The sequence below is a fragment of the Pyxicephalus adspersus genome, chromosome 3 (genome assembly GCF_032062135.1).
Source record: "Pyxicephalus adspersus chromosome 3, UCB_Pads_2.0, whole genome shotgun sequence".
Classification (NCBI taxonomy): domain Eukaryota; kingdom Metazoa; phylum Chordata; class Amphibia; order Anura; family Pyxicephalidae; genus Pyxicephalus; species Pyxicephalus adspersus.
In genome coordinates, this window is record NC_092860.1 from 21,034,062 (window position 1) to 21,106,150 (window position 72,089).

Here is a 72,089-nt window from a genome sequence, read left to right on the forward strand (position 1 = left end):
GATATAAATAGAGGAAAGGCTCCATTGTACAACTTGGATAACGTGTATATCATAGTTGTAGGGGAAATCCATTGCTGGTAAGGTTTTGCAGCCAGAGGGTTAACAGTAATTGTGGTGCAGATGGCTTCAGCCTGCAAATGTTTCTATCAGATGTAAATATGGACCTGTGATACTTATAGAGTGAAAGATGACATTGACAGGAGGTACAAAGTCCACACAACTATTGCCTCATTGCAGGGTGACCATCTGGGATTCCTCTCTGTTCCTCTGATGGGTCACACAGGAAAGATCATGTGCAAATATACAAAGACTAAAATATCACATGATGTTTATTTTTCATAGCCCAGCAAAGTGTGTATTGCGTGTGTATAGTTTTGGGAGATCCCATGAAAGTACACACAGACGGCAGATAGAATAGAAAATTTATGGCAATGCCAAGAAGGAAATAGTATCTTGGTATAATAGCTGATAATTAGGTATCTAATACCTGGGAAAGGCATAGTTCCTTAAAGGGGACCTGTCATTGCAATCTATTAATAGATAGTCTAGCAACAATACTTACATTTTTTTTGTAACGTATCCTTGCAGGATCGTTGCAAAACCTTATTTACATAAAACTATTGTATTCACTATATATTCACTGGTAGAAAATAAACTTAAAATCTTGCAAGCAAAATCCTAAAACCCTTGCAAGAACAAAATAATTTCTTCCGACTTATCCTGGTGCACATTGCACGGATGTACAGTAACAGATCGGATGTGGTATGCCCTTCTTATTTACTGTTACCAGTTTTAAAGGGGCCCTGACATCTGTGTACTCACTGCAGCTCCTTTGTTCAGATTCAGAAACCTCTGAGCACTGTCACATGACCAAAGGAGTGTTATCTTTGTTCCCCTTAGTACAGGGGTGTCAATCTCAAATACACAGTGGGACAAAATTAAAAACTTAGACAAAGTCGCGGAACAACCCTGAAATTTATTGAAAAAATTGAGGCGGAGCTAAATATTGGATGAGTGGCCCGCCGCTTGAACTCCCTCTTCATTGAAATAGCGCTGCTACTACAATTCCCTGCATTACTTATGTCTATAAAACAGTCCAATCCGGGGCCACACATAGGCAGAGAGCCCGCTGGTCTATAGACGCGAGTGACGCCGGGAACGGTAGTAGCTGCAGTTTACATTTAGTATTCCTTTGGGGCCAAAGAAAAGGTTCTTGTGGGCCAGAGTTTGACACCCCTGCCTTAGTATTTGACACCAGCTGAAACCTGTGGAACCTAGTGCTGGAATTTACTTAGGTAATTAAGTAAAGAGTGGTGTAGGAGATATAGCAAGGTGTATGTAAGGAGGTTCTTACCTCAATATCTCTATTTAAACATATCACTTTCACTTTAAAGCCCCATAAATATTTATCCTATTTAACAATCATTTTCAAATCATATGAATTTGGAAATAAAAAAAAAAACGTTAACCCATTGGATTGTAATTTCGTCATGACTGCTTCAGTGAACATGATTGCAGAGCATGTTATCGAGGGTCATGATCTCCTAAATATAATTCTATAATTGGGCATTCCATAATTCTAGTATAAGCTGGTAGTTTTGCATACAGCTATCTAAATTAAATCTCATTTCTAGTTACTAGCAAATTCATCTGCACACAGGGCAACAATAAACAGGCCAAATGTGATATCCAAGGCTCTTCTCCATCTCTCGCTCTCTCAAGGTCATTATATTGGATATAGAAAGTGAAATGTAATTTGCTTTGTTGTAAACATAAACCTAAACTGCAAAACCATCATTTAACCTGACATGTTGTAACACAATTACAAGAGAAATGTTTATTCCATATAGAAGGGTAAATTATTAGAATTTGTAATACATTGTCTTATAATAGCCACATGGATTGTGGTATATGCTAAGCATACATAGCGTCATTTTGGATTGGCTAAATCAATCTTTGCAATTGATTACAAGCGTATTGTTCGCTTGTTCAAAATTCAATTCGTATTACCATAGCTTTCATATATTATAATTGAAATATATATCATAAGACAAATAGACACTTTCAATGTTAGTATAATCGGATAATAGTATAAAACCAATCAACAAAAACAAATGCCTTGCCAAATCTATTCTGTCTAAAAAAATCAATAAATATGATTGAAATATGAAATATGATTTTTTTATCAAAAGCATTGCATAGAGTTTATCTAGCTTTATAAAGCCTTATCTGTGAGTGTAGCCATCATAAATTTAATAGCAATGAGTGCTAAAGGATATTTAAATTGGTGCAAAAGAAAAAACACTTGCACAAAGGGTCAGCGAGTCTGATGTATCTCTCAAAAGAAAAAGCTTACACTGATTTCCCTTTTTAATACATGAAATATAAATAATTTTGTTGTTGTTATATTTCAGGTAGTTTGTAGTTCAAGCAGAGATACCCAGGTGTGATGCCCACCAATCTTGTGTTAGGTTGCCATTCTAAATGCATGGAACCACATTATAGTCATGGTATCCCCCAGCCAAATGGAATACCCACCTAAGGTAAGAAGTTAGGAGCCAAGTTTCTGCTAGCTGTACTTTTGCAAAAAGTCCCAATGGTTTTGGATAGAGCCATACTTCAAGTCCCTTAGCTGCTGCCTTTCTCAAACCTTTTACCCAAGAAGAACCCTTGAAATTGTGTTCAGGTCCCAGCGAAACCCTAGAAATCATATCTACAGCTGGCCACATCACAATAATGGTCAATAAGAGAACAGCTTCCTAGTTTGGTAAAGGAAAGAATACCTGGGCCAGTGTGGTGCCCCTATATATTGGAAAAAATGTTATCGCCAGAAATGTAGTCGTAAAAATAGAAGAGGGGGCACGTTACTAGCCATGGTGCTGAAACGACTTGTGTCTGTGGGAGATCGATGTTGCCCATTCCCGAAAAATGTAAGGGCACTGCATGCCCACATGTGCCCGCTCCACTACACCCCTGGTTATCGCTAGTCATTCTTCACCTATATGAAACTCAAAATGAGATCTGATGTTTCTAATTCTGACAGTTGGCTTTGATGCCAGGAAAATAAGGGCACCATCAGAAAGGCCAGTTCATCCCACTGTATGCTCACTGCTCAAGCAACCTTTGCAACAACCTTTGAAGGATCCTAAGGTTCTCTAGTATTCAGGTGCAGAAAGGGCACTCTAGTATAAGGACTCAAATCAATAGGCATTGATTTACCGTTTTTGACGTGCATTCCAAATGCAGCAGATCAGTGAAATCCTATTGACTTTGAGCAGACAAACAACAGTTCATAGATTGCATTTGCTCTGTGTTTCTGTAAGTGCAGTATTTCCTATTAAGATATGCACGAACTGCAGGCCAAATACTGAGTTTTTCATTTAACAGCAGTGATTAAATAGAAATCCAACCAACGTGAATGCCATTCATTCTATACATTCCAGCCTTTAAGGGGTAAACAGGCTGCACATACCATTGGGTAAATGGGTGAAAACAATGCCTACCTTTCCAGGTTAAGGGGGGCTAGGAAGGGCCAACTGCTGTATTTTACTAAAAAAGGATAAAAAGTATATGTACAGCAAGCACAAACCCTTTATATAATGCCATTGTATGCAAAAAAAAGCCAACAGCAACAAACAACAAAATAAAACAAACCAGCATGTTAATACACATAGGCATGCCTTCGCTTTATTGTAGAAGATTCGGATAAACATCCCTGTACTGAATAGGGCACTTGAGGCTCTATGGAGACATCAGATTAGAGGTTTGACAATCCCCTTAAAATACCAAGGATTAAACTTTTACCCAGAACAAGAGAGCAGAAGCAAGCTACAGCCTGCTTTCCCCCGGAATTAATCAGCCTCACTCTAATGATGTGCCTTATTACCTATACTATATGATGTGCCTTATTACCTATACTATAGAAAACCCATTACCAACCTCTTAGCTGTACAAAGATACATCAAACTGGAGAATAAATTAACAATATCATCATGTCTTTTTGCTTTTTTTTTATCTGCTGTTAGTCATATGTTAAGGTACAGCTATTTGTTTTCTCTGCCACTGCAAGAGTGTGTTTGTTTTTTACTTATGTGTTATTAGTTTATTATCAGTATTGATGATTATATTACTTTTATGTAATTTTATGTAATATAAATAAATAAATATATATATAAATAACAAAGGGGAAAAAGCCATAAGGAAGGGGCTTGTGGTTGCTACCCAAGAGAAAAAAAGGGGAAAGCGTTCATTAATAAACATTGCTATGCATTGAACATACACAGCATACATCACACATTTCTGCCAAACATAAAAATGTCCAACAAATCTTGTGCAGTTCCCCCCGCTGAGTGTGCATCCCCCCAATGAGAGATATATAAGAAATATACTGGAAAAAGCAATATAATGTCGCTCACAGCAGTAATATTCTACTGCCCAATTCCTACACCGCTCTAATGATAATACTCCTCTCCATGGGGGAAATAGAGCATTCTGGCTGATTTCCAGTGGTTCTGTAGATGTTTCCACTGAATTACTTTGTACTAGACTTGGTGAAGGATTAGCTGCAGAGAACTGTCAAGCTATTTCTGAAATAAAGAGACATTGCAGGAGAAAGAGATGTAATGATGAGATGGAAGGGGGTCAAGAAAAAGGCTGCTTGTTAAACATGAAATAGAAAAGTGAGAAATAAAGGTAAAAATACAGCATGTGTCAGAGAAAAATACAAATGTGGGCAGTCAGAGAAAAGAGCTACTTGTTAAAGGAGATGAGTTGTCTGCAATGCTGGAACTTCAGAACAGTCTCTGTGCACAGTGGTTGGAAATAGATTCCAATACCAATACATATATTCTACAAGTGGAGATTCAACCAAGGTGTTTGGTTTGTTTCAAACATTCTGTGCAATTTTTGCATTGGCATGACATCTAGTTAGCTTCCATATGCTGCTTTGCAGTCTTGCTAACCAAAAAATCAGGAGTTGTATTGGATGACCACCCATATACAGACAGAAGGGGTATTCAAGGACCAAACACATCTAATGCTTTTCAAAGGTCTCGCCATTATGGATCTGCAACATCAACCAGGGCAGACATTCATTGAGATACAACTCATGGACAAAACAAAAGGTCCTTAGTAGGATGTGGACAATGTTAGGACTTTAGAGAGTTATAGTGAAAAGCTTTAGAAGGTGTTGGACCATAAAGGTGCTGCATATACAACTGGTTTGACCTGATCTCTCATCTCTCTGCAAATGATTCCAACCCTCTTTAATAGTGTACAGTAAGGAATCATAAAAGATATCAGATTTTCTGTTGTCAATGCAAATTAAAATTCTAATCAAGTTGCATCATAGAAAAACATGCTTCCCATTTTTATTGGCCCATCATATATTATTCAATTACAATAAAACACCAAGAATAACAAAAGTAATTACCAGGAAGACAAAGTAAAGGACAAACAAATATGGTAAAGTCTAAGTTTTAAGTAACCATTTGCATCCATAAGCCTAGGAGAAGTTTCTTTAGGTCAGTAGTCCTCATCAAAGCCTTGGTGTCCTTTGTGTATTCTTCTCCAGATCTGTGCAATAGTAATACAACATAGAACTGAAACTGACCATAGTACATACAAGAGACCAGTCATTCAACTCTCACTTTGTCCAGGCTGACTGGTCCCTCCTATAGACTTCTATAGGCAGCCTGTAGGGGATTATGATTTCATTACAAAGTATTTATATAGCGCTGACATATTGTGCAGTGCTTCACAAAGTCCATAATAATGTCACTAGCTGTCCCTCAAAGGGGGGAAAAGGGTTCATATGCCCAGAAAAATAACAATCTCACAATTCGGAGGGGTTAGGAGGTCTCTATAAGTGCCTAACGTCTGGACACCAATTATTCTTATAAACTGAATATATTAATAATGATTTTGTTAGGAACAACAGACAAATACGGATACTCAGACTGCCCCCTGGGTGACATGACTCTGATGCCCCAAGCCCAATGTCATATCTTCTTCCACTCGCCCAACTGAGCAATACCTTCAGTAACTGGATAGGCAGACTCACTTGGAATTGGCTGTCATGCAATTTGCTGAGACTTCTTCCAACATGCACGGAAAAAGATCAATTATCAAGTTGAAAGACTCAATTTGCAGAAAAATGATCACAGCTCCGGCTGGCTGACTACAGCATTCCTGCAAGATAAATAACTACCAATAGAAACTAAAATAGCTTCTGCCTGGCAGAGTCCCTACCCATACATATCTAAGCAGACCAGAAGACGAGATCTAATGCAAGATTTTACCCTTTTTTTCTGTAATAAGTAAAAATGTGTACAAATTCCTCTATCATTATATTTTCAAGACCACATCCCTAATACAAGCTATGCTTCGAACAAAAACACACAATAGTGGGACTTTTAAGGCCAATTAGAATCCAGTATAAACCAATAAAACCTGATAGTAGCAGCTGCATATTTTTTTTGTATACATAGTACATGCAATCTCCTGTGTAGACGCCAACAAGAGTGGTGTTAAATCAGTCGACGCGTTTTGCGGCAAACGTAACTTCCTCTTCAGGACAAGTCAGGAGATCTACAATTAATGGACACATATTCAACTCTTTTTTTAAGAAAATTAAATAAAACATATAGTAATATGTATACATATCCTTCAGTTCAACAAAGAACCATAGTTGTAACAATTATTACCTACGAAACGCGTCGACTGATTTAACACCAATCTTGTTGGTGTCTACACAGGAGATTGGATGTACTATGTATACAAAAAAATTTTATGCAGCTGCTACTATCATTGTTGCTTTTTCATTAATAAGCCTTGAGATTCTGCATGGGGAGGGCAATTTCATAGATGTGGCAGGCAACAAATTCAGCTTTAAGAAATATAAAGCATTGCAGAGACGCTTATCATACCTTGAGACGCCATGTGCCTTTCAAATATCACTAATAAGAAAATGCCTCCAGCACAAAAGTTACATGACGGTTCATTAAACATGGAGAATTGTAGTTATTCCTCGAGAACGCAAGTTATTTTCAATTTCAGTACATTCTTTATTTTTTGCCCTCATGTCATTATAAAACTTCTTTAAACGCCAAGCTATTGTTCTCTGAAATACCATCAAAGGGACTTCTGATTGTATATTCCGAGCACTAACCCTTCGTATAGAAAGAGCCGAGCGCAAGGACGTGATATACTTCTGGATACCCAGAAGACTTGATAAATAAAATAGACTAAATTCCAAATGTAAAAAAATCCATTTTTTATGTATCACTTAGATCTCCCTTCTGGAGAAATACATGAGACGGTTATGGTAAGTGGGTTAATAGATAGGTGAAGGATCTCTTCTTGCAATGGAATTGGTGAAGATGTTACCATAGTAACTGAATGGCAGATCCGTTCCTGGGTATGGAAGTAATGAAAGACCTCGTCTGTTTCTTGTCCTCTGTGAGCGTCAAGGTATAACACTATGGCAGCATCAATAATATACCTGGAGCGCTTCCTTTGTGACCATATGAGTTATATACCAGTGCTGCTCCAACCTCAGCAAGATGAAATGTTCACGTACAGTCATCCTATATTGATTTGTAGAACAGAAAATTGTCAGCAAGAATGTTATTGTAAGCTTATGTTAATGTACAGCTTCTCCCTTCCATTGACTATAATAAACAGCAATTCCTGCTTGTATGATTGGCCCACAGAGTTTTGCACTATAATACCTATGATAAGCCAAATATTAGGCAATTTCTGAAAAAACAAATTTTACTTTTAGTTAAAATTCCCTAGGGGTTAATTTACTTCGAAAGGGATGCTGAATCTGCAGCTTTCCTAATTGGAGCATGGGAAGTGCAAATTGTACTTTGCCTATGCAGAGCAATGCAACAAGTTCCCGTGCTTAAACTGTACATAATGTCTAGGGAAGCATTGGAACGTGCAATCCATATCATGTGAAGGAGTTAGATCAATCACCTGAGCTGTCACATGGGATAGATGCAAATTTAGCATTTCACAGCTTACAAAGAAATAGTTCCAAACTGTCTCTTATTTGAAGGTCCAGCTCCTTGTTTGAAACCAAATCCCTTTGTAATTTATATTAGTTTTGTAACTGTTTTGTTACTTCACCTACCTCCTAGATTGTAAGCTCTTCAGGGCAGGGTCCTCTCCTCCTGTGTCACTGTATTCATCGTCATTTGGAACCCCTATTTAATGTACAGCGCTTTGAAATATGTTGGCACTATATAAGTCCTGTTTATTAATAATAATAACTGAGAAGTAGGATGAAAGGTTCAGTATAGTCAATTCACATAAGCTGGGTGAATGCGGGTATTCTCACAACCATAGCAACACACACAATACACATAGAGCTTGGTTTAGTAAAGCTATTCAAGACTGGAGAGGATGGACTATCCTGGGAAAACTTGGGTGATCCAGGAAACCTGGAATGAATTTCTTAAAAAATATTTTGCTCTTATTTGGCAAATGTTTTTAATTCTGTACCAGATCCATCCAACACCCAGGCTATCTTCTCCAGTCTTGGAGGGCTTTACCTAATCAGACTCATTGTATGATAACACCCCAACACATCTGAAGGTAAATACACTAAAGTGTGCTGCAATACAGCACTCTGAGCAATGGGGAGTCCATTCAAATGAATGGGCTGTCCTAACATAGGCCATCATTGGGACACATATTGGATAAAGCAGTAAAGCTGGGTACACACGTGCAATAATTGTCATTGGAAAGGATATTTCATGATCCTTTCCAATGATTAAGCACTGCAGGATGCGTGAATGCATGAGGATGCTCTCACCCTTCACTTCTATTACGATCGTTCGTCATCAATCGTCCGTGGATCCACCAGGATAGTCGTTTGGACGATGGACGAAGGGCTCTGTACACACCCTAGATTCTCGTCCGATATCGGCCCTGAGCCAATTATCGGACAAAGAGCAATAGACATGTGTACGTAGCTTAAGTGTTAATGGACTTTTGGGTTTAACCAATTATGTTTTTATTTAACCAATAATAATTAGTTCTGCATTAGCTCTATTTGCAGCATGGTAGGGTTTGTCCTTTTCCTTCCTCCATTCTACCTCGTGCTAAAATGTGTTCATCCTTCACATTAGAAAGAGTGGGGAGAGGAATGTAATACAGATTTCTTTCTTTGCTTTCAGCAGCTAAACTATGGCGGAGAAGCAAAATAAAGGTAATTATGTAAGAACAGGGTTTAAAGAGAACCTGTTTTGGTTGCTTTGGGGTGAGAAAAAAAAATGTACACAGGCTCGTTTGTATCTTAATTCATGGCTACAGTGTGTACCACTGTGTGCTATACATGGTGCCATCCCCTGGGGCCACACAAAGCTGTATTATAACCTGATTACAATAATAGCATTTCTCATAAATATCGCCATATCAACACTGCACCGAGCTTACACAATGTACGGCCCTCCCTGCACTAAGAGATGCTCAGCCTAGAGGTTAAGGCAGTTCCCATGGTAACAAATCAGATCTTTATTTTAGTGAAAACAACAAGTAGATATGATAGATAGATATATATTTATTTCCCATAGAAGAAAGATGTAGGCTGCTATTACTGTTCTCTTTTTGAAATTGCCGGTCGTCTGGCTGTCTCAGGCTTTAATACATTCAGAGTCAGTGACCTGGAACAAGATGGCAAATCAGGAAAGTTAGAAAGAAGTCAGAAGCTTGTCTTAGCGGCAAGAATTAATGAACCCAGATAGGCAGAAAATATCCAATTCTGATGCCTTTATCTACTACAGAGACCGAATTCTTTGTTACGCTGGCCAGGACACAGAAGCTAAATCCAGATGATTCTATGTATGGCATTGCTATAGGAGTCAAGCTCTATGCTACACAATGCATGCGTAGTACAGTGTAGAGCTAAAACAAAAATCCACCAGGATCCAGGGCTTTAATTTTTGAAAAAAAGAAGCATTGCTTGTCCCTATTGTCAATTATCTCCTATTTCACTTTAGGCACAAAGTCACATAAGTGATGCGTTGAAATGCATTATATTTGTTCTCGGACACCTTTTAAAAGGATATTTGCCTTGTCTTGATTTGGAACTCTATTGAGTAGCATAGAGAGCTCCTACTCTTCCCAAGTCTACGAAGAACTTTTTATGACAAAGAAAAAAAAAAGTTTGGGGTGGAGTTGGTGTTTATTGTGCATCATGTTCTTCCAGGGTCACAAAATTGTTTACAGGTAGTCCCAGAGTTAAGGACATCCGACATACGGACGACTCCTAGATAGGAACGGGGCTTCCCTGCTAACTCGTGTGCAGGATGAAGGCTTGATGGGGCGGTTCGCTCTCTGCCTACAACATATGTAACCCGGTGACTACCTGTATTTACATTTACAGGTTTACAATCTAAAATCGGGCCATCGATAATCCAGTTCATTCAGTTTTCAGCCAATTTCGGATCACATTTTCAATACAAGGACTGTAGTACACTGTTTGACCACTGATGTTTTGATGGCGCTGTTCAGCAGAAACAGCTGTTGGTCTTGCTTGCTACACTAAATACATGTTGAGACGTCCCTGCTGCCTGCTTCCTGGAATTGTGCCAGATGTCTGCAGGTGCTGCGAGAGGAAGGCTGGCCTGTGTGCGGAGGGGAGTATAAAAAAAAATCTGAAATTTTCAAAAATCTGTTGCCCCTCAGGACTGAAGGTTGGCAGATTTTTGATTGTCAACCTGTATGTTGAGAACACACTGATGTCTTTACAAACTACCTTGGGGAATCATGAACCACAAACCAAGCTTGAGCCATATCAAAAGCAGCAATTATTTCTTGGATGAGTCTCCTTAATGAAGCGTTTCATGTTATTCCCAATCCAGAAGTACTAACGACTCTTTGATTCTTGTGAGTATTAAAGCTGAAGTTAATCTGCTTATATTTTGCCTTCCTGATCATCACCATGCTAATGAAATGTTTAAATAAAACAGGTTTTCATTACCTAGATTATGCTAACCCAGTCATCACTAGACCCCTGTGATCCTTTTTGCAATGCAGGTAGATCATGACTTGTAGGAGGGCTAGTAGGGTACTGTACATGGAGGTCAAAAAACACCATCATACTGCTTTAAAGGGAGCACAGCCATGATGAAAGCAGTGAGGAAGCTCATGGAAGTTCTGCAAATATAAAAATGCCTTGAAGATAGATGTAAGGCTGGCAATTCTATAGAGGCTGTATTTGCAGGTTTACTGCCCCAGGGAACACCCACATCAAATGGTGAGCCTCCATAATTGAAAGAACGGGGACCTACCTAATTATTAGAGTGGGTGGACTTAAAATAAAAAGGCTGGGGATTAAAGTCTGGCACAGGGGGAAGTGGACCAGGTATAGGAAACTTGGGGAGGGCAGATTATAAAAGGAGAAGCAGCAGACTGATCAGTTCACCTTTCTGCCAGCGGGAGAGAAGGCCTGGAGCTGTAAGTTTTCCTTATCCACAGAACAGGAGTGGAAGCTGTTTTTTTGTCTGTCACAAAATTGTAATGCTTCTTTATGGTATTTAAAGCTAAAAAGAGTTTACTTTATTTTCTATTTTAAATCTGACATACTCAAAATTGGCTAAAACCCTAATTAACAGGTTGAGCCTTCCTGCATACATGGGGAGTGAGTGGGTCATTGTTTTATGAAGGGGAGTTTAGATATTTAAATACTGCCTTCTACCGATATACATGGACAACTGGTAGAAAAAGGTCAGCTTGGGGGGGTTGTGCCTTTTATAGTATTTTATCACTTTGCATTAATCTTCAAATGAAAGTGTTTTGTTATATCTGTTCAATCCTTTTAGAAACCCAGTGAACTCCTAACTTACTTTGCCAACTGTTGACAACGCTGCTTATCTACAGATGCAGCACAGGGAGAGATCTGTCATCCTATTACGGGAACAAATGCAGGCACCACATCTGAAGAGAGGTAAGCTGAATTTACATTTTAACATACATCTGTGCAGTGGAGATTTTACTTGATGACTTGGAAGAGTTTTCCCCATCCCACATCAGCTGTCGGTAAGTAAAGACACAACACGCTGCATTTTACGGCATCAATGTTTATTATATAGTTAACATTTTAAAAAATGCTTTGAAAAGCTACATGTATGTTAAATTAAATGTTAGAACATAGTTCGAGGTCATGTTATTCCAAAATACTATGGTCACACACATTCACACCCTCCCCTGCAAGAAGCAATAACTAAAACGATATGCATATAAATTGAAAACTGATATGTGTAAGACTATCAAGAATATCGGTGCAATAGAGAAAACACAAATGTAGAGTAAAAGTAGAAGAAAAGGTGTGCAAATAAATCTTGCAAGGCTGCTTTGACCTATAGGATGAGCTACCTCTGGCATTGAGGCAGGGCCTGTTCTAAGGATGCTGGGTCTAACACTAAGAAGCGGTCACCGTGCTATGACATAGATGCCAGTCCTAATGCCTGGTGGAATGAAGAAGTGAAAGGGGGGGGTCTACACAATATCCAGGTACAAAGGCACAGCCCTGTTACCTGGGAAATCAGCCCTTATTTCTAGAAGATTAGGGAAGCCTCACAATGATAAAAGGAAGTGAATGGACAGGTGAAGGGTTATCATTCATATTTACATGCATACACACAGTGGACCAAACAATGACAAATAGAAATAAAATAATGAACGTGCAGTGATAATCAAGGGAGTAAAATATTGGATTGTGCATTTGTTTTCTGTCCCATCAGTTCTGTCACAGTTACAAAAAGAAAACATTTATAACAAAGCTAGTCTTAAGATCTGCGGCATTTGTCTCTGAGGACCAGGGCCCTACTGGCGATAGTTTATATTGTGCAAATGTGTCCTCTTGTGTAACTAAGTAGGAGTTGTCGTTAGATAGCAGCCAGTGTACGCCAATAACTAAACCTGGACAGGGATCATACACGTGAGTACTAGATGTGAGTAAATGTTCTCTTTGGTGCAAATGGCATCCAAAAGATCTAACATCTAAAAGATCTCTAACATCTATGGATGTGCAGACCTGTCCAATCTGAATGGCTGTAGCTTACATCAGCGGCTAGCTCAGTGCATGCAAAGACTTTGGCAAAGCAGACAAGAGTTTATAACGTGAAGTATTAGATCTGCACCTACCTCACTGCAATGACATTTTGTTTGCTGCTCATTTAACTCTCCTTCCAGACACTTATAGGTGTCAACATAACATTATGGGACAGGGATGTGATTCACGTAGCAACTAATCAGCTGTTATCTGCCCTATACATCTGGAATTCCCCCAGTTGCTATGGCCAACTTGTCCCGTTGCAATTTGCTGCACTTACCCGATGCTATAGGGTGCCAGGAGGGCATCTGGTTCACAGTGGCCCATCAACCTACCCCTTCAGAATATCTACTAACCAAATGCCAGCACTGTGGGTCAGTGATAAATTATGGAGTTTTATTCCATGATATGTAAAAGTTAATACAAGAGAATCATATTCAAAATCTCAGAAATAACACAACATATACATGATTGTTTAAAATAAATTTAGTGAATAAGAACTAGACGTCCTGCATTCCCCGGAATTATAAAGGGTTAGATAGGAGGCACTGGATCGAATAGAAGAGGATGAAATCTGACTTATATTATTGAGTGCAATGTCTCTGGATACCACTCTCTTGAACTTAAAGAGAGTCTTAGGAGAAGAAGCTTTGGTTTGGGCTTTAGGGTTTGTAGAAAAACAAAGAGCACCGCACTATTGACTTCAGGGGTCTTTACCGTATCCCTTCACCATGGAGGAGCTACCGCTTCATTTGGCATATAGGCTTCTGCAGCTCAATGCCTAATGAACAGGTGTGGGGTACTGTAAAAACCACAAAAAGTATTAATACTCGAAAATAAACCCATTTTGGATGGATGCCTAATCAACAATATGATGTTATGCTCTCTCTTTTCTGTTATTTCCTGCAGGCAGTGAACCACTAAGGGCCTTGTGTCATGGCATCAGTTTAATAGGGTTCTAAGAAGTCATTTGACCTGCTTTAATAGAAATACAAAGCCCCTCAGGCACAAGCAAAAGCCCACCAGCCCCAAAATTGAGGTTTTAAATGATATTTTCCAGTCAAAGCAAACAAAACTAGCTTTAAACATTGCCTATTTCTAAATTAAGGTCTTATACTATTATTAAGCCACCAAGATCTCTTACACAGTAAGGCTAGATTTCAATGGTCTACAGTATTCCAAGTGGTTTTCGATGATTGCCTATTAAGTGATCCATATGGGAGTCTAACATTTTAGGCTATCAAACCTTCATGTATTACAGTAAAAAACAATATTTTCAATTATACAACTGACTTCTAATAAATACCTTTTTGGTGCCTTTGTGTTTGTCTAACACGTGAGCTAGCATAAAGCAATAGGCTGCAGAAGGTCACATATATCAGAAATCTCCCAGATACAGGGATTGTTACATGCAAGCTCTTTTTCATAAGGAAATGTGATTTGTCAGTACAGTGGATGAATATTAGACCACACAAAAATGGTCTTGTAAGATTGTGACATGTGGTTAAATACATGTTATCCACTAGTTGTATCATGCAGTTGTATCATCACCATCTATTTTTAATCATCTCATATATAACTGCTATAAATCCAGTTTTCCCATCCATATGATTAAAAAAGTAATTTATGCCTCTTGTGTATAAAAAAAAAAAATTACAACTTTAGTCACATCTGTGATGGGCATGGCTAAAAGAAAGTATATGGCTAGTCCTGTAGATACTGTTATACAAAGCCAGCCACTGTGCAACATCCAATCAAAACAGACCTTCATGGGTCACGTACAATTTAGTTTTGCTGACCAAACCTCTCCAGCAGGTGGTTGCAAGATGTCACGTGCCTATTGCGTATGAATTTCACAGTTCCTATTGCACTGGGAATATAGACTGAAACAGTTGTGCGAGTGAAACATGCCGACTCCCCCACATGGAATGCGAGTCCAAAGCCAAGCGCTTTAACCTGGTGCTGTTTGAGCTGGCAGAGAGCTCAATGTCATGGATGCCATCGCTACCTGTAATCTATTGTAAACCATCTAACCCTGTCATGAGTGCCCTCAGGAAGAGTCGGTGCTCTCTGTTTCAATGGCAGCAGTTCCCACAGCCTCCCGAACGAATGGGAAACGCCAGGATGTGGGCCATCGCAGGAAGACGGGAGGTCTTAGGGTGTAGAGTGTGGAAAAATGCTGGCCCCAGAAGGATGGGGAGAGGCGCAGGAGCCCATCTGGATTAGGCTTCAGGTCTTGGGGGTGAGTGAAAGAGGGGAGCACAGACTCGGACAGAGGGAGGGGTTCTCTGTAACAACCAAAACGGAAGGAAAGGGGGGGAAAAAAAAAACAAAAAAAAAATGGGAAGGAAACAAAGAAAAATAAAAAGTTATACAGGTTCTCAATAGTAGGGGAGAAAATGGAGATGGGGAAATTAATGCTTAAAAATGGAAATGCAGGAACTCAAATGGCCGTGGACAGACACACAAGATAGACTGTGACACGGTGAGATGGAAATGATGTTTGGAAAGAGAACATAAAGAGATTATTAGTCCCCAAGTCAGAAAGAATGGCAGAAAAAAAGTTACAACATTTAAATTTGGTGCAGAACAGGTGACATTGATAGATAACAAGAATTAAATTTACATTTTAAGCCCTGGCTGCTTCCAATGTTACATTTTTAGCAGAAGAACCAATTTATTGCAGCTTTACCTCATTTAAGCTACTGTAAAATATACATGATCACTCAATGAGACCATCATCCAGAAGGTGACTTATCAGAGAATGGATATATTTATTTTATGGAACTGCTATTAAGCAGATGGACACGGTCTCACAGAGTAAAGAGTGGCTCCTTCAAGCTCATCGATGGACAAAATAATCAATGGTTAATGAGTCAGAACTTCATAGGCATCTGTCAGTTGAGGAAAGGTGAAAGATCTGCTTTGTCAGCAGTACTGAGGCAGATAAAAGTTCAAGAAGCAGCTACCTGGACACCATGGAACTGGAGTGAGATTGGCTTGAGGAGGTGGTGGCTGCGCTGAGTTGAGAGAAACCGCTGTGACTTGATTCCAAGCTGGTCATGGAACCCCTATAACAAAAAAGTATATAGGAAGAATTAAAGAAAAAACTATATATAATTTTTTTGGCCTTAAAGTAGATTTAAAACCCATCACTTAAATCTCATGGAAACTTTAACAAGGTATAGTAGAAAATAAAGTACATATGCGATTTAGGCAAGTGATTATTGCAGAAATGGTCAGGCGATGTCCCTTCTGCAACAACTATTCTTACCTGCCTGATCGCCATCCAGCTGTTAAGTTTTGCTGAGCTGCACATGCAGAATTTGCAGTTGTTTTTTTAATTAAAATAATACCTGGTGATCCTACAATGAAGTCCTTGTTCAGGCAATTCCTCCTATAGGGTAGCAACATGGTGTCTTTTCTGCATCCTATCACACATTCTCAACAGTGACTAATCACACTAATTACACAGGCATGTTGTTTCAAAATTATTGTTCCATATGTTTAAATCTGAAGCTTTCATAATATTAATACCTGGTGATCCTTGTTCATGGCCCCCTAGTTATACGTTCCTGGGAGTTTACGTAAGATTTTACTGATGGGGTTTACCTTCACTTTTAAAACAATGGCAGCTGTTTATGATACACAAGCAATTGTAAACAGTAACCAAAAGACGTTTCATCTACATTAATCATAAATCAGCCAAAAAGTGCCGCACTGGACTGTACCTAAAATCCTCGGAACCGATGATCTCAGTGTAATACATCACTTTGCATTTGTGGGAGGAGACTTGTAAGGATGCAAGAACATCATCCACACGTGGGAGGCTGCTGGTGGCACAAGCTGGCATGCTATGAAATTTCCATTGCAAGATGTAGAAACCCGGCCAGCGGGTCACATGAGAACCCTGTAAAATAATACATTTAAATAGTGGCTACAACACAACAAGTAAATAAATTACAGTCACTGTCAAAGTGTTTAACCCCCTCCCCCCAAACTGTATTATTAAATAATTAGTAAACTTCTCCATAGATAAAATGCCTGCATTAGTTTTCTGTGTTTGCCCTTTACTTGCACAATAAACTACACCATAAGCTTGTCCCTGGGTGACTCATCCACTGGAGGAAGCCATGATGGCTACCCAGGCTGGATTTTGTCCCTAAGTCATAAGGGAAGCGGGGATTCATAGTTTTCATAGGAAGATAAGGTTTTGCTGCCGGAAGTGACACGGATAATGCATTTCTGGAAGTAATAACAAGTATTTTCTGTACGTGTTGAAAAAATCCTAGCCTGAAAATGACACCATCACATCTAGGGGCAGCAATAAAATACATTTTTGTTCTTGGGTTGTCCGTTACCTGTACACTCTCTCCCTCCTTGCAGGACAGCGGAGACTCCACCATACTGTAATCTCGGCCCAACTGCCAAGCCTTGTCAATTAACTGCACATTGTTGCATACGGGTGATGTGATGCCATGAGCTCCGAGTGTATCCCGTTTGGGCACTTGTGGTGCCCTCTTTGAGTGGTAGATGTTAAACACAATGTCCCCTTTACAGACGTCAAAGTCCCAAGTGATTACAGAAGAGGCTTCAACTATTTGGATCATTATCTGGAAAAACAAAATACATAGAATATCACCTGTCACACAATCTATTTCTGCAGGATGCGGTATTATTGGTTGGCAGCAATGTAAGAAATAAAAGGTGGTCGATGTTGTGGCTACAGATAAAATTATCATATCAAGCAGAGTACCCAAAAGGAGCCAGGCTTCAGCTACATCATAGGTGGCAAAGAGCAGATCCAGAATCTGGCCAAGAGAGTAGGGCTTGGCTATAAACATCAGGTTTAAAATCACAAGTGTTTTACAGTAGCATGAATATTATAATAGGGGGATAGGAAATTAAACATCTAATCTGAGCATTAGGCAAATTTTTGAGGAATGGCCAATCAAAATCATAGTACAAACCACCACTGAAATCACAAATCTTTATACATTGCTCTGCAATTCCAAAGGTGGGCCAAATCAAAATGTATATAAAGTTTAAACAAATGGAAATGAGCAAAAAACAAAAAAGGTTGCCTAAACATGTATTTAATAACAGGATTTCAGGGATGTTTTTTAAATGCACTTTGCACTGGATGACAAAAAGGACACTTGCCAAAAATAATTTGGCCTAGTATAATAAACCATAAAATTCTAAAAACTGTAAGGAATAGATTAGAAATTCCTGGTGATGAACAATTTCTTGGTAGAAAGGCCTGAAGCTTTTATTGATCATACCTCATGTGGGGCACCTTTAAATACGCTAGCTGACTGGTAGATGGTTTCGGTCCACAATTGGATATCTTCACATTCCAACTCCTCTGGAGTCCGGTACAAGGCTTTGGGAACCAGCCCACCTTCAGGCACCTCACACTGAAACACAAATTACACCCAATGAGGATGCTGAAATGTAGCTGTCTTTCATTGGTGGTTTTCTAACAAGGTTGTGTTGCGCTTGGAACAAACCTAAAATGCAGGTCACCAAAATTCTCTTTACTTTAGCAGTGGTCACAGCAGCTCTAGAGGTGCATTGGACCTGAATTACATTGAGCTCCATTTCTGTTTTAACTGCCGACAAAGCATGTCAAATAAGGTCTAAAATTCATCACACTCATTTGTGCTACAATAGCCATTCAAACACTAATGCTACGTACACACATCAGATAATTCTTGTCTGATTATCTGAGAATCTGGTGTGTGTACAGCACTCGCCCAACGTCATTCATGGATCTGTTCTGGCGGATCCATGAACGATCGTAATGAAAGTGAAGGGAAGAGAGTGGAGTGGGGCGCTGTTCTGTTGTTCTCCCCCTCAACTCTCCAAACAGCAGTACGATGCTGTATGTACAGCACTCGTTCATGCATTGTTCAGTCTTTTGTTGTTAGAAAGGATCGTGAAAGATTCCTTACAACGACAAAAGTCTTATGTGTGTACGTAGCCTAATGTATATTCCATTCAAATGCAGAAGCACTCCAATCACAAATAAAGCATTTGAAAAGAACGCTTCTACACATTTATTCATAATGGGTTTTAACAGACAATCAAATGAAGTCTGAGAAAACATAAGGATTTGTCCACGTGATGCTCCCCTTACTGCACGCATCCTACAAACTATACAAGGTCTTCTTTAATTTCTTAGTTCGCAACAAGGAAAAGGAGTGATGGCCATTGTAACTCTTATTGCTTTATATCCCACAGTGATTTTTACATTTCCACTTTGGGCCTGTTTATTGGGCGATAAATTTGTAATATTTTAGGATGAATACATACATACATATGGGAACAAACATATTTCTGGTAATTTTGGTTAATATTTTTTTTTTTGCTATTAAATCTAAAGACAACAACACAAAGGAGAATTAAAAAGAAATGCAATGTATTTAAAAACAAAATACTTAAAGTAAGGTTTCATTTTCATTGAAGGAAATTTCCCCATTTTGACTGTAATGTGCATGTTAAATTTAAAGTTTTATTTGTTCCTCTCCCTCCTGCCATCCACAGGGGCATCAGCAGCATCATCAGAATCTTGTATAGAGTTCTATACATCCTGAAACATCTGCTTAGCAGTTTTTTTGGGAAGGTTTTTCCTACACTAATGACTGGTGTAATTAGAAGGCATTCATACTGGAAATCAGTGAGGTTTTTGCAGTTACTTACCAGGCATTCCCCACCAAGGAAATCTGGAATGATTTCTTGGTCAATGTAATCCACCAGTCCACCCGGACCTTGATAGTCGTTACCGGCATAGATAAGGAACTTCTTCCTTGTATTCTCATCTATGAAAGGACTGACCTAAAACATGACAGAGCAAAAATGCAATTCTCTTTACTACAAAGGATTTAAACATTGTATACCAATTTAGATATAGTTATTACTGTTCTATGTATGTGGTGAAACTCTGACGAAAAACAATCATACCAAAGTCCACAGAACTGGAAATACTCTGGGAGCTCGCAAAATCAACAGCCGCCCCAAAGTCTCCGGGTAGTTAGCTTCTACCACTTCGATGATGCGCAGTAAAGCCTTGACTCCTGGCCTCCACAAATGCCTCATATTGAGTCCTTCCAAATCCACAAGGCAGGTCCAGGAGCTGCAGATTACAATAAAATAAACAGGTATTAAGTAATGACCTTTCTGAAAATTATGAAAGCTGATCAGCGTTCATGTAGTGTTTTCAAATGCAGTTTTCCCTTCCCTCTGTTCAATCCTTGGGATGTTAAACCATATGGCTTTGTCAGGTTGAACAAACATGGTCAAGTGGTTTATATTTATGACAAACTGGGACCAAAATGTTCTACTTTGCCTCATTCTGTGGTGGGTGATAGGCACAACTGTTGTGATTGTTAGATGTTACACATGTATCAATTATAGAATTGCCAATTTTACAAAGCAAAAATGCGTGTGATCTGTATGTAGTCTAAGAGTTAAACACATCCCATTAATCACCTTTATATATTAGGAAAAGATGGCACTTAATGGATGCAAATGTAATAAATAATATTTTTGAAATGTTTAGTCTATCAAAATGAAATTGATTTTCAGTTTAGGAGAGTAAGGTTACGAAATCATTTTAATTATACATATTTCACAACCATATCTAGACAGCAATAAAGATTAATCACTTGCAAAGTGTGATAAATATATTTACCAATTTTCTGCTAAATATGTAAATTATGATCATGCAGCAAGCTCCTCTGTGCTGCAGCTGCCTATGGGCCCCCTAGTGGAATCACCTGTGAATTACATTTACCTTATTGCATATTAGTCATCTATGTATCCCTAACAAATTCTTTATGCAGAAATGCTTTTTTCCTTGTTGGTAAAAAGAGACACTTTTGTTAACTTGTACAACTGTTTTAAATGATATATGTGTACATATCATAGGCCTTCGATGTGCTCATACAAATTTTTTGTTTGTGGTTACAGCAGGAGCAATACAAAACTGCATATTTGACAACATAGGAAAAAGAGACAATTGAGATCAGAAAATATGCAGTTTGTGGTTACATGTCAAAGAAAACAACATTAAAGATCTAGTCTTGGAAAGGAGGAAGGACTTGGAGACCCAAGAAGGAAACCATTTTCCATCTGGTAGTACAGATAAGGGGTTGGTGAGTAGAGGACTAGTAAATGGGCAGAGAGAATACTTAGCTGGTGGGGTCAAGCAAAGAGGTGAACCCCAGACATTCCCAGAGGCAGATAAAAAATATTGTTAAGTAATATTATTATAAATAAATGATGCCTGCAAATAGGGCTGAATCAATTACAGACAAAACCAGCCTGGTCTCCTTTAAATATACTGGCAGCCCACAGAGAAGATGCCTTGGTGACATTGGTGAAGATGGACTAGGACAGGGGTGTCATACTCAAAATACACAAAGGGACGAAAATAAAAAATTAGGCCAAGTCGGGGGCCAAACTAGAAATGTATTGAAAAAAGTGACTACATTTGCACTACAAGACTGTAGTGACAGTAAAGCTACAGTTCACCTGTCATAAGAGAAGGACTTGCTGCAAAAGAAACCCCCCAGCACTGCTCACCTCAGACTGCCCTCCTCCTGCCCTCTCTGCCTCCCTCCCCACTGTTACAGGAGCCTTCTCACGCACAAAGACATCCCCAGCATCCCTATAGACGTAGCAGCCGGGCTGGACTCGAGTTGCCCTTGCGATCGCCTGTGATTTGGGAGGGGGGTGGGGAAAGGCAGAGATATCTCACCTGTCACATAGACACGAGTAATGCTGAGACTACAATTCTGGGCCTTACGTGCATCTATGTAACAGTCAATAGAACAGAACAACAATGCAGGGCCAAGCAGTGATGCACGTGATGCAAGGAATTGTAGTAGGGGCATCACTCGCTGTAGCGGGCGGGCCAGATGTAATTCATTTTCTGAATTCTTTGGGGGGGGGGGCAAAAAACAGGGCCTAGCGGTCCAAATTTGGGGGCCCCGGGCCAGAGTTTGACACCCCCGGACCAGGGCTTCCAATGATCTATACACAAATCCAGCTTTGCCAACTAATTAATTTGGGTAAGTCACCAAGGAGGGCAATTTCACAGATCCCACACAGTTGGATAACTTCAAGAGGCGAGTGGGACTTCTAATGGCCATATACCCACTTGGTTTCAGACTTGTCAGGTAAACAAAAGTAACCAACAACTGTGTATATATAGTGTGTGGGGGTACCTGAATGGATGTGAATGTATTGTTCAGATAGTCATTTATATTATAATGAATTGTTACTATGAGAAGATTATGACGTGTGTGGCTAGCTTAAATCCACCATTGTAGAACAAATCTGACAAGCAAAATGAATGCATTGTGGAAGAAAATACCGTTCCCAGTATGTACGTGGAGAAATGTGACGTACCTGATTGGTCGGCCAAATATTTTAGTATTTTCTTCACAGCGTCTTAGTCCTTCCTCATTAATGGATAGCACCTGCCATGGAAGTTTAAAAAAAAAAATCACTTAGAAGGATGAGGGGAATACAGGCTTAAAATAGATTTCTCATTTTTTACCTACTGTCTTTGTAATGTTTTTATTGATTTTGGACTTTTGGGGAACACTCACTCCCTCAGTGACAAATGAAGTCCCTCAGTAAAAGGGAAAGCATAAAAAAAATGGTGGACAGGTGAAGAATTTGTAACCCCTCATCAGAATACCTTTTTAGTATCAAGGGCCCCAGCCTTGTATAGCAGTGGGGTAAAGGCTAATGCATCTGACCAATAGTGGCCTATCAGTCTGAGACTCATCTGGGATTATTCATTGATAGGTGCATTAAACCTGCAGTTAACCTCCTTCAAGCACGTTAGTATACCCATAGACATATATGCAAAACCTGTTTGAAGCAAACAGAAGCTTGCCCACACAGGCCGCAAGGCTGGTGTCTATCAGAATGCACAGTTAATAATAAAGGGCTTACACAACTAATACAACAAACAAATGCAGACAACTCTATAAAACAGGAGTCATTACAGGTGTCAATCAATCAGGTTATCTGAATGCTTCTCCTTTTCTGCCTTTTTAATGGCTTTAACAAAACGAGACAACTTACATGTCTGAGGAGAGACTCTTCACCTAGAGCTCTGACCAGGCCCTTCGTGTCCATCTGTCCAAGCCTTAGCACATACAGTGGTCGGCCATCTACAAAACAATACAGATATTAGTGTGACTTTTAACTCAAATCACGGACTGTGAAAAAGTTGGATCAATTTGTATTTTATTCTGCCAAACCAAACCGATTGAGGAGGAGGAAAATCCATGCTTTACTAACAAATTGAGGTCATTATAGAGAAAGGAAAACAGTGAAAGTTTCAGATCAATAAAAATTCTATATGCAGGTTTTATTTTCTTTTTTCATATCCTTACTTTATAGCATGTTTTCACACAACCTTTGCACATCACTGCATACTTCATTTTATGTTTACAGACAAAATAGAAAGTTGGCTTCAGCCACTGCGCAATTCAGAATAATGATTTGACTAAAAAGGGGCAAACAAACTGCCTACATGAACCAACACCAAGTACAATCCATAATTAGGAATAAAATAACTCAGAAATGTCAACAGCAAGCTAGGTAAACAAAGTGTGCACACCTTTGTCGTGATGGTGCCAGCCTCCAGCATAAAAATCATGCAGAACCTGTGGTGGGGTCCAGGTACTCAGCAGGTAGTCAACTTGATGCTGCTTACGCCAGGTGAGGGACTGACAAAGGATTTCTCTGGCTTTGTCAATATTAAAGTCTCGGGCGCGCAAGAATCTCAGGATGTGTTCATCTTTGGGGATCTACAAACAGATTATATAAAATGAATAAATAGTGAATAATGGACAACAACCATGGCAACTGGAAGGAATGTCTGATATCCCTGTTATATAAATAGAGCCCCTAGAATTGTTTATTTGTACCTTCATCAAGCCCAGGTACTATTGCAAGAACTAGATATGCTTATATAATTTTTACATTTTTATAACCTCACATCTTCAGCAGTGGTTTTATAGTTATGTCACCAACTCCCATTTAGAGGAGCCCACAATTAAATGAATTTACTATACATGGACACAAGAACAAGTATTGAGGTTAATTTAATATACTAGGTGAGTATAACAAGACGAGTATAACAAGTGTTGAGGTGAAAAATGTGTTAGGAAATTATTACAAAGAAGATGCCCAATTACCACTGAATGTAGGAGGACCAGATGGCCAACGCCTGGGTAAATCAGTCATTTGGTCCTTTAATAAAAAGGCCCCACTGATGAACCTATAGCATGGGTAGAGCTTTGTTAACAGGTGCAACTTACTTTGCCCTTGTGGGTTTCCTGCAGCCACTGTCTCAGGCGAATAAGGCAGCTCTCCTGCAAAGGCGTGAGGTCTCCCAAGTAACGTTTGATGTAATCTGCGTCCAACTTGTCTGCAAAAAAACAAAAAAAACAAAATTGCAGACCAGCAGAACTAGTACAGTCTAACTTATGAAAAACCTACAACAATCAGAGAAAATCAAATCCCTAATGCCAGCCATTGTCATTCACAACAGTTTCCAAAAGCATGTAGGTCTTTCTATTAAGAAAGCCAGCACAATTTATCTTTCTAGTAGAGTGTGGAAAACTGGTTGTTAAAAACATTTTAATGCCTTGGCATGAAAAAGGTAATAAAGTTAGTCTAAAAAAAGGCTTCATTTAGATCTTATCTATAGGCACATTTGAATATATTCCCCACGGGGAAGGCACAAATGTCAATGCAACCCCAGATATTTAGCGGTACGATAGCAGTGACATCACCATGTTGCATATTACCTGGGCTGAGAGCAGAGCTGTAAAGAGGGATCAAACAGACCCACTCACCACAGACTGCCTGCAGAAAACTAAAGGGGGCAGATACAGGCCTAGTTACCCTGAACAAGAAGAGAGAACGGCAGTGACTGGTCTTTAGTATAGGAAGCTCTCTCATATTCGTAACATTTTATGCTTGATAACTGCACAGACCTGAAAGTTATGTTCAAAAGGAAACGGAGATTGTATTAGGAATACACATACTATTTGTATTATGACAATATAATTAATCTTTCAATTTATAAAAGAAACTGCACTCCTCAAGTGTACTGACTGCTACAGAAAAAAAAAATCTGTCTCAGAGCTATACCAATAGTTTGTTGGAGACATACCATCAGGAGTGCTGCTAAGAGGCTCAGGAGGACTGGATGACATAGGATGGCCATCCCTGCTGTTGTGTCCATCAGTAGAATTTACAGTTGGTATGTTCAGGGCAGGGGATATGGAATGGCCTGAGGTAGAAGTTAGACACTCTTGCTGCTTGGTGGCAGGAGTCCATCGAGGAAGAGATGTTATGCCTTCCTCCTCCATTTGATTCAAGTAATACTCAATTATTTCCTTACCCTAAGGAAGAATACAGTTACTAACAGCTAAAAAAATATATTTATGGATCATTTTTACCTTGTAACATGTGACATATACCTTCTTGATATTGCTGGTGTACTGCTTCATAGCAATCTTTTCCACTGTGCTCTCAAATCCAAAGAAAGATTTGATGTCCAAGCTTGCTGACTGCTCGAAGCAAGTCCATTCCTCATTGTCAGGGTGTACCTGGAAGAAAAGAGGATTTGATTTTTATGAACAAAAAAGCACCCTAGTTAATATTGGGGTCCTAAATTGCTAGTGTTTATTTAAAATTCAAAATAAAATATTTTATTAAATCAAATCACTATGCAACTCAAAAAACACAAAACTAGACAGACAAAGATACATAAAAAAAACAAAAAACACACATACAATGGTAGACCATATGCCAATAACCCTTTAGAGCAGTGGTCACCAACCGCTGGTCCGCAGCTTTGGCATGTGTGCCCCCCTGCAGGGTCAGTGGACAGGCATTCAAAGCATCTCAAACTGCCCTATGACTTCTCCATGCAATAGCTGCTATGTGGTTGTTTGTGGAGTGCTGGGTTGCTATTCATTGTAAATGGCACCCCTAAACACAGCTGGGGAATGCACTGACATCAACACAAATTGCAATGTGCTGTGTTTTCAAACACGCAGTGGACAATAGTGGAAATGAGCTCCAAGTGTATTCAACCTAATCAGAGATGTAGAGAGCGAAAAGTAAAGACTTACAGTGTAACAGCAATACTCGTGAACCACAATACGACTGGCAAAAGTTTCATTGTGAGCTTCAATTTGCAGAGTCCGTTCCCGTCTGTTCAAGGAATTTTTTTGGATGAAATAAACATAGTCAACACCTGCAATCTGGAAAACAGAAAATATACCATTATATGGATTTCTACATCTTCCGGGTAACGAAGCTGCAACTAGAATATTTTAATAGAGCAACCCGCAATTTCTTCGGATAGAAGGAAAACACATGACATACAAACATCCAAATTGGTTTATTGATTGTTTACTAAAGACCTTTATAAGTGTGCAGGTCTCAGAGACAAAATACTTTAATTAGAAGACCTACAAATGAATGCTGGGTCTGTGATATGGGAAAGGCATTTGCTTGTACAACATGGCAATAAAGTTAAGAAAAAGGCAACAGAATAGACAGTAAAGGGGAAAGTAAATAATGCTCAGAAGCAAAGGTTACTTTTAGGACCCGTGTTGATGGGCTTTTTGGATTCCTATACAAGGTTATATATTTACATACAAATCTACAGAAATGAGGCAAGTCAAATGAAGGTCAACTGCAGGTCTAATGCATGTGCCATTGAATTTCGAATGTTCTCAGAAACATTTTAAACTGATGCCAATATTAAAAGCCAAAAAGTCTGCCACTACAGGTACTCAACATGCATTGTGGTGTCATTCCATTATTCCTATATACAAATATCAGGCATATGCAATGTTGCCAGTACAGTAGTATAACAATACAAATGAATATTACTGGCACTCCATAGTTAAAGTTCATACAGTTAAGGTTCATACAGAGTGTGGTAACCCTATTCATTATTGTGCTTAAATAGATATATATAAAAAAAAGATCCCCGTTATGAGATTCCTGTCTGCATGTTTATTTCATACAGTTTATTAGAAATGATAGATCAGACTGCATTGCAGGAGTCATTCGTGCAGAAATCCTATGGAGTCCCTAAACTTTTTCTCACACAAATGTTGGCCAAAACAAAGCACTTCTACAAACAGCAGCACCTACACAATATGAAATCCAGCTGTGCACAAACGCTACTGGCACACAAGAGAAAGGCATGATGCATTTCCTCAAATTCTTAAGATAACCAGATGGAGGAAGTAGACAAATTTGTTCTTGTGAATTGACTCTTCCTACCTGGCAAGTCAATTTCCTTTTAGTGAAACTTTAAATGCTTATGAATTTTTTTATGGTTTTAAAGTGATCATCCACACAATGTTTGTTATTTTTTAAAAATAACAACAATGTTCCTGCGTGCATTTACTGTGCATTGAAGGCTTTATTAGCATCTGCTCACTTGCTGACTGCTCAGCTAGAAGTTTATGCAGAGACATTTTGAAGAAACCTAAAAAAGCAGGGGGGTCAAACTACAATGAATATTCATATCTGAGATATTGTAGAGATTGTAAGCTTTTCAGAACAAGGTCCTCTCCTCCTGTGTCACTGTCTATATCTGTATGTCATTTGCAAGCCTATTTAATGTACAGCACTACGTTGTTATATGGTTGGTGCTATATAAATACTGTTTATAATAAAATAATCAGTGCAAGTCGTTTACTGCAGAGGACATTTGGACTCCTGCCTTGCCCTTATGTGACAGCTCTAGGCCAATTGCATGGAACCAACACTGCGATCTGGGAAGGAGTAGCGAGTTACATGCTCTTCCATACTTTAAACATTGGGTATTTTTCTTTGCTCACAATTGCACAGAAATGAGAAAAGAAGAGTATAAATTATTGTAAAAATTGTACCTTTTATCTGATACTATTGCATCAGAATGGAAGTCTCACCTTTTTAAGCAGCCGTGGAGCATCTACGTCCAGTTTGCAGCGTCTCTCCACAACATGCACTGCTCCATCCTCGCTGAGATACTCGTTCATCGTATCACTGCCCACAAACATAGGAATGAGATGACAAGTGGGGAAACGCCGCTCATAGGCCTGTGAAAGAGAAGCAACACCATGACTCACATGTTGATGGCTGGTATATTTCAGCTGAACACATACAGATGGATTTACTTCAATATTTTAGGCCTAGTCAACTCGGAAAACAAATGGGTTAAAAACACAAATTTAAAAAAAAACAGCCATCAGTGACTATATTGAGCATGCTACTTCTGTAGCAGACACTCCAGGATCACATAATCCCTGCTATAAGGCATAAGTAAACATACGTAAACATACAATTGTATAAAGAGGAATAAACTAGAGCTCAGCACTTGCTATAGTTGATGCCTGTATAAGCAGCACATCATCACATGTGTGTTCAGCTACAGGGTTGCTCACTTACAACCATTATGAATGAGCTTGGGACCAAACACACATAACCCAATTTATATTTTATTAAATGATTCACACGCCTTTCAACACCATATTTCCTGAGTGTTTTCATGGGTTTATTTGATAATGAACAGAGCAATTGTTCCTCAGTTCAGATTGCTTGCAATGAGTTGGTGCACAGAGCAAATCAATTATCTTTTACAGCTCCCAGAGTTCCTATTGTAGATCATCATAGCTCTAGTAATACGGTGCTATTTTCTCCATCTTACCTACTGCCAAACTCAGCAACTATATTAGGAATTGCACCCACTAAATAAATATACTATTGTCTTCAGAAAAGTGACTGCTACCAGCCAACTAAATTGTGTCATATGGGGAGCGCTTTTGTTGTCACCCAGGGAGGTAAAGGGAGTGAGGGTAAAGCCCACGGGGTCATAAGAAATGAGAAGAACCTTCTAAAAGTCCCGGACAAGCCTGTCTTTGTACTCCGATTTTCATATACAGAAATAGAAAAGTAATACAATACAGTTTACCAATCCTCAGATGTACTGGTTGCAGTAATACATATCCAAACTAACTTACTGCCACCGGTGAACAATACACCACCCCTTCTTCTTTCCTTCAGGACATAAGTGAGCAAAAAGGCAATTTTGGTTGTTGGAGTCCACTAACCCTTTAGTCCTACTTGGCCTTAGTAAAAATTCTAACTTATTTTTATACTAGGCCACTATTCATTGACATTTCTTTCCGTTACTGTTTTTACTTGATGTAATGGTTTCTTGCATTCAAAGCAAGGCAGAGCCACAAAATATCTTCTTGTGGTAAACTGAAGGTCTGACTTTTAGAACGTTTTTATCATTTCTTGTGACCTCGGTGGGCTTTACCCTCACTCCCTGTACCTCAGGAACTAAATAAGGTAAAACTTCCCCATCAGGAAAAAAGAAAACCACCACCAAAAATGCAAAGACTTGTTTATTAGATAGTAAAGTAAGGGAAGGTTGCCATTTACAAACTCACTTACAAATGTTCAGGATGGTGGTGTCTGGCCAGGCAGATTCATCACTGGATGCAGCTTATCCACAATCCTTGTATAACACCCAGAAGAAAATGGCTAAATATTGGAGAGGGAGGTGTCCTGCAGTTTTGCCCAGGTGTGACAGCACTACCCTTGCATAGATATAGTACAGTAAAAGAGCCGTGTCACCCTACGAAGGTAAATATGCTACTGGCAGGGTTCCCACAGCAAAATATAGGGGGAAAAAGCCCTAAAAAGTAAGACTAATGCAGGTACAATTCCAGGACTGACTGGTAAAATTCTATATATAACATTTTTGTCTTTAGGTTTATATACGCAATCTGTGCGCTCAGCTGTTAAAATCTGATAAAAAAAGCTGCTCATAAAAGCAAATAAGACTGCCGCAAACAAACCTATTGCAGGGTTTGGGGTACAGCAAGGTCAACACAAAGAACAAAAGTGAATCACAATCAGTGAGATCTTTTGGCATATACAAGCAATGTTAGCTGTTCATTTACTCAAGTTAAAGCTGTGCTGTTATTTCTGCCATCCGCACAGTGCTGTCACCGGTCCTTCTGGCATCACATTCAGTACAGACTTGCTGGTGTATCATTCAGAAGCCATCATTCGGGGGGGACAATTACCCGTGCAGCTTATTTCTTTCTTGGCTATGCTGCACGTCACTCGGGGCACTTATTCTCCTTGACTGAATGAGGTCAGAAAAGAGAAAACAGCTGCGCTACTTTGGCATGCAGAGTAATCAAAGTGGGAGTTCAGCGTGATTTGAAGTAAACGTTGCTGACCACGTCACATCTATGCGGTATCTCACAATATTAGATGAGGTACGCTGTTTCCCTTTTACTTAAAATCGACAGTTCATTATAACCACATCATTTTTATTTTAAATAATTCTAAGTTAATCAAGCATAATGCGTGTGTAAAACACCCACATGGGAACATCTCATTGCCATGTTAGGTAAGCTAAAAGCCTTTCTGTAGGAAATAACGACAATCCTTTTAATGATGCCCACAATACATTTACTTGTCAGAAAAAGAAATACGCTCACACAATTAGTTGTCACACAGAGAACTGCAGGTAAGGGGAAAGAAAGATCAAGTTCTTATTTTTATGCATATGCAAAGAGCTTTTATACTTGCTGGAAAATTTAACTAATCCCATTCTCCAGTGGAATATAGCCCACTCTTTTCTACAAGTGTCTTATTACTAACTGTGCTGGACTAGCTCCTTAGTCCCTCCCTGTGTAGCTGGGGGGAGGAGCATAAGTGGAATTCTATCCCTATGGCTTAAGTGACAGCTCTGAGTGGCTGCTGACATCACATCCAATATGGCAGCACCAGGCAGCAGACCCAAGACTTATGCACATGAATTCTCTTTGGAGATTTGATTGGTAAGGGATTCAAAGAACTGAAACAAACACACCAGTATGAAAAGTTCATTTTCAGGAGAAGTCAGCACTGGTTGATGTTGTGAAATCTTCATTTTATCATTTTTATGCTTTTATACCTGCCAATGAAAACAGACCTCAACTTGAACCCACTGTACGCTTGTCCAGGCTGTTATTTAGGACGCATCAACAATTCAGTTTTTGCTGGCTGACGGAGCTCAAAATACACTCATAAAAATTTAACATGATGTTTTTTTTAACCTTTAACCAGGTTGGTTAATCTGGGCGTGTAGGATGACCCATAGAGACCTCACACAAAAAAGTACATATGAACCCACTGAACTCTTATTTTCTAGTTTTAGTTCAAGTGAAGTGAAAAATTGGAAGCGACGCTTACAATCCTTGGGCCTTCCATCCTCCCTACAAAATAGGTCAAGAAATAAAAACGTATCTGTAAAGGTAATGTTAGAATTACATTTACATCAGTCTCCTGCCCATGGAAAGACTCCATCCTCCCAGAAGATTCTGTGGAACGCAGGGTAAAATGAAGGAGCCCTAAAATAGACGAGTAACTTGCAAGAATTTTCCTGTTTTCTTCCACAGAAATCTGTCCAGAAAGATGGCGATATCAAGCTCAGCGATCTGGGGTAAGGCAGGTGGAATTGCAGCTTCTAACTGAAACCTTCACAACTTCATTCTCTACCTAAAAAGGGGAAAGAGACCCAGCCGATGGAAACCATTGCAACACAAGTGACACTCCTACAGAAACTCCTAACAAACCACATAAAACCATTTATGTGTTGGAGTCCATCTCTACAAAAAACATAAGGGTTAGCAGGGTTTTGTTAAAAAGAACATTCAAACCATAAACCATATGGGATATTACTTTACTTCCTTACCACTCCCTAATCCCCTGTATAAGCAGATCATACAACGGTTCAGATGGCTGGGTAAACCAGCAGCTCCCTAGTGTTTGTATCAATAACAAAATGAAGAAATTGCCAAGCTCTCTGATTATTAATAAAATATATTCCTATTTTGCAGCTTTGTTTTTGCAGGTGGTGTAATAGTGTTGCAGTTCCTAGGTGGTGCGCAGACACTCCACGTGTCTTGTGGGCGGTGAGCTGTTCAACCACTTCCATAAACTTGAATGGTAAAACTTTTCAAACACCTGCTAAGCAGTTTTAAATGCTTGAGAGGTGTTTTGGAAGTATTTGTGAGGTAGTACAAATGAATTACATATTTCCACTTCCTCTACAAGACAAATCCAATGTTAGAAAACCCCTCATAACAATTTTCAGGTGTTTGCGGAAACCCAGAAAAGGCGGTAATGCCCTGTAAGCAATCCGGGGCACTTAGTGGCTGGAACTGGGTGAATGGTAAGTACACTGAAACACAATTTTCCGTGTGGCCTTATAATAGTCCCTAAGAAACCCTTAAAATAAATTATGGGTGTTGGGTAACCCTTGCTAAAATCAATGGGGAAAATGCCATCTGAATTGGTTGCCAGTGAGAAGAATCCCCCCATACATTTGCTGTCAGAACAGCCTGCTCTGTAAAGTAGTGTTGGTCCTGGAAATAAGCAAGCACCATTTTATGGAAGGTAAATCAGCCACAGTTCAAGAAACCGCCGGCTTCAATTCTGGAGGGCTCCTAGGATTGCATGGAATCCTGGTTGAAAATGTCTGATAAAGAGAATGCTGGAAGAAATTGCATACTATTCTGCCCCGATAGAACAATGCTTCCAGGAGCTGTCAGGAGGAGACCGAGACTCTCGGAATACAAAAAAAGGAAACCTTTGGAGTCAATATAAAGCCTGCAGCCACAAGAAATTCAGTGTGCTCTACTGGCACAATTTATGCTGGGTGCAGGCAATGTAAGCATTTCATTACTTTTATTTGAGCTAAATTAGAGCTGGCTAAAGCTGTGCTGTTATTTCTGCCATCAACACAGTGCTGTCAAATGTAGTCGCTGGCCCTTCTGGCATCATGCTTGGTAGAGACTTGCTGGTGTATCATTCAGAAGCTGTTATTCTGAGCTCCATTACCCATGCAGCTTATTTTCTTTCTTCCACTGTTCACTTGGCTATGCTGCACGTCACTGTGGGCACTTATTCTCCTTGACTGAATCAGGTCACCTTACAAACACAGTTGTGCTGCTTTGGCAGGCAGGAAGTTCAGTGCAAATTGAAAGTCATAATAGAAGCAATGCCGTCCACATCAGTCTTTAATTTTTAGGGCTTCCCAGAGGGAACAAAGCAATGAAAAACAAATTCTAGAACAGTTTCTAACCTTTTCTCCCTCTAGTTGAAGCTAATTATAGCTATTGCTCCCATCATGCAAAGAAAAGACATTCTGCAGAAATTGCTTACACAATGTAAGCATCTCATAGTGTGCATTAGAAGCTGCAGATAAAGCCAACCCCTCTTCCGAGCTAGAAGATGTCAACATTGTGACCTTGCCCTTTCTTTTTCAGTCTTACTCTCCCTTCCTCCATTGCATTTCAATCTTTAATGTTATGAAGGCTCATATGTAAACATTACCTAGGACACACTGCAACCTAGGAACCATAGGGTTCCTCCAGAGTTTGCTAGGAGTTCATTGAGCAATGAGCAGTTTGTGCTTCTCAGGTTGGTGTATGTAATATCAATGATTTTTTTGCCTATCTGTAAGGATGACACTCTTCCCAATGACCACTAAGCTAATATACTGTGAGCTCTGGGTATTATAATTATAGTAGGGGCTCCCTGAAGACCTGAAAGTTATCTTAAGAGTTCCTCTTTGTCAAACAGGTCGAGAAAGGCTGTTTTAGAATCTCCCTAAAAACTCTCAGACACATAGACAAGTGCAGTTGGTTTTAGTCAGACAGACCAGGAAATGAGAAAGGAGAACATTACCAACCACACCACAAAAAGTAGGAAGATGTAACACAACAAGGTTTTCAAAACAATAACACATGCCAGTTGTTGGCATTTGCAATTCAAAGAAGGGTCTTTATGGAATTAGGCTCTGAGCAGGGTCCTCTCCTGCTCCATTGTCACTGTCTGTATCGGTATGTCATTGACATCCCCCTATATAATGTACAGCGCTTCATAATATGTAAGCACTATATAATTACTGTATCAAAAAAATTAGTAATGGAATTCTTCCTCCATTTATAAATCTCCAATAAATGGTCTTGCTCTATCCCTCACTTACATTTACACCAATATAGCCAGTGTCCATTCCAGGTCCCACAGAGACTGTAACATAAATCACCTTCATTTAAAGCCAAACTCCAGACGCAGTCCTGCCAAAATATTGACTGAACAACTGATCGATTCCTAATGCTGCTTCTTCAAGTCTAAAATCTGCTGTACGGGGTCAGCAAGAGGCTGACGTGAGGTCAAAATCAAGTACTTTGTACTATTTGCATTAAAAAAGATATGCAATAATGAATTAGGAGATAGAACCATGTATCTTTTTTTATTATATTTATTCGGGGGTTGTGTCCAAGCATTGCGTCCAAACATATCCCCGCCTATAGGGCTCCATGTTGGCCTCCTTTTAGATTTCCAATCATGTTTTCTTATCCTCTGGGGCAGACTTTTTACCAAGGGGGAACCCTTGAAATAACTTTCAAGACTTCAGGAAACCCCTTCTATAATTGCTATATCAACAACTCACAGTACATGGTGGTCAGTGGGAAGAATGGAGCTTGCATTGTTAGCTAGTTACAGATACTCAAAAAGATCATTGGTGTCACCTAAACAGACCTGAGTGGCACAAATTGTTCATTGTTGGAGGAACCCCTAGCAACTTTTGGAGGGCCCAGGTTGGGAAGCACTGCCCTAGGGTAAAATAGACTTGTTACAGAAGCTGCAGTCCTAACAAGTGGGGCACATCAGTCACAACTGATCAATATTCATGTGTTCTACCAATTGCTGGCAAATAATGGTGAGTGTACATGAAAACATGTCAAGATCTGACAAACAGAATATAGGAACTTGCAGCATTAGCAGGTTCCCCAGCCAGTCTCCCTTAAATCAGCTCTGAGCATTTCCTAAAGGAGTACATAGGGTTAAGGAGCCTGGTTTTCTCCCATACTGATTACTGGCTACACAGAATGAGCTGCATTGTTTCTTACAATAGAGCTCTCAGAGGAGATTGGACTCAGGAAGACAAAATTATTCCGCTTGTGTTGTCATAAACACAGCTAAGCTTTCCCATCAGCTTGATCCGCCCTCAGACATTTTGCAGTCAGTTGAAAAGATACAAATGGTACCACTTTGATCTTCTTCTATAAAAGTAAACCACAGACATTCACACTATGTATGCAATAAAAGAGGTTAAAGGTGGAGGCGTTACTAGTAAAAGTCAGTAGTAAGCATGGAAACTTTCACATTTAACCAATTAGACAAAAACAACTGTGCATCAATAATTTATAAATAAAGATAAAGGAAATGTTCCAGTTACCAATATAGATAATTAAAGGTTAAGCTTGCTTGCAGCAAATGAAGAATTCAGCCTTAGGATCTGTTTTAAAAATGTGCGGCCAGGCAGGGCTTTATTGCAGAAAGGGATAGGCAATGTCAGTTCTGGAATAAGTATTGTTACCTGCCTGATCGCTCAAGCTGTCAGAATCGCTGAGCTGCATACCCAGAACATGGCAACTTCCCCTGCGGTTACTGAGTTATGTCTTCCTGGCCTGATCAATCAAGATGGCCAAAGATTGCAATAAGGAAGAAAAGAAGATGGTGGCCTCCTGCGACAGAAATAGGACAGGTGACAATAACAGGGCTTTGCTATTTTTAAAGAGATATTGTACAGTGCTCAGAATTTTTTTTTGAGCTGGGTGGGAAGAAATTGTACGCGGGTCGCAACCCCTGTATTGTGACCCAACTCTTAGTAACGATCCAAAAACATCCAGGTGGTTACTGAAAAGTGCCGGGTGGTGCGCCCAGGTAAAAGGGACTGGGGAAAACACATTTGAGCGAAGTGATGGCCCTTTGTGAGAGACTTCCGCCTGAAAATTCCAATCTTTGTTAATTCTTCCTTGCCACAACTGTGCCTGCCAAGGTTGGCACCAAAGCCCATGGTGTCAGCTGGTGTTGGATGAAAAAGGGTGACATTACTCCCCAAGCTTGTGACAGTACAGTCCTATTGATTGGTTGCCAGACCCCAGGACAATCATAGGTAAGGTGGTCAGATGACTGCCCATACCTTGAGGAACCGGTATTGCTGCTGGCAGAAAGTGAGCGAGCAGTGTTCTCCCCAGCCCCTTTTAGCTGGGCGCACCACCACCTGGCACTTTTCAGTAACCACCTGGCTGTTTTTGGCTGCTTACTGAAGATTTAGTTAATACAGGGGTTGCCAGGCGCCTACAATTTCCTCCCACTTGGCTTTAAAAAAAATGATTACTGGGGAGAATCAGCATAGTATCACTGGGTCCAGGTGGGGCTTTTACAGGCAAATGCTAGATCCAGGCTGAGTGGACACCAATGTCTGATGGAAATGAATGGGTCGTGGGTCACACAGGTGGAATCCACAAATAATACAACAAGCTAGGAGATGACTTCTATCACCAGGTTCCACCCATAAAACAAAAATATGAGATTTGGGAGGATTGGCTCATGTAAAAAAAAAAAAAGTCTCCGAGGCTACTGTTCTGATTCTGTGTTTACTACTTACTGAGTCACTAACCCATAAAAAAAAAAAAAATGCTGGGCAGACTTCACTGACTTTTTTTTGATCTCTTCAGGATGATAAGACAAAGTTTCACTTTTAATGATCAAGTCCAAAAAAAGCAGTTCCTATATTTTTCTTCCCTGTTTCACACGCACATGAAACACACCGAACAGCTTGAATCAGCCAAACATACCCATGGCATCAAAACAAAATACAGGTAGTCGTCTTTTTAAAGAAGCCACAGTTTGTAGAAAAGCCTCTCATTGCCAGCAGCTGCAGGTTGAGATTTGTTCTCTGTGTGGAAGCAGAGATCTAATTGCAAAGCTCCAATATGCCACATGTGAGGTGCAACCTATAGCTGTGCCCTTAGTAAAGGCTCATGCTGACCCCTGATTGGACAGTTATAGGTCTGACTTAGTAGGGTGCGTCTCATACCTCCAAAAAGAGACTTCAACACAACAACAAAGGTTCAGTTCTAAAGAAGGAAGGGGATGAGGTTTTTTTTTACCCAGGCTGTGGGTAAAAATAAGCCTTTGCAAACCTTTAACCTTTTGACATGCATGAAGCGAATATAAATTCAAAAGTTCAATTGGGCTTTAATACAAAGAACACCTGTGACAAAAGACAGCAATTTTATTACTGTCTGTGCTGCTTTTGGAGCATTGTCTTACTTCCTGTCTGGTGGAAAGTTGTTCGCAGTAGAGGAAGTGAGGGTAAATATCTCTGTGTCCCCCCAAAAAAAAAAGTCTAAAGTTCTTCTCCTTTCCCATCCTTTTAAAACCAGGAAAGCATTTTTATGTGACATACACATTGAGCTACTGGAGCTCCATAAAATGAAGGCTTTTTAACAACTTTTTGAAACATCCTGGCATCCTTTACAACTACACGAGGGATACTGGGGACACATCTGACACCAATACTGGAACTTCTGGCTTTCGTCGACAGGCTGAGTCTTCATAGAAGTGTCTGAAACCAATAACTAGGAACATGAGCCAACAAATTATGCGGCGATGTACATTAAATAGGGGTTGCAAATGACAGACAAATAGACGGTAACACAGGAGGAGGAGAGGACCCTGCTCTGAAAATAAATGAACAAAATCCAATGTATAATACAATTAGGAGAGAATGCAAAAAAATACAACATGCAAAACCAAAAAAAAAAAAAAAAAAAAAAAAAAAAAAAAAAAAAAAAAAAAAAAAAAAATCTAAATCCTGACCACCACAAAGGAAAATTACACCAAACTCCACATTTCCTTTTTTTTTTTTTTTTTTTAAAAGCCGGTTTTAAAAGTAAACATCAATGGGTATAAATTCTGCTGAGATGGGTAACACAGAGCAGGTCACAGGGAGTATCCTGATCAGCAGCAGTTTTCATGCGATGCTGAGCATTATACTGCCGGATCTCTGCGTTCGCGCTCTCAGGAAAGCGCTCTCAGGAAACGCACACAAGTGTTTTGGGAACAAGCTGTTCAGAACAGGTCTAGCAGAGACAAAGCTGGACTCCCACATTCCTCTTCCGGAACCACCCACAAGAATTTCCAGGCTGCAATGACTTTCCAGTCATCATTATGAAGCAGCACACAAATCTGCATGCCGTGTTAAATTAGAATCATTTAGGAATGCGGTTTGAAAGAATTCTTAGAACTGAGGCTTGTTTAATAACAAACTGCACGCAAGATCAACGTTTGTCAAAAACCGTGTAGCTATGCAAATGTCAGACTCATACAGGTGTGGCAGTGACACAATTCTGTTGTACATGTAGCCCAATAACACCCAATTCTGATGAAGCATGGTGAACTTCTTGATTGCCTTGTGATGGCAATGATTGTTTTTTTTTTTTACCTTTTTTCATTCTCCAACGTATTTTCCTATCTACATACAAGTACCCCAGCGATGGCCGAGTGGCTATTATCAGGGCAGGTTTTCTGATGGCGACAACAGTTGACCATAGCTGCCTAATCTGTGTGTGTTTTAGTCTTCTCTGCAAGCCCAGGTGATGGGGGGACAATACAAGAGTAGAATAGGAAAGAAAGTTATTGCTGTATAAAACAAAGTGACTGAACAAGGCAGGATCACCATGTATAATACTTGATTAAAGATAAAAAAAAAAATTGTTTTATATGTTACATGTTCATATACTTTAGGCTAAAGTCATATAATATTAGTTATCTGTACACATGATCAGCACCATGTGACACTCATGCTGACATTCCATAGAACACTGCAAAATGATGAATGATGAAATGGACCGTTACATTTTTCTTATCTTCGTTGGTGCATTAAAAAAATATAACTGCTCATTCACAACGCTTCTGATGCCATATATTCTGCCACTTTTAACATCAAAGGCAAGAAAAAACATTATCAAATAAATTATTCTAACTGGTCTGGGATTCATTAACATGTGAACTGTAACTCATGGTGAGAAAAGTTGTTTGTGCCTCCACAGGAAAAGCTGTTCACATGCATTTTCAAAGCCAATGATTGAGGAAGTGATAGAACAGGAAATTATTTATAGTAAATCTAAAGACAAAACGTTCTTTTCTTTTTTAGTATTTAGTACATCAGCAAGAAACATTGGCATGGCCAATGACACAAAAAAAGCTAAGTGTTGTTGCCTGAACCCTAGCTAAGAGCTTACCCATCAAACCTTATTCCTAACTTTGGATAGATACCTAACAATGGAGTGCACTGGGACCAACAGGTATATTTCTGTTCCTACAAACTTTACAGGGCTTTATCGTGGAAAAAAAAAACTTCATGTATTGTAGAGCTTTCAAGCTGTCCAAAAACAATTGAGATGATATTCTTGTAAAGAAAATGGCATCCTTGCTTGACACTAGAACAAGTTTTCCTATTGAATGATTAGCAAAAAACAAAAACAAAAAACAGATTCAATCCTTTGCTTACTTCATCTACAATGATGAAAAACATTTTGGGTTTAGATAGACTTTATTGTGAACCTGTGCTTTGTCTTTGCTGGGTTCACTTGGCTCGTCATTTATGTCACAATCTGACCATGCAATCTACAACATTAGACTGGAACTTTAAGTTCAACTTTTAAAAATGTGCTATCAGACAGGTCATGATTGCAGAAAGGGTCAGGCTATGTCCCCTCTGCAATATTTCATATCTGCCTGGTCGCTCAGTGAGCCGCCAAAAACGATGTGCCTGCCAGGAAAGCCAGCAATCTAGGCTTAACATATGCTTGCTGTGACCAAACAAACTCCTATATGACTGCATGCGAGTTACATCATCTCAGCCTGGCCAAATAGGATAGCTGAGGGTCAAGATGGTGGCACCATGTGAGGGAATGGGGACAGCTGAGTATGGCGTGGTTTAGTTCACTTTAAATGTAGCACAATTTTATAATATGAGGACCTACCTAAAGTATCTAAATCAATTTGTATTTAACCAGGCAGGACATTGCACCACATATGTGATGGTAGATGTAAATAAACAGGATTGCACGGTGTTCCCCCAGCCCATTTAGTAGGGCGCACCACCTGGCATTTTTTAGTAACCGCCTGGCTATTTTTGGGTGATTACTGAAGAAATGGGTCACAATACAGGGCTGCCACCCACCTGTAGTTTCTTTCCACCCAGCTTAAAAACATTTCTGGGGAGAGCACTGTTGTATTATCCTCATGTATTTATGCCATGACAATTATATTTCACAGCTACACAGAGTACACAGCTATGCTGCTAATAAATAAATAAAATCATGTTCAAACCCATTGGGGTTTTGTGTGTCAATATATGCAAGTTTTCTATAGGAATAAGTCTTGAAGCAAAACCAACATTTACTGATTAAACAGACTGTTGTTTTTGTGGATACACTGCAGGCAAGGTTAAAATAACACAGAAATTCCACAGCTCTGGAATGAAAAGGAGAACAACATCTGTCAGAGGAGCGCATGGCTGAACAATTACCATTAGAACCTTTTTATGGCTTTCAAATGAATACATGTGGCTTTAGTATATTTTAACTGGGTTTACATCCATTTTATTTATGTGTGCATTTATAAGAGACTAATCCCTTCAATAAAACACACATATGATGCATTTTACACGTGCCACAATGAACCCCTATAAATGAGACACTTTGTAGGAAATTGTACTAAATTTGGCTAGTAAGATTTACTAAAATTACTCCTTGTGTGAAAACACGGATTACAGTAGTATAGTAAGAACAAAAGAACAGAGCGTCCTGTGCCTGCCCATTTGAAGTGTAAAAGTTGCGAAGTTCCAAGTGAAGAAATCTTACCATTAGATTTCTATTGCCATGTAGTATTGGATAGAGAAGAAATAGCTAAAGACACGGCTGGTATTTTATTGCTGATGGTGGACTTGATGGAGGTATGTATACTCTTTGTACTGGTGACCCCCAACAGAAATTACAAGGAAATTCAAAATGTTACCATCATAACCAGAAATGGAATAAGGGGAATTCTTCCAATGGAGACACTTTCATAATGGAAATGTATGTATGTTTATTATAAAAGGGAGAGAAGAGGAGAGGATGGAGGAGGAAAGGAGAAAAAAGGAGCGAAGAGGAGAGGCAGGGAAAGGGGGAGCCAGGAGAGATAAGACGAAAGGAGAGAATAGGAGGGGAGAAAGGGATCATGGAAGGGCAGAACCCTTTTGTTAGAGCAATGTATTTCTTTCCATTGCTTGGATGTTTGCAATTATTTTTCAGGTGATGGGTGCTTCCATTCTGGAGCTGGGAAGAGCTGACCTAACCATTCCTGCCCTGGGACAAGTAGCTGCAATAGTAGTATATTGTTTGCTGACTAAACTGAACATTATCTCACTGTTGTAAATGATTTATTGCAACCCAAGACCTAAACATGAGAAGCTGCTTTTTTCCCCAAACTTAAAAGTCCAACATCTGGAAGGTTGACTTAAACCTGAGGTTAATATAATTTTAGGTACATAGGAGTAGAAGTCATGAAATGTTTCATATATCCTTCCAATGATTAAAGCCTCAGGGCTGTGCATCCCTAACCCATGCTCCATAATGAATGCAAGAAAAACGACACTTTCTATAAATAAAATAGCTCATAACAATTCCTGTCTTTTTTGGCTGCAGAAAATAATATTTGTAGGTCACATAAAGCACGAGAATTAAACCACATTGTACTTCAACATCCAGAAAACTAGATCACTCTTCATAAAGGAGGCTAAAAAAAAATTACTCAGACATCCAAAAACTGAACGTAAATGAAATTTGCATCATGAAAGCTGAAGAGATTACATGGCAAATCATTACAGCAAAAAGCCTTGCAGCCTGAAAAACCAACTGAAAATCTTTGCAAATCTACTTTTCTGGCTGCATCGAGGATTTACATGACATCAAAGCGTAAGGATCTTGGATGAAGACCCTAAAGGCCTGTAATATTTTCAGCTAGGACAAAAATAACTCAGCTATACTAGATACCAAAATCCTCATCACGGAAAAGAACAGCGTGAATTAGACATGCCCACACAAGAGTTTATAATAATAGACATGCTTAGGAATATAACAAACATTTTTCCCTGTAAAAAGAGCAGCAAGAATTTAGGTATGTTCACAGCAAGCAAAGTTTATCATGTAATAACTGAACAAAGATAAATTCTACCTGGTAATAAGTAATACAAAAGTGTTAGAGCTGAACCACAGGCAAGCAGAAAAATACAGATAGTCCTCGGGTTACATAAGAGATAGGGAATGTAGGTTTGTTCTTAAGTTGAATTTGTATGTAAATCGGAACAGGTACATAATTTCAATAAATGCCATTAGGACAGATGTTTGTCTCAACATATTATTAGGCAGCAAGGTGTCAGTTACTGTATTAAATCCTCACTGCAAGTTAATCACAAAGCAAAAAAAAAAACTTTATGGAGCATAGACATTCATTAACTTCTGGAGCAAGCTGTGCTTTGATAAGGAAAAAAATACCTGCAGAGTTTGTCTTGGTCATTAAAGAGTTACAAGATGTTACAGATCAGCTCCACTCTTAAGATCAACCACAACCTCAGCTGTGTTTAGCAAAAGTCATGCAAATCAACCCCCTCCAAGCCGCCGTCCTGCACACAAGTAAGCAGGGAAGCCCCATTCGTATCTAAGAACACACACACACACACACACACACACACACACACACACACTTTCAGCTGCCTTCCTACTAACATTTAGCAAAAAATTAACTGCTGTCATTATATGCATTGAGAGATAAAACCCTTTATCATACAGGACATGGAATCTTTAAATCATGGGGAGTCAATCATACTGTATTGATCTGTACGAATCTCTTTTTATTACAGGAAACCCAGATATAAACATCCAATACTTACAGCCATAATCATTTCAAAGCTGTGTTTATACACCCGGACGGGTGACTGGTATTTCTGAACCATGGTGACAGGGTTTCTTGGCACGTTTAAAACCTGGAAATAAAAATGAATACCATGCAAATTAAAAAAAAAATATATAACAAAATACAGTAAATGTAAAAGCAAATATTGGATACTGAATCAGTTTGAAAATTGTATGTCCAGAACACTTTTTTATGGAGTAATGTAAGAGAAGAAGCTCTGTAAGGTTTTCTTCTACTATCAAGGGCTCCCTTTAGAATGATTTCCTCTATACCTTTGCTGTGTTTTTTTTTAGAAGTCAGACTTACTATGTGCAATCTAATTTACTCATTAGCAGTCATCAGAAAACCATTGTGTTGTTGTTATGATTGTATGTAAATCAGTAACCTGGGATGGTCCAGGTAAGCAGGATTCTTAATCAGATTAGGTGATTAGCATAGGAGCTATGTAAAATATGAGGTCACATAGTTATCTTCACCTGTCACCCCAACCATTACTAAAAGAAGAGTTCCTTTTTACATTAGTCCAGGAGACAGTCATGTACTTTGCAATCCTGATGTTCAACTTATTCTAACATAGCACCTTTAAAGCTAATTTTCATTCAACTCAACAGTCAAAACATTTTTTAAGTTTTGGACAGATTAAAATATCTGCTGCACAGTAGTCAGGGTCCTTCTAAACCTGCAGTGTGGGAACACAGGTGTGTTTACTTTGCTCTGAGCCCTTGCCAAACCTTGATTTGTGTTAGGCAGTCCTTTCAAAAACTTCTGTCTTACACATGCACCATGAAATTTGATCAGGAGCTTCTAGATCATTGTAAAAGGAGAGAGGTTAAACCGTACAAACTATATCAATTTTCACTAAATCTGAACATATCATATAGTTATATTTGTAAAATCTATTCAGTGCAGACCACAGACACCTGCTTAATTGTGTTGATTGTCGACAAAATATGATGCTGCTATGAGAGTCTCAGTTTCAGCATGAGCACTAGGTGATAAAACCAGAGATGAAGAAAAAAAGCAGGGACCAACATGGGGGTAATGTACATTTGTAGGAACCCTAGCCATAAAACCTAAAGTGTATGCAACCCCAACAGCAACCCCTCATTTCCTTTCTTTTGACCTGTTAAATATACTACTGAAAATATTTGGTTAATCTGTTTAATACCTGCAAAATAATATCTGCTGCCCTTTTCCGAAACATAAGGCAATCCTCTATCTAGGACAGTTCAGTGCATTTCCAGCAGATCAACAGGGATAAACCATGAGGGCAGGTGCATGTATTACAGAGATATACTGCATACATTTATTTTAATTTAACTTTAAAGTAGAGGATTGCATATTGTTTCCCGCAGAATTTGGTTCACTTAAAAATAAAGATGAATGCAGAACATGGATGTAACCCCAGAACCCTGCTTTTATCTCCGAGGCATAGCACAGATCACTTATTTACAAACAGGTATACTTCCAGAAATTTTACTTTACATAGCATTATGAATACATTGCTCCTTGTGATAAAATATTACCCTTCTACGTTATGGTTGATAATCGTGCATTGGCCACCAGATGCCTCAGAAATAAGTGAATGACTGCCATGTTTTACTATCTGCCATTACCCTCAGGTTGAACATGTAAGTGTTCAGCGTATGGGAGTGCACAGCAGGCAGTATTCATAAACTTTGCTTAGGCACCTACAAGGTACAGTCTAAAAAGTTCTGAAATATCTAAAAGCACCACAATACTAATAAAAACATATATGTTGAATGCAGAGAAGGCATGGATGGTTATATCCCCTTCACTAAAAGGAAAGCTACTTTATGATTTTCTAATAAAAGTAACTGACAGTCGTTCAAAGTTTTTTCCCCTCCTTGCACGCCCTTGAACCTGGACACTTTGAAAGCTGAACTGCTGATAAAATGTACTGGAGGATAATCTCCTACTGCTTACTTTGCTCTACTTTCTTGCCATTTCAGAGTACAGGATCACATTATCTTGTAACTGCAATATGTGTGCCCTGCTGGAGCTATTATTCTATCCAGAGCTAAACCTTTAATAGTGAAGTAATCTTCTAACTACTATTACAACGTCTCCTTACATCTATTAATTTCTCTTTTAGAGAATGTCCAATCTTTTTTTGATTGAGCTGGGTGGGAAAAGCAAACCATTGCTGGCTACATAGCTCAATAATGCATGGAGCAATACAACGCTAGCAGTGATGACCAGAACATGGCAGACAACAGTGATTCTAGCGAGCAGAGACAGAATCACCTGACAGCAAACAGCCAGTAGGAGCACCTTCAGCTCTTTACTACAACAACCAGCAGAGCCGTGTTGTTGTGTATGGAGCAGGCGGTGCTTCCTGTTCTTTACAAATGTGAAACATTTATGCTCAGTATTGCATGATTCATGGCAGTAATCTTCCAGGTAAATGATCAATATTAGGGAGATAATATGTGCATAATTGGTAAATAATTATTACACAGGATTTATATAACACCATCATATTAGACAGCACTGTACAAAGTCCATAGTCACGTCACTAACTGCCTTTCAAAGGAGCTCACAATCTAATGTCCCTACCTCAGACATATGTCTTTTTAATAAAGTCCAAGGTAAATTTTGGGGTGTAGCCAACTAACCTACCTGCATGTTTTTGGGATGTGGGAGGAAACCGGAGTACCCGGAAGAAACCCACACAAACACAGGGAGTACCTGCAAACTCCATGCAGATAGTGCAAAAGCCAGAGTGCTAACCACTTAGCCACTGTGCTGCCCACTGTTATTTCAATAATAATATTATAAGTATTATAATACAACCATACATCAAACTGAACCTAACAATGTCTTAAACGATTTTTTTTTATCATGCGACATGCAATACTTTACCTAAAAAAGAAAAAATAAAGTTGAGTCCTCAGGCTATATGGAGGCAATTGTCAGGGCTCTTGAAAGGCAAGGTTTCATGTAACGCATCTACAAAGAAAGCAGAACAGAGAAATGCTTAGTGAGGTTACAATTGCAGGAAGAAAAACATCCAATCTCATAAACATTTGTTTAAACATGCACAAGCTTTTCATCCATAGAACATAGATGAGGCAGGGTAATATACACAGCATAGATTATACACTGCTGCTAACTGTACTCTCATTTTTCACAAACATTTGTCCCACCCAGAATATACACACAGCTGTTCTCTCCCATCCCCATTACACACACAGATCTGCTGGAAATATTATTCCAAGGAGAATATGCCTGAGTAACGCCAAAATTCCACATACTGTACTTACTAAGCAAAAACAACATACTAAGCCAAAACAGGGATACTAGGTGGTGCCCACACATGTTGATGATCCTACAGAAAGCCAGAAATGGCATACTTTCACTAGAAGCAGACAGGAAAACCTCAGGCATTACTAAGTGTAGACAACTCCAGCCACCGTTAGGACATTTTACCAACAGTCTTAAGAACAAAGAAAAATGTCCAATGGTGCCCTCCACCTTTTTGTCTTGTTGTGTATATGAAGAGCAGTGTTCGGCCCATTTTAGCCGGGCCCACCACCCAGCACTTTTCCGTAATCACCAGGCTGATTTTAGGTGGTTGCTGAAAATTTGAATCACAATACAGGAGTCATCCACCCGCCTACAGCTTTTTCTCCTCCAGCTTAAACAAATTCTGGGGAGAATACTGGAGACATGGTTTATCCCTACACAGCTCTGCTATATTTCCAGAGCTGAAAGAGTGGTGGCTCACATTCACTGATGCACCTTCTCTCCATGACACCTTGATGAACCTTTGCCCCTTTAATTCCAGTGCCAAATATTCTGTAAATGACTACTCTTATGAGACTATGAGTGGTCAAAAAAAAAAAAAAATATAAGCAACAGGGTGTTTTGGTGAATGAGACTCACTGCTTTCCTCTTCCCAGCTACCATATCACGAGGATGGCCGGGTGTGTAAACTGCATATATACCTAGGGCAGCATGATACACGATGGGAGAAGTCAGGTCAATCCAGGGAGCATAACCTAAAGAATCTGCTGCTTACATTTTGGTGCCAAATACAACTGCAAGACTTCAGAAGGAAGACACAAACTAATTATGTCAGAAGGTGCTCCCCCAGTCTGCAGATTAGTTTCTTGTATCACAGAAGTAGCAAAGTGACCCAGCTCCTATATAACAAAAGGAAAAATATCCTGCACAGCTTTCCCAGTAACAAGACCATAACTACTTTCCCCACCAACAGAACCTCTAAACTCTGCTACTAACATAGGAAAGTCCACAAGGAAACCAACATCTACACAACGTTGGATCTTCTGCAGCTTACCATGAAAAGTCTTATAAGAAGGCGTATACATGTCCTGTACATTTCAAAACAGCATCAATGTGTCTCTTGGAGTTAATGGGTATCAATGTTTTTTTTATGATTCATCACCGTGACACAATTTTATATATTCCTTTTTAAAGAATGCCTTCCACTAAAATGGAACGGCTTCCCTCTAACAAGCTGCAATCACACAATTTATTAGAGTTTTCTTTCCATCATTCAATCCAAAGCCCTGATAAAGGCGGTCTTGAACTTTATAGATAATAAAACAATTTTTGGATTTTCAGACTTATTATATTCATGGGTCACTTTTACACAGAGCCATGATTATTATTATTATTACACAGTATTTATATAGTGCTGACATATTACACAGCGCTGTACAAAGCCCATGGTCATGTCACCAGCTGTCCCACAATCTAATGTTCCTGCCATAGTCATATGTCTTTAATACAGTCTAAGGTCAGTTTTTGAGGGAAAGTGGATTAACCAAACTGCATGTTTTTTGGAATGTGGAAGGAAACCAGAGTACCCAGAGGAAACCCACACAGACACGGTGAAAACATACAAACTCCATGCAGATAGTGCCATGGCTAAAGCCATCTTTTACATCTCGGTGTATTTCCTAAACATTTGTATTATTCATTTCATGATATTACTGAAAACAATAATGTCATGGCTGCAGGTTAAGCACGCCACAATCTTTAGTGTGATTTAAATCCTTCTACAACCTACAGATAACACTAATGTGCTATGCAGCTTTCTTCATACATATTGAACACTAAAAACAAAGATTTCAACTTAAGTTAGGCTAGGTACACACGTCCAATAATTGTCATTAGAAAACGAACGATTAAAGATTACTCACGAATATTTTGAACAATCATATTGTGCACAATTCTGTAAATGCTGAAACGATACGATTGTTCAAATATAATCCACCAATAATGTACACACACTAGATACGATGGTTTGATGCAGGAAGTGACATGTAAAGGAGAAAGTGTACCACAGAACAATCCACAATCACTGAGCGGCCGTACACACAATAGATAGGGAAGGATGCTCGCCCAATCAGACCCGACGGGACGATTGTTCATTTCCAGTGACATTCCCCATTTATTGGCGTCGTTGTGCATTTTTTTTGTTAGCGATTATCGGCCAATCGGTCGTTAGTTGTTCGTTTTCAACGATAATTATTGCACGTGTGTAGGTAGCCTTAGATTTTAGGTTCCCTGCACCATCTTCCTATCCAAATCCAATTTACCAAGTTACTGATATTTGAACCGGTGAAACATGGAAGACAAGAGCTGTCTGCCAACCAAACTGCTCAATATCAATGGAGACGGCCGGTGCCTATCACTTCTGTGTCCTAACACATTGTTATTGATACAAACAGAACGGTTTTTAGGATAAACATAAAATCACAAACTTGTAACAAAGGCTGGTAAATGTATGTACAGGTAAAGGTCCAAATAACCAAATACACATGCAGAACCAGACATGTCGTGCAAAACAAGATCATAACAAGACAACTTACTGAGTGCCTTAAGTGTGGCCCCTGACATCACCCAGGGCCACATATAATAGTCAATGTAACACCACAGAAGACTGTCAGACTGCACAGATTATTATTAATAAATGGTATTTATATAGCACCAACATAATACGAAGCAATAAAGCAGGAGATGGCTCGGGACGGTCATACTATACTAAGTTGTTGGAGACTGATCATATGTTTGTGGCCCCCAAACTTTTTGGCATTATGAGGGATTTTTAGAAAAGCTGATTGGGTGAACAAAAATAAGCAGACATAGAACACAGATCCTTCCCCTCACAGTACAAATTGCTGCAGTCCACAAGGACAGCGCCGGCCCGGTTCTGAACAGACCACGCCATAGCGGTTGTGAACCCCGTGTTTTAAAAGAGCGTCATGGCCTGGATACACGTTACACGAGACTGCTCGGGATCATCGATATGAATGTTCACTTCCACATTTGTTCTCCCTACATCCAAAAGTTTTGTTTTATTCCCAGCAAACTCCATTACAAAGGTTAAAGAAAAGTAAATTCTTTCCCCTCTCCAGCCAAGGAGAACATTTTACCTGCACTGCCTCTAGGGACCACACAACAGGTGACAATGGACAGTGTGTGGCCCCCCCAGGGTGCAGGTTGGGCCCTGGGGCCATAAATACTAAACAGCTGTTTCAGGCCAAAGATAAAATCTGAAACTCATTGTGTTTGAAGTCACAACACTTATTTACCCAATTTACTGAATCAATGGCGGCAGCTGTATCCACAGGGAGCAAATATCATTTCCCACAGCAGAGAAGTGTCAGGAGCAAAGATTACAGCCCATGCTGACCATGCGGACATATTGTTTGCTGGACCATTCAAGGCTGATAAGTAAAACCTGGCAGAATGACATGAGGGTGTCCTGGATCCAGAACAATGCCATGGCTTTTGTTGATTCAATAAATAATTCATTTCTCTGTTCTTCGTCAGGCTACGTACACACGTGCAATGATTATTGTTGGAAACGAACAATCAACAACTGATCAGCCGATAATCTTTAACAAAAAAAAGTGCACAATGACGCCGACGAATGAGCAAAGTCGCTGGAAACGAACGATCGTCACCCAATCAGGTCCACCGGATGATCGGTCTGATGTGACATGGTGTCAGCCTCTTATATAGCAGACTGGGAGCCAATCAGGAGCTGCATACACAAGTCAGACAGGAGGAGAGATCAGAGTGATGACTCTACAGCGTGCTGATGTTTTATCACCACCTGATCTCAAACTATGACCAGTTTGTATTGTTTACTTGTAGTAAGGGTAAGTCAGGTCACTGCACTATGTAGCAGAGCTGTGTAAATCTCAGGGCTGGATGGACAGGTAGTGCGGCTCCTATATCTTTACCTCAGCTGTGGATTTAGAAGCAATAAGCAGAGATTTGTGACACAAAATTACCTTGTACAGCCAAAGATATCACCTAACACCTCACATATACACGGAAACCAAGGTCAGAGAACCATTCCTGTATAGAAGCACCCCCATATGACACAATAGCCCACACACAGCTCTGTGTCTCCTGGTCGTAGAACAAGCAGCACACAAACCCCCTCTCACCTTGAAGCTCCTCCGGTTCCCCGTCCACTTCACCCAGACTCCGCTCCCCCCCTACTGATACCGGCCGCCGATGGCTCCGTAGTGCGCAGGCGCCGGAAAGTGACGTCAATGCCCAAACAGCACGCCCCCCTGTGTCAGCTGTTCGCAGCATTCCAGCACCAGATCACGTGATTTCCTGGGCAGGAAGCCACAGAGGACAATAGGAGGGGCTAGCCTTGATTGACTTGCGACGTTAGCGCCACCAACGCGTGGTGACGTCACGGACGTAAACAGGAAGAAAGACGCGGGAGTCACCGGAGAGTTCCTGAGCTCGCTGACGTGTTTCTGGCGGTGTCATCATTTTCCTTATTTCATAGAAATTACATAGAATGTTACATGCCTTCCTAAGAGATATTATACCGGGTCATTCCCTGCCATTAAAACACATAGATCTGGAAGATTGACACAAGGGAATGTTTGAGTGAATGTCTCATTCCCTGTTTTATAAATAGAGTCTTAGCAGTAAGTGAAATGTCTGATCCATGATCTGCATGTCACAGGTTGTAATGATTACCTCGGTGCGAGCGTGGAATGTGAAGTGCCACATTATAATGTTAAAGATCTGATAGCGACATATTTCAGGCCAGTTTACTCCGGTATACAAACCATTACCATTTCCAAAGCATAAAGTGAAAGAAACAAACTTTAAACATGCACACAATAAGCGGATACATATAGAGAGGATATACTTTCCACAGCGAAGCTGGGTGATCCAGTAAACCTGGAATGGATTTCCTAAAAGTCATTAGCTATTAGCAAATGTTTTCAATACTGCACCAGATCCATTCCAGGCTTACTGGATCACCCAGCTTCACTGATGAATTGTATGCTCTCCAGCCTTCACTGAGCAATACTATTGCCATCAAAATTAATACATTAATAGACGGTGTATGGCTACGTCTGCTATACTGAGATTCACTCGGATTTCACTGCTCACCCTGAGTTTCTACAGCAAGCAATAAAATCTGCGGCAATCACATAGAGAAGCTTCATTTCCTCCCGGGGAATATTAAGAATCACCTATAGGCTTTTCCTCCCCGGCCTGTCCCTGGCTTCCAACACGTCCTTTATTTTTTTATTATTATTATTTAATCAGAATTAAATTTAAAAAAAATTGCATTGGTTATTAAGAATAAACAGGATTTATATAGCACCAACATATTATGCAGCGCTGTACATTAAATAGGGGCTGCAAATGACAGACAAATACAGACAGTGACACAGGAGGACCCTGCCCTGAAGAGCTTACAATCTAGTAGGTGGGGGAAGTAACACACAATAGGAGAGGAGATATGTAGTGGTGGGAAATAGTGAGAGTTTAGGAGATAGAAGAAGACGAGTAGGCGAGTATGAAAAAAATGGGTTTCAGGGCTCTGATAAATGAGCAGAAAGTAGGAGCAAGCCGAATAGGCCGAGGAAGACCATTCCAGAGAGTTGGGGCAGCTCTAGAGAAGTTTTGTATCCGTGCGTGTGATGAGGTTATGAGTGAGGAAGTCAGTAGTATGTCATTGGAGGAGCGGAGAGAGCGGCTGGGGGAGTATTTTTTACCATGTCAGAGATGTAAGTGGGACAATAACTGTGGAGGGATTTGAAGGCAAAGCACAGGAGCTTAAATTTGATTCTCAGGTGAAATGGAAGCCAATGAAGAGATCTGCAAATAGATGGAGCAGCAGAGGAGCGGAGGGAAGGATGGATGAGTCTGGCTGCAGCATTCATATTTGATTGTTTATATCCCTTCTGCAAAACAAAAAAAGGTGACCTGCCTAATCACAATTTTTGAATTACATTCATCTGTCATCCCATTGTGGGCACCACCATCTTAAAGCGGAACTAAACTGAAAATGAAAAAAACTCCCCGCAGATCCCTCAATGGCGCTGGACCTTTCCAATGATCTGGTCCCACCCTGTCGCTCAATACTTAAAGGGGTGGTGCTGCACTTTTTTTATTTTGAAGAATGTGTGTAATCTTGCAACAAATGTCTCCATGAAATATTTCTCGTTAACCTCCTCAGCAGTAAACCCGACTGTGATTTGTGGTAAACAAAAAAAAAATGCTAAAAGCGGTAACCCCAAGTCACAGCGGGGTACCTAACAAAATAAACACCTGGGCCCATTAGTGTCCTCTTTGTCTGATCTGTCCCCCAGCGAGTGCGCTTGACATTCCCCGGAAGTTCCAATTGGCGTTGGCACGTACAGCCATCACTAGGGACGGGAATTTCAAATTATTATGTATTGCATTCAATTCAAAATAACTATTGAATGCTATACACTGGCTTTAAATGTCTAACAGTAGTACATTGTCTTTCATTAAAACTTATTTTTACAGTATTATAATAGTATGAGTGTAATAACATTTGAAACACAAAATCATGTCAACGTTTATTATTAAACATATTTATTATTTTGACATGATTTTGTGTTTCAAACTTTATTATACTCGTACTAATATATTACCGTATTTTTCGCCGCGTCTTATATGGCAAAAAATACGGTATACTGTAAAATAAATTTACATGAAAAACAATATACCGCAGTGTACATATAAATCCAGACAGAAATGAACTGCCCAGGAGGTTAATTTTCTTTTTCAGTAACATGTTTAAAATTTCCAGCCACTTTCCCAGGTATACCACCCAGTTCACCAGTTATAGTGATTATCTGATCATTTAAAATATTTGGAAATAATCACATAGCAATTCCAATAACTGATACAAGAGATATGGGTGATCATGTGAAATGAGCACTTCTCTGCTAACATGGCAGCCCAATCTGTAAGTGAAAGGCTTCGTTCAGTGAAAAGGAACCTAAAGCTCCACCTGCTGGCCAAGACAAGCAATTTGAATTTCATTTTTAGATCTAGTACTAAAGCTCAAGATTCCCCACAGTGGAAAACACCCTATAACTAGTATCTTGTGTAGGGAGGCCACTAAGCAGTAGTGTAATTGAAATGGTTAACACAACAAATTTAGACTAAAATAAAACTGCAGTTAGGACCTACAGCTTGTAACTGTTGTCAGAGCTACAAGCAGAATCAATCTACAAGAGGGCCACCTATGGCCCACATTTTATATTTGTTAGGTGTGGTGCTACCAGTACTACAGGATGTGATGACATGCCACCTTAAAGCATGATGTGTACTAGTCCACCATCAGGCATGGTAATGTTTCCATTAGGAGGGCCCAAAGCTTTAACCTCTCTGGCGGTCTGATTATGTTAGTATTCCTAAATGTCATTCTGTTTAAATTTCTCACCAAACACTATCCCCAGCGCACCACCCCTACACACTCACATGTCCTACTGATTATGCCGGGGGTGCGAGGCCAGGGGACACAGAGGCCAGGTGGGCATTGCTGGAGGACACTGCAGGCTCGTCGGAACCAGGTAAGTCCTTTACAATACGACCCCCGAGTATGGCTTAGTTGGTATGGTTACTGCTTCTGGTACTGAAAATTAACCCAGAGCCACACAGGTATACCGCCAGGAAGGTAATAAGAAAAGTACACCTAAACTCAGGATTCAGAATTTATACATTTTTGCTGCACCAATATCCAAAACATCCCTCCAATATTCACAACAACATCTAAAGAACCCTTAAGTCAGAGCCATACATGTATGAAATTAACACTTTAGTGGCTTCTTTTTTTGCTTTACACAAACTATATTCTGTTTTAAACATAATAGAACTAAATTCACTATACATTGTAGCAAAAATGGTTTTATTGCCATAAAAAGACTTTCAGTAGAATAAACTATTTACCATTAAACACACAGGAGTAAGACTTAAAAGATTTACTCTAATGCCCAACTGTACCCCCAAGTGTGCTGCAGCACCAGGACCACCCTCCCTCCACTGAATGTCCCCTCAGCATGTCCAAGATAGGCTTTTCTTTATTTCTCCAGGCTGGACAGTCCTTACTGATGCAAAGCATTGAAATAGTGATGATTTAGATGACTACCGGTACTTATACAATATTATACAAATAAATGCAGTATCTAAACGCCTTTTAAAGAGTGCCAATTGCACAGATGTAAAGTGGATATTTTTAATTTTAGTAGTTTATCACAAATCTCAAACAAAATTGCAATGCACAAACACCAAAGAAAAAGTGTAATTTATAGAACCACATAAATAGCAGCTTACTTCTCAGTACTGGGTTCACCAAGAGTGGCCCTCTAGTTCAGTATATTAAAAATAAATGGCACCATGGTGCTGCAAAGCCAGGAAATCTGTAGTTATAGTTTCCACTTGGGCAACATCTTATAAATCTGTCACATATACATATATACACACACACATACATGTTGATAGTTAAAAGGTAATAGATGTCCGCTTTCTGAAAGCATCTCTGAATACCTCTCATCGAGGACTTCAAGCATAGAATGGGGCTTAGGCATTTACCATTAAACTGTTTTCCAGGACAATGTTTATGAGGCATATTTACAGTATAGTTTCCTGCACTACAATTTAGTTTTACCCCTTTCAGCACGGAAGTAAAAGTAGGGTATTCCTGGTATATATAGTCTTAAACATATCAATTTATTTTAAAACAAAACACACAAGCAATATCTTCTTTAAACAAGCATATAGACATAATGTGATCATCACAACCATAGGCTATCAATATTTGTTTGATGACATGTTTTGCAGATGAGACTGTCCCCCAGTGAGTGCGCTGACGTTTACCAGGAGTTCCCCGTGATGTAGGCGCGGCAGGAATTTTAAATAATTTTTTATTGCATTCAATACAAATTACCTGTATTGAATGCAAATACAGTGGATTTATATGTCTAAAAGCAGTACATTGGCTTTCATGATTTTTTTTTTTTTTTTACAGTAAAATATAATATAGTAGGAGTATAACAAAGTTTATTATACTCATACTATATTATATACTGCTAAAGAGTGCCAATTGCCCAGATGTAAAGTGGATATTTTGATTTTAGTAGTTTGTCACATATCAAACAAAATTGCAATGCACAAACACATTTTTGGTCAGCTATTCGGAAATAAGACAGGACTATAACACCAAACAAAAAATTTGATTTATAGAACCACATAAAAAGAGCATCTTACTTCTCAGTACTGGGTTCATCAAGAGTGGCCCTCTAGTTCAGTATATTATAAATAAATGGCACCATGGTGCTGCAAAGCCAGGAAATCTGTACCACTCAGTCCAGAGCCATCTTGTGGCTGGAAAGTGGTACTGTGGGGTCCAGTTTAGTATCAAAGCCCAACTTTTTTTTTTATAGTTTCCACATCGGCAACATCATATAAATCTGTCACATATACATACATGTTGATACTTCAAAGGTAATAGATGTCCGCTTTCTGAAAGTGGCTCTGAATACCTCACATCAAATTTAGAGGACTTCCAGAAAAAAATGAGTCTGAGGCATTTACCATTAAACTGTTGCCAAAGTTTGTATAGACTACTGGAGCCATGAACAGTCTTGTAGATCTTCATAAAAAATCTGAAAAACAGAAGATTTTCTGGTTAAAATTTACATCATATTCCCTACATAACTACTTTTTCTAATATAGCAAAACCCCAAATCCATTTACATAAATTCAAACATACAAAGCTGATAGCCGACCCCACTTGTTTTGACAGACAAGTGATAGATTATATATATATATATATATATATATATATATATATATATACACATATACACACACACATACATACATACACACACACACACCTAACTAGGTTTCCCCTAAAAGACAAACTTTTTATATTGAATTTCCCTTTGCTCTGCATGGATTCCCAGTGTTCATGTATGCAGTATTATACATGAGCATCATGCTGCTGATAGATGCCCACACCTGTTACTGCTCAGGCTGGCCCAGCTAAGAGTCATTCCTGATGATTTCTCTTGGTCATAGTGAAGGCACCAGATACATCAATCTGCAGCCGCAGCTCAGACCATTCAAGCAACAAAAGCTTTGAAATATTGAGGAATGCATCAATGCTACAGGAAGCTGGGTCCATTGGCAAGGTTCATTAACAATCACCAATCCTATTTTCAAAAATTAATTTGTTTTTATGTGTAAGGGGCCCAAAATATTTACAGGACAATATTTATGAGGCATATTCACAATATAGTTTCCTGCCCTACAATTTAAGTTTACCCCTTTCAGCACAGAATTAAAAGTAGGGAATTCCTGCTATATATAGTCTTAAACATATCAACTTATATTAAAACAAAACACACAAGCAATATATTCTTTAAAAACAAACATATAGACATAATGTGATCATCACAACAATAGGCTATCAATATTTGTTTGATGATGTGTTTTGCTTCTTGAGGGGGAAGATAGCAAAATAGCCGGTTGAAACACCTGATGGCCAATTTAGAAAAAAATATATACAATAATCAAGTCAGTTTTTCAAAAATGTTTTTACTATTTAAACATACAGGGAAGAAAAAGGACAGAATAAAACTTTACCCTACAGCGCTTTTATGCGAGGATATAGCCAAAGAACCAATGTCAAAAAGTTTTGTATTAACGTTACCAATGTAAGCTCCAAAATGCTTTTTAGTTCACACGAGTTCCCACAGCACCAAGATGAGATGGTAAACTCCCATGAGCTAATATGAGTACTATAAATATCTCTCTGCAGTGTCTAATAATTATTAGTTGGAATTATTTTTTTGTGACTGTACTGCCATAGTAAAACAAATCCTGGGGTGAGTAGCTATTGGGATGAATTACAGCTTTTCAGCAGAAAGCCAGGTATCCAAACACAACATGGAAATGTTGGATATCAGCAGCTTCCACAAATAAAGATTAGACTCTGCACACTTGTTCACACTGCTTCTGATCAATATCACTGGTGATAAGGTCACTAAGACCATACAAGGCTCACTATAAATATTCACACATTATTGAAAGCCAAGAAAAGCCATCTCAGCCGGCTGTAGATAGACCTCATTATTCCGGCACATCCACATGACAGTAGGCACTTTAGAACAGTGCTCGCCGAACTTTTCAGACCTGCGGACCACTAAATGCACGGACTCCTGACCATGCATGCACAAGGGGCCGTGTGTCACTCAAAGGAGGAGAAACTTCCCCCAGAGTGATGTCATAATGACAAAACCCACCCACTGTGTCCAGAGACAACCCATCCCCAACCCATCGGCTGGGGGAGTGCACCGGCCAGAGCCACGGACCACCAGTTGGCGACCGCTGCTTTAGAATAAAAATGTCACCCCCCAAGCGGATTTGATTCTGCATGGTATCTGAAAACATGAACCTCCAGGCATGCCACATAGCTTTTATGTACATATTTTCCTGCCTGCAATATTACTCAATTATCAGCCCCAGGCACTTTCAATGGCGGTGTACTTAATGACCACATGCAGCATTCTTTAGACATATGAATCAGAAAAGCAAAATTTTAGTAAGCAAACAAACGTAAGAGCTTTACTTTCTATAAAAGAGCAAAGCTTACCAATAGATATTGTTTCCCTATCAACAGCCAATTTCAAGTTTTTTTTTGGCAATTTTGGTGAGGTATTGGAGCTTAAAACCATTCATGTTTATTACTTTCAATAGAGATTTATCCCTTATGTAAAAGTCAAATTAAGTAATAGAAGGGAAAGCATCTCATCAAGTTAGACACAACGTAATCTTCCTCAGCTTGAAGAGCGCCCTCTTCTGTTGTGGCTTCAGGTTTTATTCTACCCTTAACCTAATAAAATCTGAAAAGCAAAGTCTTCTTACTTAGGGCAGATTGAACTTCACACCATCAGTGCAGGTGCCCATTTTCTGTCATGTAGGGTCACAATTAAAGTAGAGTTGCAGCTGGAAGAAAGACAAATCCTCCATACTCGAGTATAATAATAAAAAAACAAAACATAAAAAAAAACAAAAACACACTGAAGCAGGATTCAAACAAATCCAAATTTACATATAAAAGGTTTCCTTTGCTCCAGTTTGCATGAATTTCTCCCTGTGCCTGCATTGGATTGTATGCAGTATTATACATGAGCACCAAGCTGCTGATAGATGCCCACACCTGTTACTGCTCAGGCTGGCCCAGCTAAGAGTCATTCCTGATGATTTCTCTTGGTCATGGCAAAGGCACCAGATACATCAATCTGCAGCTGCAGCCCAGACCAGTCAAACTACGAAAGTTATTTGAATGACACAGAAAATGACCTAATGCTACAGGGAAAAATATTAGGAACTGTAAGTTCAGGGTTCTGGGAAAAAATGTAAGCAGGTGGCAGCCCCTGTATTGTGACCCAGCTCAGTGCCGGGTAGTGCACCCAGCTAAAAGAACCTGGGGAGAACACTGAGGTATAGTGTGGCCATACATGTAGCAATCAAATGCCTTAATCATATCACTGCTGCTGGCAATCAAGTTATCAAGTATCCTCAATCAAACAGAAGAGAACCCGGTCACTTCCAGCTTGCTGGATTGAATTCGTATCCTTCCAATTATACAGACTTTCTCTGCAGTAAAGTCAGTTTACCTGTAGAATAAAGCAGCAGATTGCTTTGTATCGTTATAATCATGTTTATGTTACAGATTAAAATAGTTGAGGAAGCCTGCAGGGACCACAAATGGGGAAGTATTGATCTAAAAGCTGCTGCAATATCAATCATCTACCCTAGCGAATTTCCAATCTAGGACTCCTAAAGCATGACCCCAATCTCCAACAAATCATATATTGGTAGCCTTACATCTTATTGCTTGATCGTCTCCTGCCCGATATCTGCAGCCCAATTGTTATTTTTTTTTTTTTAATTATTCAGCATCATTTTTGCAATATCTAGTAACAAACTTAATAACTCTTACATCAAGAAAGTTGATGATTGTAAAAAGTAAACCATAATACATAACAGCTAGCACAGCAAGGGTTAGTGATCATTTAGGTCTAGGGAACCCAAAAAAATGACTTTTGCTTACCCTTACCCTATGCACCCAGCTTACATCTCACCTGTCCAAGAAGTACCCTCCCAATGCTAAGCTATTGCATCCTAGGAAAGGCATCTCCCCCTATGGTCAGCACACAACAGGCAGCAGAGGCTGATATAAACTCACTGGCAGGTTGTCCTATGAAATAATGCTACCTATGAAATCTGTCCTATCACCTGAGTGGGCGTGTACAATGACATCACAAACAGCTGTGTCTGATATATGTCTATTTTATTCTATAAGATCGTGCTACCAGGAGAGGAGCTTCCTGAGCATGCTCAGTGTGAGCTCCCTGAGAGTGGGCGTGTACTATCAACAATTAGCTGCATCTGCTCCCCACCCACCTTGTACTGTGAGATAATCCCAGCAGCAGCATGAGAGCTGTGTCTGTGTCCATGCTGCTGTCATTATTCCCATGTATAAACCTTCATATCACATACACCGATTGTCATAGAAATATGATATTTTCAGGGTACACAGGGGACCATGAGATCTGCTAATAAATTAAATATCAGCCCCCTAAATGTAATAGGTTGCTAGCTACGGGCTCACATGCCTGAAATCCTAATAACAATCAGGGATATTTTCCCATTAGGGGGTCTATTTTAGGACCAGGGTCCCCAAACAGAGTTTGCATGTTAGGGACCCCCGGGGGCCACGTCCATGCCAATTTGCACTGTGCTGTGGTGCCCCAAATGTATACTCGCTCGTTTACAAAACTTTAAGACTGCACTCAGACTGGCAGTGAGGTGCCCCTTCCTCATACAAAAGAACCCTGCCTAGGAGGAGACCGATCACTTCCGCCAGGAGTCAAATCTGCTGACACTGTGGTGCAAGGGACGCGGCTGGTGGGGTGTCTGTTACACATAACTGGCCACCTACCTTCCCTTACTCTCTATAAACCCCAAATTCTCTGTAAGAAAAGGAAAATAACTGCGAGTGCAGGACTCTTGTGGCTAACTCCCCCTAAAATTTCATTACTGCAGCAGCATCACAAATACAAAAAACTATACCTGTCATACCGTGCTACCCTGTCACACATAGCTGGCCCCTTACCTTCTGTGAACCCTAATTTCTCAAGAACGGGGAGATGTACGGCCCTTAATATGTAATAGTAAGAACATGTACCCCTTGGCTGTCACATGAATTGCATTTCTCTGGAAGTATCCATTGCACAATTATTGGGGTACAAAGAAGGTTAGCGCCCCCCTAGAACTGACAGGGCACATTATATGGTATGTGTAGTTTTAGCTTTTTGGTAATATGGCAGCTTGTTTTGATGAGTTATTTATGTTCTAATGATGCCATAGTAATTACATTTTAAGGGGATGTTACCCACAAGTGCACCCCTTTTGCAACTCCATTTTCAGTTTTCTACACTTCAGTGGTTCCAGAGAAATTGGGATTCAGGTACTTGAAGTGGCCAGGAATGTGTAATAGGGCAGCGTGTTTTGATTGGCAGAGTCTTTTATGAAGATGCCATAGTAATGTATTTTTAGGGGGTGTCACCCACAAGTGTCCTCCACTGGCCCCCACATTTTGGTTTCCTACACCTCACTGTTCCGGAAATATTCGGGTTCAAGTATTGGAAGTGAACAGTTATGTGTAATAATGCAGTAGGTTTTGATGGACATAGTTTTTATGTTCTGATGATGACATAGTAATGATATTTTAGGAGGTGTTAACCACAAGTGTACCCCACCTAACCATTCCAGAGAAATCAAGGTCCAGGCCTTAGAAGCTACCAGTAATGTGTAACAGACCAGAGCATTTTGATGGGCAGAATTTTTAATGTTCTTTAGGGGTAGTTAGGCACAGGTGCCCCCACTTGTCCAGGCATTAGAAGTGACCAGTAATATGTTACATGGGAGCTCTTTTTGAATGGGCAGATTTTTTAATGTTCTGATGACGCAATAGTGATTAAATATTAGGGGGTGTTAGCCACATGTGTCATTCACTTGCACCTACATTTTTGGTTTTGTACTTCTTCCCGTTCCAGAGTAATTGGGGTTCAATATAGGGAAGCAGACAGGGTAGTTTAGTATGAAATTTATAGTTTTGTAACAGGTAGGTAAAAAATTAAGGGACTCCACCCCAATGCTCCTTGCTATGTAAGTGGCCCCAGTGGTCCCCAATTTACATTTTCAATTTCGGGCTCCTAGCCACACTTGCTTTTGAAACAGCAAAACCAATGTTCAATTTCCATTTGTTTTTTAAATTGTGACCCACAGATCCTGAAAGGTGGGGAGATGAAATTTGGGGTGCTACTAGTTGTTAGAACATACGATTTAGGAGATATTAAGGTTTGTACGCAGTGCGATGTAAGACTACAGAATATGACAAGCACTTTCATCAGTGAAGCTGGGTGATCCAGCAAACCTGGAATGGATTTCTTTTTGCTAGCAAATGTTTTGAATCCTGGACCAGATTCATTCCACATTTCCTGGATCGCCCAGCTTCACTGATGAAAGTGTTTCCTCTCCAGCCTCAGAGAGCTTTAATACATCAGGCCCTTTATGTTTATGTATACTGGTGCCAACTTGTAGAATCTTCACTCCTTTGATGTTCAATACATAAAAAGAATTTTTTCTCTTAATGCAAAAAATCATTATTTGACAAATGATTAATTGCCTGGTGGCTTAAGTCCTACTTGCTGTATTTTTATGATGGTGATGGCATTTTGGGGTTCTCACCTTTTGACCCATGGAGAACCTAATACAGGAAGTAAGAAGGTTTTTGCAGTACATGTAGTGCACCATGATAAAAAGTGGTTGTAACTTATTAGAAGGACAATTTCACTTTCAGCCATGTTGTCCTTTAATCAAGCCCCTACCCCCAGATTGTAAGACCATTGGGCTTATACTTACTTTTTGCCCCAGTCCAAACATTTTATCTCTGACATGGACCTGGCCAGCTGTTCTCCATTCTGTTTGTGCTCACCAAGGTGCTATTCATTTTTATGGGTTGTCATATTTATAGCAGTCGCTATGAGATCAGATCACTTCAGACCCAGTTCATGTCAGTGGTAAGATCTCTGATCAGGGCTGGAGGTAAGAATAATTCAAGGCCATTTGCACTCAGGAGTGAGAAAGCTTTATAAACAGCTTACTCCAAAAGTAAAGCTGTCATTAAAAGTGGCCCTGAATATACTTAAAGTATACCTAAACTCACAATTTTCAATTTACATAAAAGAGCAAACAAACCTTTTATGCAAAGTAAAAATTCTCTGTTTTTTATTTAGGCGTAACACCCTTTTAAAAAAAAAGGGTGCAGCACTGCTCCCTAATTCTCGATTGCCTTTGGGAGTGCAGAGCCTCCTGGGATACCTACGTCACGCATGCCCCTTTTAACCCATCTTAACTTCCGCCCTCAAACTGAAAAATGCCCCAAACCTAACCCCCCTATCTCCTCCTCCTTTCTACTAACCCTTTCCTTGGCTGAATCCCCAGCCCCTGGTTTTATGCACAATCGCTGACCTTTATTAAAAAAAAAAGAATGCATTGGTTTAATTGCTGACCCATTACTTTGTAACCCTTTCGTTCGCCCATGGCTTTGCATTACAATTTCCTGACTTATTGCTTGACAGGCACATGGAAATTAAATTTGCAATTTTTATTAAAAAAGGAGCCATGCCAGAGAGAGTTTCCTATCTGAGACTGTCACTTATATCCTCAGCCAGTAGATGACACGTCCTTGAGCTTGCCAGTATTTTTGTACTGCTTCTCCATTCTGGCTAAACTCCATCCCCACTGATATTTGGTAACAAAACACTCATTCTTTCATACCAGGTGTCAACTCAAAGGTCCATCTTTGTCAGTCTTTCTCGCCATATGGGAATCCTTAAAAAATTTAGGGAAGCCCCGAACTCACAGTATCCTAGCGTGATTCTCAGTTGGGACGATTCCTCCTACATTGGTGGCCAATGGGAAGAATGTCACCTTGATGGCTGGGTTAAGTGTCCATCCTGTACTATTCATAACAGTCAGAATTTTCCCTTCAGCTGGTTCCTACTTTAGCCATATCTAAGCCAGGCAGCTGACTTAGGCTACATACACATGCGCAATAATTTTCATTACAAAACGTACGTTTAACGACTGATCAATGATTATTCACGATTATTTAAATATAATCCACCAATAATGTACACACACTAGATACGATCATTTGAACGATTCAGAAGTGACGTGTGCAGGAGAAAGTGTACCGCAGAACAATCCACAATCACTGAACAACCGTACACACAATAGATAGTGAACGATCATCGCCCAATCAGATCCGCCGGGACAGGGATTTGTTTCCAGCAACATTCCTCGTTCACCATCGTCGTTGGCCTGTTGTTGTTCACTTTTTTTGTTAACGATCATCGGACGATCGATCATTAGTCATTCGTTTCCAACTATAAATATTGCACGTGTGTACGTAGCCTTACTATGAGTCAAGCATTCTTTTTTTAGTAATGTACACTTTGTGTCATAAATCCACTATGACAGGCATGTCCAAAGTCCGGCCCGGGGGCCAATTGTGGCCCGTGTTCAGATTTCCACCAGCTCGAAGCCTCTGTCATAAAATCAATAATATGTGGCCCACCCGCACTGTTGAACACAGTATAAAATACACTAGCACAAAAAATTACACAATTGTATCAAACTTCTATAAGGTTTATAATGCACTTTGGCACCGTATAAAACAGCATTGTATCAGCTGATCTTTTCCTTTGGGGGTAAATCCCAAAATTGGAGCTAAAAGCAAATGTAAGCTGATACAAATGTCAGAAGTGATCTTGTTCCCCCAAGTAAAATACTGCATGGTATTATTGGAAACACTAGATGGCCCTCCATCCATAGGAATAAGAAGAATTGTACAAATATTTTACACCTTGGTCAGGATACAAATGCTGAAATCATTCTTTTCTTGTCATATATGAGCAAACAATTAGATGAAATCAACCTTTGACCTGCTCTGCATAATTTGAAATATCAGAAATTCATGTATATATAAACTCAATCACTAAAATTGCACAAAGAGCTAATATAATATGTTATCAGAAGTTCTTCCTAAATCTGATAAGATCTGAAACAATAACTTTTTTTTTTTGGGTGATATGTTGTTTTATTTTTTCCTTTAGAAAGCTTGTCCTGACTCAATACCATGTACAGATGATGAAGTGAGTGCATCAGCAAAAGACAAAATACATGACTACATATACAAACTCAATGGTGGAATTTTAGAATATACAATAAATTATAAACAAAACTTCATGCAGCCATGATTATTTTATCATTCATTTACGCAAATATCTGATTTTGACCTGATTTTGAGACTGAGAAAAAAGTGGACTGCGTAATGCGAGTGTTAAGATGGAAGACAGAAAGAACAGCTGTGGGAGTATCTGAAGTAAAGGTAAATGTTGCAGCAAACACAGGGGTACAATACATTTAACCCTTTCACATGTGAGTAAAGTGAAGCTTTCTGAATCCTGTGCAGGTTTTAACTTTTAGAAAGACAAAACCTATACATCTCAGTGGTTAGCACACCGGCCTTTGCAGCGCTGGGTCCCAGGTTCAAATATCAGCCAGGACGCTATCTACATGGAGCTTGCAGGTTCACCCGTGTTTGTGTGGGTTTCCTCCAGGTACTCCGGTTTCCTCCCACATTCCAAAAACATGCAGTTAGGTTATCTGGCTTCCCTCCAAAATTGACTTTAGACTGTGATAATGACATATGACTATGGTAGTGACATTAGATTGTGAGCTCCTTTGAGGGACAGCTAGTGACGTGACTATAGACTTTGTACAGAGCTACTTGATATGTTGGTGCTATATAAATACTGTGTAATAATATACAGGACCTTTTATCTCAAGGATGCCAGTATGTATCTACAATAAATATGTTACTCTACTGATAGTAAAGTGTTTATTAATCTTGGGTATCAAGCATTTGGACACCTCTGTACCACATGAGGGAGGTCTGGATTTCTTAGCATTTTTCCTTAATGATTTTCTGGTTGAGCAGTTACTAATAGATATATATCTGTTTAAGCCAACGTATACTTTACTATAAAGACTACTAGCCTAACACTATAAAAAAAACTATTTTTTTAATTACCGGTACTTACATTTTATTGCGATTTGGTAAAACCAACCTACCATCCATTCTTTATTTATTTATTACACATTTATTCTTTATTTACCCATTACACATTGATGAATTGATTGATTGTGTGATTGCAATAAGATACAACACTTTTAAAACATTTTTTCTGTATTGTCTTGCATTTTTTTACATAGTTCTTGATAACGGTCCAAGCTCATTCCCTGAAGAAGCCGAAATGTGTCGGGATAACGGCGAAACAGGTTTTGAACCGTATTGCTTGCTTAATATTTAAGGAACACTCTGTCTAGGTGAAGGGTCAGAAAACCCCATGATGTTATTGGGGCAGACCCAAATGCTTTCAATGTATATAAATTCTTGATGGAAACTTACTATTGTCATTATTACAATTCATCTTGATTTGCGTAAAAAAAAAAAAACTGCTTTTTTGCCCTTATTTCTATTTGATTACTGTTACCCAAGGGGGTCGGCCATTATTTAATTTCAAAAAACAATCCCAGGAAGAAATATAACTCTTTTTTGTTGGTTGAGAACACTTGACAAACCGTATTTACCCTTTATCACATTTGTCAAGGAGAAATTTTTCAGTTTGCATGAGTTTTGTATTGGTTTTATAATGACAGACAAAATCATCTCTCAGGGTTTTTTTTTATTCTTTTTTTGATTAAAGAGACTATCTGGACCAACTAAAATCCTAGTATCTAAGAAATATAACATAGAGATGAAGGTCCTGGTGACCACTGTCAGAATAGTAAGTGGGGGAAATGCTCCAGTGGAGACACACATTTCCTGTAACGCTTGTCTAAGAATTGATTTCTCTTCACTTTTAAGGGTTTTTATTTTACTAACTGTTATGTTTCAGGACAGGATTTAAGATTTTTTTTCCAACGGAAAAACTGACAGTAATTAAAAGCCAACAGGAGTTTTAATACATCCAACTTTTATCAAAAAACAACAACAACAAAAAGTTTTGGTTTTAGGTAGACATTAATGCTTTAATTAAGTTTGTTTGTCTTGGGGTTGTGCACTATTTTCCCCTACAGCTTTTTTAACATGCACCTGTAAAGAGCATTATTGGCATGTAATGTAAGCATTTTCAGCTCTTCTTGCGATTACTGGGCAATATAGAAGTTAAATCCTAAATCTTGATAAACAAAAACCACCTATAGCATAATAGATCATTTCAATGGTCACAAGTAATCAAATCTGCTACAATCTCAGGCCGCTTTGTAGGTTCAGAGACCCATCCTCCCTTAAATCCTTCACTTACCTGCTACCCCCATACCCCTTCTCATGTAGTAAATGCACCACTCCATGGTATGGGATTATATGGCCTATGCAGCTGCTTTATTATCATTTACAAATGTTCACAAAAGCCTTAATATACCATAACTTTGTTTTAACATATTTATCCATAACATGTCTGACATGAACCATCACTGTGCTCGGCTGCAGGTCCTCAGGGCATTCCCCACCAACAAAAAACCACCATGGGGGGCTGCTACTCCTTTACCTGTTGTTGTTCCCGGCCCTTCACCAGGATGATAACAGCCCCCCACACTCCGTCGTATTTCACACTCCAAACTACACAAGACCACCACTACTACCCCAAGGATCTCAAGCTGCCACCGCCCATAACCTCCCCTACCACAGGGAGGGTGGGAAGGAATTTCTTCCCCACCACCACACCAGGTCTGATCCCACTTCCTTTCCCTCTTCTTTTTGACTATTTGCTCACTCCACCACCCTATTTCCTACCACCAATCCTCACCCCTTTAGCTGACCCTGATCCCTCCTCTTCTATAAACTCTTGCTTCCCATTCACCCCCTAATAATGCCGGCCTTTCACCTACCCTCCTTCCACTCACCAGTCTCCAAGCTTACTCCTTGGGCTAGGTCTGCCACGTATTTGGCATTTTGGAGAGGGCCAGTGCAGTGCCAGGTTGTGAAAGACTTTCTGCATTCCCATACCCAGCACTGAAATAAGCCAACACTGGCGGATTGATATAGGAGAGGAACAAGTGCAGGAACAGGTAACCCGGAAAATAAATACAGTGATACCTCAGCTAACAAAGATAATTCATTCAGTAATCACACTTGTTAGGCAAAAAGAAGCAAAAATTCAGCTCAGGGTTATGTTATCAAGCATCCAATAATGCATTTGTTAGCCGAGTCTATCTTCGTTATCCAAGTCCGAAACACAGCGGGAAAAAAAATCTTTGTTAGCTGAAAAATTTGTTAGCCGAGGTATCACTTTACTACACAAGTTTACATAACCGTGCCACTGACCACCAATGTGGGGGTTGTTAATGACCATGAATTTGTATGCATTTGTGGATTGTTAACAGCACTGCCATTGGTCCCCTGTTCAGGAGGAAGAGGTTAAACACTGACCAATGACTCTAGTGTGGGGGGGTGAATTAAAAAACTCAATCAGCACCAATGTAAAAGGTAGGGGGTTGTAAGTTAAAATTTTTGTGATCACTGACACCAATAAAGGAGGTTTTGCTGGAGGTTATTATTGCAAATGCCACTAATGCAATGCATCAAAACATGCTATGATGCCCCTATTATTATTAAATTTTAATAATAAACAGGATTTATATAGCGCCAACATATTACGCAGCGCTGTACATTAAATAGACTGCTTGGATATAAACGTCACTATGGAGAAGTATACACACTATAAATTTAGGATATAAAATAGAATACCAAGCAAGACTTGTTGTTTCTGTGCCGTTTTTCCCTTATTGTGTTTTATGTCAGAGTAGCCATGACATGCTGAGCAGTAAAAAGGGAAGGCATAGTGAATGCTGACTACTGCCAACTGTGAGACTCTGCATCTTTCCCATCTTTCTCTCTGCTCCTTCTCTCTAACATATTTCTCAGCTGACAGAGGCTTTCAATTAAGAGGATAAGGCGTTCTCTCTCCATCCCACTGTGCGCTAAGGGATCTCTGCTTGTGTTTAGCAGTTGTTTGTGCAGGATTTTGCCTGCGCTCTCACAGTGTGTTCTGCCCCAGGCTGTAAACCATTTAGAAGCAGCCCCTGCCCTGACAGATATAGAAAATAGACAACCCTTCAAGAGAGGAACGGGCGGCCTGGGGACTTGCCCAGCATTGCCCTGCCACACATCAAAATATTCTTTTATGTCAACTGAAGTGTTGTTTCCTAGCACTAGGATCAAACCCTTGCAGCCCTTTAGATTTACATATGATGATTGTGAATTTCCATTTTATGTGAAAAATCCTTTTTTGCATTAAAATACTTTGAATATGTACTTGAACTTTACATTTTCCACATTTCAATTCCAAAACCCTCTGAATGATTGAGGTATATTTTTTTTACACATCTTTTAGTTTGGGGGAGCATACCATGCACCTCTCTGTGTTTAACTCTGCAGTGTTTACACACTTGGCAGGCTTTAGGGCCAAGCACAAGACAAGCCAAGACAATTTACACAGGGCTATTTTTGTTTTCAATAAATTTTTATTCAATTTTACAAAGAACAATACAGTTTAATTCACAACAATAGAACAATACAGTTTAATTCACACAAAAAAACAGATCATCACCATCTTCATGATTGAAAAAGAACACAGTAAATAATGAACACAACACTATTAAGCAAAACAAAAATAGGGTTTATGAGGTCTGTAGAACACTTGATTTAAAATATTATTGATATTATATTGATATTATATGTATTACACTATCATAAATGTAACAACCTGGTGTCAAGGTCGGGCGTGCTATGGTGGTCCAACCATGGTGTCCATATCTTTTGCTTGTGGGTGAGTATGATGAGTATGAGGATGGTTCATATTAGTGGCCGAATAAGGGGGCTATAATGCCAACCTGTTATTTTCCTGACTGAGCTAAGGCTGACTTCCTTCAAAGTCTGCTGCAGGCAGGAGAAACCATTTCCTAGGTCTCTTCTACCCTAGTGATCACTTACATTTTGTAACTTGTATGCCAGTATGTACATAATCTGTGAGCATAGGGGGTCTGGATACTTGGATATAGTGGTAATATTGGATGAATTGGATGTTACATTTATTGTTTATTGGACAATCATGACATGTTCTGTCCTTGTTTACTCCTGATAAAGCGGAGATCGATGGTTCCCCGAAACGCATTGAAGTCTGGGAGCCGTTGCTTCAGAGAGGACAGAATCCTGTTGGAGAAAATTGCACGTCCATGTGTTTCAAATTCATTAATTGATTCAGACAGTAGCATGCTCAGACAGGAAGTTAGGAATACTCTGAATAATTCTGAAGTTCTATAGATATTGTTTTGTGCTTAAAGCATTTTTCATGAACCCAAACCTTGATGAAATGTGCATGTATTGAGAGATGTATTTTTTTTTTTGCACTAAACTTTAAAAAACCCAATTGTATATATATATATATATATTTATATTTATGACTCCTCCCCTTTGGCTTAAAAAAATTTGGGAAATGCAATTGGAGTGGTAGAACCACTAGCCACTTCCATACATATAGTAAATGTTTTATTTTTTATGGATGCAAACTGACACAACCAGTGCCATTTAGAGTGACTAACATTCCAGTGCAAGAAGGTGAGAATAGACATCTAATATTATGTGTAATGTTGGAGTTTAGGTGCTTTGTACCTCAAATAAATTCGCCATGCATGTAGGTAAATTGCATTAAAAACAACAACAACAAAAATGGAAAACCATTTTATTTTTTCTAATTTACCAATTCCAATGTTCCTAGTTCTAGAAACATTCTCTTCTGGGCCTCTTCCAGCTCTGGGACGGCATGAAAGCTGGATAACTTTTAATCTTACCTCCGATAAAGCAAGAAGGGGGAATCCCATCCAAAAGTCAGGGGGTTATAACCTTCTCCACTCTATCTAAAACTAAATAGCAATTTTTTCGCATGTTTTTAGTATATCATGTTGGCCACTAGAGGCTGCTACAGTTTTTTTTTTTGATCTGCACCATCCTATTGGCTCGGAGAGTCTTCTACATTGCCACTCAAGGCTTCCACAACTTGGTGCCCAACTGGATCACTCAGGTTCACTGATGAAAGTGTATCCTCTCCAGCCTTGGAGAGCTTTAATAAATCAGGCCCTAAGTCTCCACTTCTTAAATTGGTGTGTACCGATTCCAAGACCATTTATTTGATTTGATTTGCATCATAATTGTGACATGTCCTACATGTCTAGCTGGTGAATTGTAATCATGCCATGCTTCGGTGGTGTAATTAACAAAATGGTTGGGGACAAAGGGGACTTTATAAGTAAATTGTTGAAATAGGAGTCACAAATCCACCTACACATTTGAAAGTTCCCCAGTTTTTACGGGGATCACCTCTCTGTGTTCCTTTGTAATGACTAGAAATTAAACTATTTCTCAATGAACATGATCTACAATAGACAATTTCTTGGTAATCACTTATGTACCTCGAAATCACAAGTTAGAAGAAACCAATATTCATTCAGGATACCACGTGTTGCACACATGTTGGTAATTGTGGATAGTTATAATCTTAGTGGTTGGAGGACCTGATTTTGGAGTTGGTTTATATAACTTATGTCCACTTATAGATTTTATCTTATTATTCGCCTTCTTTAAACAAGTTTTAGAGTAGCCCCTAGTTAGTAACTTGGATCGTAACTTCAAGGCTAATATTTGTATTGGATACATTGATGTTTCTGAAGGTTCTCAAATATCTCGGTCTTGGGGTATCCAGTACTAGTTCCGTAGAAACGTTCAACTGGACATGGTGTTGTAATGTTGAGCATATTTTATAGTCATCCAAGCCACTTCTTCAGTGTCAGGAAAATGTGATACTTCGAATATCTTGGCCTTTCCAGTTTTGTATTTATTATTATTTTGGAGAGGTGTCCCAGTACATCACATATGACCAAAACTATTGAATTTTGTACTTTTGAATTGAATTATTGAACTATTGTTATCCACACTAACTCATATTTTCTGTTTAGTTCTCTACGAATGAACAAGAAATATAGAAAAAGGAAATCTAATGAGTTACTACAGACAATTAGAGCCTTAAAGTCTTTTGACACTCCCCATCACGAAGCCTTTCGTTTCTCCAACATTTCAGTACATTACATGTTTTCCTATGAGAAATGGAGCTGTCAAGCACGTGGGTGCTGATTCTCAAACTGAAAAGCAAAAGGCAAACAATCTCAAGCTCACATAGGAGTCATGCTGTCCTGTATTGTAATCAAATATTGCATTTTTGTACTATTTTTAAAGCCTCTGCTGCCAGCAGAAACAATCTAGCAGCTTTAAAGATGATTTGCTTTGTTGATTTAACCCCTTTGAAAGCTCTCTAGTAGATGGATAACGTTCAATGGCTGCTAAGCAAGTTAATTAACAAGGCTGAGTCGATGGCCTGTCCCCTGAGGGGCAAGTAATGGAAAAACAAATAACCTGATTCCTTTAAAACCAGAAATCCTTATTTCAAAGGCGTCGTGGACAGAAAAGACCGAAGAATTCCAATAGTAGCAAAGAAGATTTTTTTTTTCTAGGCAAAGCCATCTCAACGGACAA

General features: G+C 39.4%; 1 protein-coding gene and 2 non-coding genes across 6 annotated transcripts; all 3 read right to left on the reverse strand.

Annotated features, from left to right (window-relative positions):
• Window positions 1–12,073: 12,073 nt before the first annotated feature.
• Window positions 12,074–50,552, reverse strand: SEC14L1 (SEC14 like lipid binding 1). Of its 4 annotated transcripts, none has more exons than XM_072403817.1 (18): window positions 50,452–50,552; window positions 45,884–45,970; window positions 42,975–43,067; window positions 28,060–28,209; window positions 26,239–26,370; window positions 25,582–25,710; window positions 25,272–25,503; window positions 24,412–24,521; window positions 23,709–23,898; window positions 23,168–23,256; window positions 22,481–22,551; window positions 20,030–20,201; window positions 19,769–19,903; window positions 18,349–18,483; window positions 17,425–17,676; window positions 16,795–16,973; window positions 16,033–16,134; window positions 12,074–15,351 (listed from the first exon to the last, which is right to left on the reverse strand). In XM_072403817.1, exons 3-18 carry the CDS (start codon window positions 43,035–43,037, stop codon window positions 15,114–15,116), a joined length of 2,379 nt encoding a protein of 792 aa, XP_072259918.1. In that variant the 5' UTR covers window positions 43,038–43,067; window positions 45,884–45,970; window positions 50,452–50,552; the 3' UTR covers window positions 12,074–15,113. The 4 variants fall into 4 exon arrangements, with proteins under 4 accessions (XP_072259918.1, XP_072259919.1, XP_072259920.1 ...); XM_072403818.1 differs by lacking the exon at window positions 50,452–50,552 and adding an exon at window positions 49,585–49,808; XM_072403819.1 differs by having other exon boundaries at window positions 15,209–15,538.
• A 5,716-nt stretch (window positions 50,553–56,268) lies between these two features.
• Window positions 56,269–56,424, reverse strand: LOC140327893 (small Cajal body-specific RNA 16). Its single transcript, XR_011920178.1, has one exon.
• A 2,047-nt stretch (window positions 56,425–58,471) lies between these two features.
• Window positions 58,472–58,627, reverse strand: LOC140327894 (small Cajal body-specific RNA 16). The gene has a single exon (XR_011920179.1).
• Between the last annotated feature and the right edge of the window lie 13,462 nt (window positions 58,628–72,089).

Bases quoted from the DNA above. Each gene is read 5' to 3' on its own strand.
- SEC14L1 (XM_072403817.1), bottom strand. From the start codon at position 43,037: ATGGTTCAGAAATACCAGTCACCCGTCCGGGTGTATAAACACAGCTTT. The intron at 17,677-18,348 runs GTATGATCAATA...TTGTTTTTCCAG, and splicing joins TTAAAGGTGCCCCACATGAG to ATAATGATCCAAATAGTTGA. The intron at 15,352-16,032 runs GTAGCTGCTTCT...TGGTTGTTACAG, and splicing joins TCCAGTTCCATGGTGTCCAG to AGAACCCCTCCCTCTGTCCG.